This window comes from Papaver somniferum, chromosome 5, assembly GCF_003573695.1.
Source record: "Papaver somniferum cultivar HN1 chromosome 5, ASM357369v1, whole genome shotgun sequence".
NCBI lineage: Eukaryota > Viridiplantae > Streptophyta > Magnoliopsida > Ranunculales > Papaveraceae > Papaver > Papaver somniferum.
The window spans coordinates 177076615-177148703 of NC_039362.1; the positions used below are offsets into that span (position 1 = coordinate 177076615).

The 72089-nt window shown below is 37.8% G+C and overlaps 2 protein-coding genes across 4 annotated transcripts; both read right to left on the minus strand.

Moving 5' to 3' along the window:
* Window positions 1-26460: 26460 nt before the first annotated feature.
* On the minus strand, window positions 26461-27144 carry LOC113280155. The gene has a single exon (XM_026528813.1). The coding sequence runs from the start codon at window positions 27142-27144 to the stop codon at window positions 26461-26463; it is 684 nt and encodes a 227-aa protein (XP_026384598.1).
* Window positions 27145-41955: 14811 nt separating this feature from the next.
* On the minus strand, window positions 41956-45317 carry LOC113278215 (multiple organellar RNA editing factor 8, chloroplastic/mitochondrial-like). Of its 3 annotated transcripts, none has more exons than XM_026527114.1 (5): window positions 44899-45317; window positions 43219-43313; window positions 43027-43086; window positions 42847-42906; window positions 41956-42443 (listed from the first exon to the last, which is right to left on the minus strand). In XM_026527114.1, exons 1-5 carry the CDS (start codon window positions 45276-45278, stop codon window positions 42331-42333), a joined length of 708 nt encoding a protein of 235 aa, XP_026382899.1. In that variant the 5' UTR covers window positions 45279-45317; the 3' UTR covers window positions 41956-42330. The 3 variants fall into 3 exon arrangements, with proteins under 3 accessions (XP_026382899.1, XP_026382898.1, XP_026382896.1); XM_026527113.1 differs by having other exon boundaries at window positions 41956-42446; XM_026527111.1 differs by having other exon boundaries at window positions 41956-42446; window positions 42829-42906.
* Between the last annotated feature and the right edge of the window lie 26772 nt (window positions 45318-72089).

Consider the following 72089-nt stretch of genomic DNA (forward strand, 5'->3'; position numbering starts at 1 on the left):
CATAAATAAATCAATGATGAACAGTTAATGAAAAACCCCATACCTGTATAGAAGAGGACGACAAGCACCAACCACAGTCGAAGAAAGGAGGATCGGAGATATCAAAATAATTGAATGTTGTTATCTTCAAAATCGAATGCTAGAGAAAAAGAAATAATACCCCTTTCAAATGATAATAAATTGAATGCTGTTATCTTCCTCACAAGAATGATGATAATAAATGACTAAAGAACAATAATAGAAAACAAGAAGAGAATGAACACTGACAAGAAGAGGATAAAAGTTTTTTTTCACATTCTCTTTCCTATTTATGAAGCTAGAGAAGACAATAACTGCTCCTCGTACCAAGGAGAAGTTAAGGGGAAAGTTAATTCAAAGTGGGAAACGTGTAGGACTACCTTTCTTCTTCAAAAATTGCAAAAGACGCCCAAGTTAGAAGAAGAGGGGAAAATTGTATGTACACCTTTCATCATCCACCACGTGTACAGAAAGAGACACGTGGAAGGCATGCAAAACAAGATATCAAAACATGATAGCAAGCATCTCATCAAAAGATGCCACTAGTCAGCAGATCCGACGGTCAGGGACAGAGGATCACAGAGGTATGATGGCTCAGAGGAGCACCACATAATACCCCTTGGGTGTTATCACACCCAATCCCGAGGAAGATCCCAGATCAACGGCCGAGAGGAAGTTTGGCTGACACAGATGTGACCAGACAAAGAGACACTTGTCTGACACGAGCAGACATCCATCTACCCGCACTAAATACCAAAGAGATATACACGTGTCAATCAGCGCGTGAAAGAGGCGAGGATAATCCTTCGTATTCAAGCTCAGGCCGCGGCATATGCCGAAGACCTCTGCGTAATGGGCACAAAGCACAAGAAGATAAGATTACAACGGCACCTCAGAAATGGGACCCACGCTCCAACCCTATAAATACCCCTCTCCACTAAGAGAGAAGGGGTCGATCAAGTGAGAGCAATTATAGGAGAATATAGAGAGGGAAATAGGAAGAGTAAGTAATACCCCTACTTCCGCAGACCTATGTATACTCTAAAGTTATTCGACTATCTTTGTAACCATTCAATACATAGTGAAATACCAACCCCCTGGATGTAGGCCTTAGTGCCGAACCACGTAAATCTGTCTTATTTACATTTCAGCAACTTACATTCAGCGTTAAACTTCATATGCTTTACATTTATACTTGATTCTTGGTTTATTCCTTTATATACGAACATTATTTATGATAAAATTCGACTAGACAATGACAAGCCCGAGGGCTTCGAGTCGATGAATCGATATAATCATCCCCGTTACGCATACGACGTACAATTCTAGAATTAGGATGTGTGCGAATATTGTTTGTGAACACGTGGATGGCTTCGTGATTTATGTGTTCACACTAATAATTAGACTTTGTATGATTAAGTAACTATACTTAATTCTAATTGTCGGGATATATTATACGAAATTGCCTTCATTATGTGAACAACCGTACTCCATGTGAATATACATACAACTTGTAATACTTTACTCTGTTTCTTACCTATATATACACCTAGTGATTTTCTGATATATTCTATATTTTTCCGGGAGTAACTATGTCCTGGGATACAGATCCGCAGTTATTTCTGTATCAGTATGGTTACGTATATAGAATTACCAAAGAATTTGGTACCAATATTGTGGCAATTGATCTTTTAGAGGGAGAAGAGTTAAGTTTCTCAAAACATCTGTCTTTGGTGAATAATAAAGAAAACGATTACTACGCCTTCAAAGCTTCCTTTCCTGAATATGGGATTGCTAAGCTTATAAACTCTCAAGGTTTGGTGATCACCTGGGATCATAACAATTTCACAGGTACCTGGTCACGTGAGGAACTAAATTCCCCTTTCTGGAGTCTGCCTGGTATTAAAACTCCTGAAATAGTTCATGCTCAGAAAGAAAATTCAGAGTTGGAAGCAAAAATTTCAAAACTTGAAGGAGAAAACAAAGCCATTAAGAAAGAAAAAGAAGAGGCTGATGGAAATCCTACTTATATGTAGCTTGCGCTCTTGTTTTAGTTCGCAAGTAACAATGGTAGTTTAGTTTTTAAGGGTTATCAAAAAGCCTTCGTTGCTTTTTGTTTAATTGTGTTTATTTGTGGAAGAGGTTGATGAATATCTCTTCTTTTTGGTGTATTCCCTCGCGCATAACTTGTGTGCTTTTTAATACAATTCCTTTTGATCGATCAGAAAAAAAAGAAAAAGAAGCTCTTGAGGGAAAAGTTGCCGACTTGGAAGCCAAAAATTCCTCTCTTGAAGAAGAAAGCAAAAGGATCAAGAACGAGAAAGAAGTTATAGAAGCAGAAAAGGCAATCCTTAAAGATCAATTCAATAGAGAGAGGGACGAGAAAAGTACTCTTATCAATGCTTTTAAAAGGGAAGACATACTTGCCCGTTTAGAAGCTCTTGAAAAACATGTTTCAGCTTCAACATCCAAACTTGTTCAAGGTTAATTATGCAGCTGGTAAGCCATTTGTTTTATATAATGTCTTCGGATACACACAAGACACAAGCTAATATGTCTCCTGATAAGAAACCGAATATATCATTTTAGGGAATGTACTGGTTCATTTAAAGGCCATTTCCATTCGTCTTCTATTGATCTTTGTATGTTGTTGTTTATGTTTTCAAGTGGGTGAAATGGAGGTTGTAAGTTCTATTCGGACTTGTATATATCATATCCCTTTGATTTCATTTTATCTTTTGTGTCGTAGTGTGAATACAAGAATATACGTGGATCCTCCCTCTAAAAATAGATAACAAAATACCTGAGAAGCACCAGAGGATGCATAAAGAAACTTGGCTAAACTTTCTGAAGGTCACACCAAGAGAGAGTCAGACGGTCCTAGCTTGGTACGTGGAACACCTAAAGTAACTAAGCTTAACCCCTCCGTGCATAAACAGCCTAAATAACTGAAAAGAGAAGTTTGAATTATCAATAAACAACTAGTCGGTGGATGCGATGTCATCATCATTTGTCTAAAATTACGTCGTTATGTAACATTTTGTATAAACTATTATAGTTGACTTTTTATGTATACTTATTAATTCTAATTGTTGAGCTGTATACGATGAACTTGCTGATGATGGGGGCAACACTCCCATGTGAATATACTTACAAATTGTATTACTTTACTTTGTTTCTCATCTATATATTCACCTAAAATTTTTGCTGATCATACTTTTTTATCTTAAATAGGAGATAAGAAAATTATTATATCCTCACTCATTTTTTTTCACAACCCAGCTAGGTTCTTCCCTTTTAGTTAGGATCACTTTCTCTTATTATCAGTAGCTTCCGATCCGATTTAATGGACAAATATGAGTCGTGTTGGATCGTGTGACTCGGTTGTGGATCGTAACGACATCACTTTGAATGGACCAATGATAACGATCCAAAGCTGACATGATGAGACTCCTTCAAACAACTGTGAATGGCTACCAAATGCTGTGCAAACTTCTTCGATACAGACTGATTAAGTAGAATGCGAATCTATAAATAGTGGGGTGATTCAAGTGATGCAGAGAAACACTAGTATAGACGTAGGGAAGAAAGAATCCGTCGAGGCAGGACGTACAAATTTATGGTTTTTATCTTTTAAGTAGAAAGGGTAAAATCTTATTGATAAAAAGAAAAAAGAACAGATTTGAGGAGCGCCTAGGCGATACACAGGAGGCAAACCTTCAACGACAAAAGAAAAACAACAAGTCTCATCCACATGTCTGGAAATCCAACAACTAAAACAAAACAGGAATAAGAATTCCTACAAAGCCTAGGAATATTACTTTTTCTTTTAGACATGGGATCTACAACCTCTACCTAGGTTTTCATTGGCATCGGAAGAACTGGGATTACCATCCCACTGTAACTTATGAAGTTCCCTATCTTTCTATCTTGATTTTTCTTCTTCACCACCATTTTCACCTTCCTATTCTTCCAATCGGAATCGATTTTTCGAAGTAGAAATGTCTCCAGCCACCTCTTTTCTTCTATATACCAGAAATCTACTTTCCGATTTATAAAGGAAAATGATAGATACCACGCTATTTTTGTTAAAGGAAAATGTCTCCATCCACGCTATTCTGGTTTTTATCTTTTGGTAAAGGAAAATGATAGATACCACGCTATTTTTGTTCTTCTTTTTCCTAGAAATCGTAAATGTTTACATTAACATTGTAGGAGTTAAATATCGCACACGATAATAATTACGCGAAGTGAAGAATACAACCTCAGCGAAGAGCATCGCACATGGCAAAGTTGAGATGATACACCAGATGATGTCAGCAAAGTCACGAGTAAAGTGTGAAGAATTATGCGAAGAAGTATGTTATGCGAAGATGAGCGATTGTATATGAGTGAATATGTCGCATAGTGATCCCGAAAATAATGGGATTCTTAGCTGTCATCCACTATGTAAAGTCCTATATAAAGGAGAGAAAGTCATTGTTTCCGGGAGGACTCTAAGGTAAGTCTTGCTTTAGAAATAGGGAGAGAGAGAAAGTGGATTTAGGTTTACAAGTAGAATTGTTGTAATACTTGTATCCATCTTGTAAGTCGACTTAAGTCTTGATAATCAATAAAGAATTCAGTATGATTACTTAGTATTGATTATAGTTATAGTGGGATGTGGTTGTAGGAAAACCTGTAACTACATTTTTGGCGCTAGAAATCAGTTCTCGATGCTAATTCCTGATAATATATCATAGATTTTAAGGAAAAAAGTGTGATCTAAAAATTTAGAAATGGTAAGGATCGAGTCTGTTGTTGAACAAGGAATGGCAACTAGAAGAAGTCACAGACTTGCTGAACGAAGACGAATTACAAATCTTGAGCAACAAGAAGAAATAATAGAAGAAAATCAAAGAACAGAAATTCCAATTGGATCTCAGCGAGAACAAGGGTAGAATAACGAGATAGATTATGATAGAGTGAGTGTCCATACTGCGAAGACGAATTCTATAGACGAAGGACAGGGAATTGGGAACGAAGAACCAATTACATCGAGTGAAGGAAATATGACAATTGCGGAGCTTAGGCAAAAATTAATAATTGAAAGAAAGAGAGAAGAAGAGGACCGTGCGAATTTAATCCGTCAAAATGATGATTTACGAGAAGAGAATCTCAGATTACAAGAACAGAGGTCAAGAAGTGCTACACGCTCAAGGTCAAGATCCAGTAGGAGTTCTTCCCGACAGAGCCAATCTAATCGAAGAAATGATAGGCGAAGGCAACATATGGAATTCGTTGAAGAAAACTCGCAAGAAGATGAAAATTTGGAAGATCAAGGGGAAAGGAGACGTGTAATTGAATTAGCAACTAATCAATATGAACACCCACACGAACTTCTTCGTCGTGCAAATACTAATTTTGAAAGGGAAGAAGAGGATCCAAAGCAAGGACAAATGCTATTACATGGTAGAGAAATGTTGAGAGACGAATATGAGCGCGAACGAGATATTGAACGTGCGAGAGGTAGACAGAGAAGAATGGAAGAATTAGAAGAAAGAGAATTACAAAGCGGATTGCGTCATATTGATAATCGAGTAAGGGGACGCGAGCGTCATCGCATAGATGATATAGATCAAGGTCGAGTTACACCACAAAAAAGAGAAATATTAAGACATCGATATGATCACACATTCAATGAAGAAAGACATGATAGAGTACAAATTTAAGCCAATACTGAAAGGCGTAGGCGAAGAAGAGAGGAAACTGAACAACATGAGATACAAGAGGCAATACACAATCACGAGAATAGATTGAGACAATCAAGATTAAAATGACCCATGCAACAGAATTTGGATCAATCATTCAGCAAGGAAATTCTCAAGGAGATGGCAGAATTAAGAGAAATGATGACTGCAAAAAGAAATGATGGAAGAAGACAACTTGAGGAAGCAGTGGAGGAAGCTGGAAAAACTCCATTTACAAAAGAAATTCAAAGAGCACCGATACCATCTAAGTGCAGTTTACCAACATTTACAAGTATATTTGATGGAAGTGCATGTGCGATCCAACATGTGAAGGCTTATTCTAGATGTTTATTACAGTGGGAAAATTATGATGCAGTAATGTGCAAATATTTTGCTGCAAGTTTAGAAGGTGAAGCTTTGAAGTGGTTTGAAGGATTACCTGTAGAATCCATTGGTTCGTTTCATCATTTACAAAATTTCTTTTTGGGGCAATACATAAGTAATAATCTATCAAAACTAGGGATTGAGACTGCATTCGGACTTCGCAGAAGAACAAATGAAAGTTTGCGTCATCTAACGACTCGTTGGAGAATAATGTGTAGTGAAATGGGAAGACGGTTGGATGAGAGACATCTTATTCTTGCGTTCATCAATTCTCTCTTTGCAACAGACCTATTATATACCCAAATTTTCAAAGTCAAGGATACAATCACAATGTCGTAGCTACGCGAATTTCAAGAAGAATATATATCCCTAGAAGAAAAGCAAAGAGACATGGAATCTTACCCAGTTGTGATATCTGATTCGAAAGGTGGAAATACAAGTTTACTTCCGAGGCTCACAAATGCTGTTGCGAGTACATCGCAGGGTAATCAAGGAAGGAGTAATGCGGAAATGGAACAAAAGTTAGTGGCTATGGGCAGTGCAGATCAAGCAGAATTGATAAAGAGTACAGAGACAAGCAACTTCAAAAATGTGGAGGTGCTGATGCTAATCAACCAGGAAGCTCTGCAGGACAGCAAACACATTATAACAAGAAAGCTGGAAGAATAGTGTGGGAACAAGTAAATTTGCCAAAGCTGAATACTACAGTGGATAAAGTATGGGAAGATGCTTTCCTCATGGATGATATTCCAGAGCCACGAAATGCAGACGAAGAACCACCACCAGGGAGGAGGAGTAAAGAATTTTGTGTCTATCATAGATTTCACGGTCACACAACAAGTAATTGCAGAAATATGAGGAAGATTATATTGCGAATGATCGAGCAAGGGAAGTTGGACCATTTCTTATTGAATCAACCAAGAAATATACCACCACCACCACCTCAAGGAAATAAATATATAAAGGAGTACAGGAGTACATTTGTTATTGAAGTGGGAGCAAAGGCGAAGAATCTATATTGTAACTCGATCATACATTCGTTCAAAAACATAGAATATTTTTATGATAATGTCTTAAGTCGAGTATATGCAAGAGATGTTGAAGGAAGGGAAATTTTCAACCTGGCAAAAATACCATCTTTGAAGAATTGGCAAAGGCAAAAAATTTCGTTCAGCACAGATGAAATACCAGAAGGAAAAACATCACATGAGTGCCCATTGGTGGTGAGATTGGGAATTAATCCAAAACCGTTAGAAGAAGATGAGGAAGAAAATGAGAAAAACACCTGGGGGGTAAATAGAATTCTTATAGACACTGGTAGTTCTGTGGATATTCTATTTTATCACACGTATAAAACAACGGGTGGAAGAGATGATGAGTTGATCCCTTCAACGTACAAAATCTATGGTTTTTAATGGCTCTGCGAACAAACCAAAAGGGGAGGTGACTATGCGAATTCTTCTACAAAGCTTACCAACAGATATCACATTCTGTGTAGTGGATGTTGAATCTCCATACAATGATCTCATTGGAAGGCCATGGCTGCATAGTATACTAGTTGTGCATCAACATTTCATCAGTGCATCAAGTTTCCTTTACCTCAGGGTGTTGGAATTATAAGAGGGGACACAGTTGAAAGTAAAAATTGTCAAGAAATTGATATTCATAGATGCGAAGCAAGATAATCCAAGCGAAGAAATTGGCAAAATAATGCAGCAGATAGCAAAAGAGCAGAGAGATTAATGGTTGATGTTTGATGTGGTGTATAAATTTGAGTACGTGAAGTGCTGAAGTTTATTAAATGAATCATAAGGAGGAAAGGAAACAAAATTTGATGGAAAGTTCATAGTGGGAGAAAATTAGTGGAGATGAAGATGAAAATGAATAAAAGATAAAGAAGAAATCAATACCGGCAACAACAAAAATGGACAATAAAAGATGAAGATGAATAGCGACAAGAGCAAGAAAATAAGTGGATACAAAATATTAAAGGGAAGAAAACACAAGGATTTTCGCACAATGCCAACTAAATTATTATAAACATATGCGAGTTTACGAAAAATCAAAAGTGAAGAAAACAAATGCGTAGATAGAATGCCTGATTTTCTTTGAGCAAGATGATTCAATAAAAACACTCATGCACTAGAGTTGAAAATCTGGGTTTATCGCAGAGGAAGCTTCGCGAAGAGATCGATCCCCCAAGTCAGGAACAATACAGATCTTTGAGACCATCTTGAAGGCACGTTCCGTTTCTTCATCTTCGAGAGTAGCAAAAGCATCCCCAGAAAAAAGATCAGACAACTTCTTACGGTACGAATCAATCAATACCTCTTCTTCATAAGCCAAAGTATTTCCTTCCGAAGATTCTGAGCCTGAAGAGGTATCATATCTCGCACGCTTCCTAGAGACATCATCTTTTGATGAGGATTTCTTGGATAAAGTTTTTGACGCGAGCTTTTTAGGAGGTCTCTTGGTTTTGCCTAAAAAGTTTGTCCTTCAAAGGATTCACCTACGCGAATAATCAAGATAAGAAACAGAGGCAACAATATTGTTAAAATAGAAGGTGTGTTTCTTACTTCTTTATTCTGCGAAGATGATACCTTGAGTGAGGTACTGACCTTTTCGGCAACCTGCGGAAGAGAAGAAATCAGATATAAGAAGGTTACAAAAAATTTACAAATTGGATTAAAAGGATCACATACCACTACTTTCTTTTTCTCATTTTCGAGTAATTTGAATTCCCAAGGTTGGTAGAGAGGGAAATCTTCGGGTAGAGGATTATCAGAACCATCTGCATCTCTACCAGATACAAAGGACCCTTCTAAGATGACAGGACAATTAAGCCAACTAGAATCATCGGATCTGTGAGAAGCACGATTAGAGTTTGAATTCCAATCAACATCTCGCATAATTTTTTCATCTTCAGCGATGCCATCTACTCTCCTTATGCGAAAAACCCATTTAGTCACGTTACTTTTCATGATAGCGATGTAATAATTCCTAAAGAAATTATCAAGAGTATATTCAGCATGATCAATAATTTTGTCACGATTCCTCTTTTCGCACTTCATCAGGATAAAAATTTCCAAGACCAGCTGCGCGACGAGCATACTCTAAGGGAATCCTGGTAGCATCACCACTCAGCTGAAATATTCCTCGTGCGAATACCTCATCAACAAGAATTCTATAGAAAAGAGGAATCTCAGGGTTATATAAAGGAATTGGCAGAAATTGAAGTTGACCTAACGAAACGATGATCTTTCGGCTATTCCACTGCTCAGGATTGATGATACCAAGATTAAGTTTGGATGCGAAATTACATGAAGTAGGAAGGGAGAGTTCATAACCCCTCTGATTGAAGTCAGTTTTCATTCTGTTAAATTCGATCTCCATCTTTTCACCAGCAGGAGCCATTAAAGAATGGGAATGAAGAGTATAAATTTGCAGAGATGAAAAATGATAAAAGGAATAAAAGGAATAAGGTAGAAGAGAATATATAGGAAAGAGCGACCCGATTTTCGAGATTCATTCTCATTAATGCGAAGAAAGGAACGGATAAAAACATACGGTTAAAAAGGACGTGTCGAAAGATGAGTGGTTAAAAGAACACGCATACATAAGGATAGATTGAAATCCGGATAATTGTCAACAAAATAAAATGGAAAAAGATAGGCATGTGTGATTTGTAAATGGAGAATTTCTCATATCGCTCACTCTGAAGAATAAGCAATATGAGAAAAGGCAAATGTAGGAGTTAAATATCGCACACGTTAATAACTACGCGAAGTGAGGAATATAACCTACGTGAGGAGCATTGGACACAAAAAATTGAGATGACATGTCACACGATGTCAGCAAAGTCACGAGTAATGTGTGAAGAATTATGCGAAGATGAGCGATTGTATATGAGCAAATATGTCACATAGTGATCCCGAAAATAATGGGATTCTTAGCTGTCATCCACTATGTAAAGTCATATATAAAGGAGAGAGAGTCATTGTTTCCGGGAGGATTCTAAGGTAAGTCTTGGTTAAGAAATAGGGAGAGGGAGAAAGTGAATTTAGTTTTATAAGTAGAATTGTTGTAATACTTGTATCCATCTTGTAAGTCGACTTAAGTCTTGATAATCAATAAAGAATTCAGTATAATTACTTAGTATTGATTATAGTTATAGTGGGATGTGGTTGTAGGAAAATCTGTAACTACAAACATAGAGTACTTTGTTATGTTTGCTCAATAATTGTATGGATATTACGTTAAAGTTTCAAATCAAAGTGGTCTATTAGAAGGATCCGAGTCATCCGAGCTTTGTAATTACTAATCACCGTGTGATTACTGGAAATCCAGCAACACGCCCAAATGGAAAGTAAGCAAGATCTAAGACATGATAAACACAAGAAATTAAGTTTATTTATTAATTTCAAGAGAAATACAAGTTACACTCTTGAGTTACCAGGAAACCCTAATCCCTTCTCTAAGCCTATGAATTACAAGGAAACCTTAATTCTCTATCTCCTATTATAAATCTCTCCCTCTCCAAAAGATCTCCCTCTTTACATTGCCCCTAGGTCTCTATTTATATCCCCCAACAACCCTAATGGTATACAACCCACATTATCTCGCCGAGATTACTTTATACTTCGCCTGGAGCATATTCCATAAAGTTTTCCCCCACCTTTCGCTGATTTCACGTGGTTTTGTCGGCACACCTGTCTTATTTCTTGATGGATAATTTATCTACTTCGCGTCTTGCCTTCTTCGCCAAGTAAACTCTTCGTGGCTCTGCCTTAATACCCTGATGGTCCTCCTACTTTAGTTCGGGGCGGGGAGCTTTCTCGCGCTTGGAATTGTACTTCGCCTTCTGATACTGACTGATTTGACAGGTCACTGACGAGGATCTTTGACTAAGATTCCCTAACTCTTCTTGGTGTGACACGTGGCGATCCTATTTCGTGTACCTACATTTTTCCTTTTCTTATTCGCTAACGAGTTCAAAGTCCGTTCTCGTGATGGTATCTCGTAAGTTCCTTCTTCGGCGGACGAATTTAACTCCCTGGATTTCAACATAGACTCTTTCATGGAAAACTATTCAGCTGTGTTTACAAGCACCAGGGAGCATCAGGAGTGGGGTCTCGAGCTCGTCAGGAAAGTGGTCTCTCCCCCCGTTGAGGAGCTTCTACTGGATGTGGATTCCCAACTTCGTCTCTCCGTTGATGACTGTTGAGGTTTCCTTTAGTAGTCGGCGGTCCTTTCGTCTGGGGTTACGACGAAAATGGCCTTCCTCGCAATGGTCCCCTTCCCAGACATTGTTACCTCGCGGGATGTGATCCTTGGAGACTTCGCTGGAATGCTCCTAGCGAGGTATGATTTTTCCTACTGCGATCTGTATCATTTGGAACTATCAATTGTACTTATGCTTCTCAATTTGTTTTAGTATGTGATGCCCGCTGCTGGACTATCAATTGTACTTATGCTTCTCAAGGAGCGACAGGAGAAGAAAGTGGTTGCTAAGAAGACTCCCTCTGAACAGGTATCATTTTCTTCTATTGCTAGCGACATTGTGATAATTGTCTATCCTGACGTCATGCCTCTTTGCGGGATGAACTACCCACTTCTGGGTACCCAAGGGGCACAATAAACTTTCTCACCCTACTCCTCCTCCTTCTTCTCAGGTACCATCATTATCGCCTTTTATTTGTAAATTTTAGCCTTTTCGTTTTTAACTCTTGACTTCGCAAACGGGTGTTCCTCCGTATGGTGCGCCTAAGAGTCCGCGAAAGACCCTGGATGTGGATGACTTAACTGCAATACAGCCTGCCGCTCTCCTTGGTCGTCCCGTTTTCACTAAGCAACAGTCTCCTTCATTTCGTGCTCCTGCTCCTCCTAAAGAAGCTGATTCAGTTACCCGTTCCAAGGCTGCTGATTCCCCTGTTCAGCCAAGAGTTGAACGTCCTAAGAGTTTTCCGGAGGTACCTCCCTCTGGAGAGAAGGGAAAGCAACCCGTCCAGTTTGCAATGTCAAATCTTTTCTTCGACTCTGACATGCAATTCCTTCAAGGTATTTACCACAAGTCCCAAGAATATCCGACTATGAGATCTCGCGCTTTGGAGTCTTTGTCCATCTTTTTTTCTGATGACTTCCTCTCCCAAGACTCGTCTGTGCTTTTGAGTGCTTCAATGAATCTATCTCTCCAGCAGCACTCCGCCTTGATGAACCAGGTGATTTCTTTGTTACTTCTGCTATTTTTCCTTTTCGGCTCCGAGATCTATCTTCTGAGTTTAAGTTTCTCTTCGCAGGAAGCATACCGTCACATGGCCACCCTCGTGGAAATTCGGCTTGTTCGCGAGATGGCTAGGAAGGATGAGGCTAAAATCAAAGATTTATCGGAGGACCTTCAGAAAGAAAGAGATCATTCCCTCAAAACAAAGACAAAATATAGAAAAGCTTCTGAGTAAGTTCTTTTTTCTTGGATATACCTTTATTGTTCTTGCTTTTGCTTCCATTATTTTCTTATTTTATGCTTCGTCAAGCTCGATGCATGCAACGTCAAATGAGCGCCAACGAAGCTTTCTCCTCGCTGGAAGATATTTGCGCTGAGATGGTGAACCTTACAACTCAAAATGATATTTATGTTTCTGAGAACTTCATCCTTAATGAAAAGGCTGAGACTCTTTGTTTGCAAGTGGACCGTCTGTCAGTTGAATGCTCCCGTAACGAGGAACTGAACCTCCATCTCCACAATGACAACTGTAGTTGCAGGAAATCCTACAATACACCCCTCGTATGATTTTATCATTGATCAGCCTATTTTTAGGTTTACACTCTTAATTTTATTGATTAATTTTTGAATATTCTTACAAGGAAAATAAAGAAATCAAGAATGATCTCTACTCTCAGCTTTCTCTCTCATATTTACTTATCTCTCATTCAAAAAAGATCTCTCTCTCCTTTACAACTCGAATGACTATTTATAAGGAAATACATAGTGGATGATAGCTAATCTGTCCTTTATTTTCGGATATGGTTCGCGATATTCTCGCAACCTTATAAATGTTAACTTTGCAAGCTCTCTAATTTTCGCAAGACTATCACATCTTTCCCATGATATTTGCTGACGTTGTTTTCTGAAACTGTTCTGCGACGCTATTGTGCAATTTCATTGATAATTTCTCTGAGACACAATTGTTGCGAGAATCTGATCCTACATCTTGCCTCTTCTCAAATCTTCTCTGCAAAGTAGAGAATGATTTGAGAAATATCGCAACTCCTTATCTTTTCATATTCCACATTTATCACACGTACTCTCTCTCTTCCACTTATTTCTTGACACGTCTTTTGTAACCGCTACTTTTCAACCGCTCACGTCTCTTCGTCTTAATGATGTTTATTTCTTTGAGAAGTAAATTTTCTTTATATACTCTTCTCCCTCCCTCTTTCCACTTTTCTTTTTACTTTCTCTTCTATTTTTATTCTCTCATCTCTGCAACTCTGTCATTCTTCTGCAAATTCTGCTGCTGTAATTTTTTCTTCCTTCAATTCTTTTACTTTCCATACATTCCCATACCCTTTATTCAATCATGGCTCCAAGTGGTCATACATATGAGAAGAATCTTCAAGATGTCCAAAAAGATCTTGCTAATAAAGGTCTTACACTCTCCCCCATTCCTGATGTGAATGCCAAATCAATTATTTCTGTCAAGCTTTTCTCCAATTTTGATGATCATTTAATCATAATTTCGCTAGGTCATATTCTCGCAGGTCTCCCTCTTCCTCTTTATAACCCAGACATTCCTTTATTTTATGAAATTCTCGCTCATCTGGGATTTTCGGGAGCCATTTTCCCACTAAGTGGGGATTGCATCCGTCTAATGCTAGAGTTCGTTAATCGTTGTGCTGGTAGAGGATCTCTTTACTCCAGTGAACTTAGGGATCCAAAATTCGCAGACCTAGAAATAGTTGCTGAGAAGTATACTGTGGCGAATTTCTTTGAAAATTACGAACTTATCTCCATGAAGAAAGAGAATACTCGCTGGGGTATTCGATTAAGAAGAAAAGATAACATTGATGAATCCAAAATTATTATGCAAGATATTGACTGGAATTCAGGTAAAAACACAACTCCTCGCCAATCCAAAGATAACAAATGGTGCGTGTTTCCTTTAATGCTAAAGGGTCCTTACATTGCTGGATCAAACGTTCTTCCCACGATTCTCGCAGCATATCAACCTTGGGTTTTCTCCTGGCCCGAAAAGGAGAAGGAGGTATACTTCTCCCCTTTAACTCATTTTATACTTCTTTATTTATTTTTACTATCATGTTCGCTAACTCTTGCGATATTCCGCAGATCCAAAAACTAAAAGATAGTTATAACAGGACTGGGAAATCTAGTACTCTGTTAGCTCTTCGCTCATATACAGATGAGGTAAGAAATTTTCTCTTATGACTTTAAATAGTACTGTTACTTCCATGCTTCCATTTCTTATTCTATCTGTGTGTGAAGATTATTGCTGAAGTAGAAGAATCTGTGATGCTGCGAAGATTGGTGATAAAGGTAAAGGTGCTCTTCGCAGGAAAAATCAACTGGTCCTCCTCCAAAGAAAAGAAAAGTTCGTTCTTCTTCTCCTTCAAATGTTCTTCCTAACGAAATTCTGAAAGTGACAAGGATGATGAGGATAACTGATCTTGCTGCAACTGAAGATTCTCCACCTGAATCTTCTATGGCTAAGCTTTCTGGCCTCTTTTCTGATTCTCTACAAGGAATGGGAGATAGCCAATTCGCAAATACCTGCAAAGCTCTCGCTACCCTTTGTGATGTCCCTTTACTAGATGGTGATAGCTCTCTTCGCGGAGTTTCTAGATCAGTGACTCCCGACTTCTTGCATTCTCTCAATAGTTGGTATACTTTTATCTTTTTACTTTTCATTGTTATAACTCAAAATCTCTTTCTATATTAATATTTTTTATTTCTTTTCGCAGGCTGGAAAAGCTTCTTTTGCTGTTGCCTCAGATCTAGAGAGAACGCGAAAATCTTGAAAAGAAGAATCTTCAATTTCGCAAAAGAATGAAGAATTGGAAGTGAAGTTAAAGGTCTTCGCGAGAAAATAGACAATTAGAAATTGATTCTTCCTCTATAAGAACAAAATTTCTAGTCTTCAACAAGCTAATAATCAGCTTTACGGTATGTTACTTTTCTCTTTTCTCTTTATTCATTCATCTGTTGTTTTATCTTATTTAAATGATCCTTTTTGCAGACATTTATGGTCTTTCTGATGAAGCTACCCTTCTTCGTTCATTTCCTAATGCCTTGGATAATGATACCCTTCTTGAACGTCTTAACAATTCCTTAAATAGCTTTCAATGATAGAATTTCATCTCTTTCTCTAAATGAACTTAGATCAAATTTCGCCTCTTAGAAATTGATCATAGATCCAGTTTAGGCTTAGCAACAGATTTAAGCGTCTCCTTATTGATTCCAAAGAGAAAACCAATGAGTTGAGAACCAAAATTAGCGGTCTCATAGATGATAAGATCGTATCTCTGATCAAGGTGCCAAGGCTTGAAATTCCAAGAGGCTCTCCTTGAAGTTCAACTTGAGCGAGATGAAGCTAACCGCAAGAATATTGAACTCTGCGAAAGGGAAAATCAAATTCGTTCTCGTCTTCTCATAAGTAGTGAGGATGAATTTGTCTGGGCTGCGAAAATTTTAGATGATGCTAGAAAATTTTAGTGAACATACAGCCTTGATTAGAGACATGATTTCTGACAGAGAAGGTTGCTAATTGCTCTTCTTTACTAATCTTTTGCTTCTTATAGATTTTCATCAAGTTAATAATTGGTTGTCTTTTGTTCGCAGATTCTGAAAATAATATCGTGAAAAGATTGAAGAACTTGAAGCTGAAAAGGAGGAACTCGCAAAGAATCTTTCTTCTCGCAACGACAAGTATTCTAGATTGAAGAATCAAATCAAATCACCTTGAATTTTAAGAATGATGCTATGCATTTTCGCAATCAAACCATCCAGATGGTTTGTGATGATCATAATATCCCACATTCTGATTATCCTTGTCTTTTAGAAGAAATCCCACAGAATACTCCCAGTTTGATTATCTCTGATAGTGAAGCTGACGATGAAGAATCTGATAGTGATGGAAGTTCTGATGGTGATGAGATTCTGACGCAGATGAAGAAGGAAAAGTCTGATGAAGATAATGAAGGATTAACCAAGAAATAGTCTTTATTCTTCTTTGATTCTTTGTACTTGTACATTTATTTTTCTTTCTGTATATTTGTGTTTCTTTCATTTTGACCTGCGTAAATTAAAACAATTCTTCTTTGCAATACAGTTAATCAATATAATCATTAATTCTTGAATTTTTGAGTAAATCTCTCATATGGAGACAAATAACATTTTCTAATTTCATACATTCCCATACTTGCCTCTGTTATTTGAATCCAAATGAGAGATTTCATAAACTTTTTCTTATTGTATAATTTCGCAACCTTGCGAAGTGAATTTTGTTTCTTTTCAAAATCTCATTCCTGTGTGGTCTTATTTTGCCTTCCTAATTAAAGGTCTTATTATGCCACCTCTTGTCATTGCGACAAAATCGCAGGACGTCCTTGCACTTTCATGCAAAACCCATTGATCTTGCCTTAACTTTTTCTTGTATTATGGCCTCTTCAGGAATTGCGACAATATGACAGGCCTAAATATTCTTGCGAAAATAAACCCCATGACATTGCCGTCTTGCGACGAAATCGCAGGACGTCTTCGCACTTTCATGCGAAAACCCATTGATCTCGTCTTATCTTTTTTTTGTATTATTGCCTCTTCAGGATTTGCACAAATATGACAAGCCTTAATATCCTTGCGAATAAAAAGCCTCATGACATTTGCGTCTTAAGACACTTATCAGCTCCCTAATGGAGGGTGCCGCCCTTATCTCCCCCTGGTTGCCCCTTCAAGGAGGCGTACTTCTACCATACAAGGTTAGCTCCTCCCATCCAGTCTTAACAACAACCAGTTGTTTTCGCAGCCTCTTATCCCTTTTACCTATAGGGCTTATGGTTACGAGACTGCACCCTAAGTGGGGTTTTCTTCGGCCGAGTGCAGTATAAGCCAAGACTTGTCAAGAATGGCAAGGACGCTTCAAACGCCCTCGGCACTCTTGACTCAACCGTGTACCTCGGCGCCTTGATCAGATCTGCACTCCTTGGGAGAGTCCTTATTACCTTAGTCGCCCAACCTAAGTCATATGCTTAAGTTGAGAATCCAAGGTGCCTCTCCCGGATGGGCTTTATTGACCCCAAATCTCCATGACTCAGGTTCCGGTGGCGGTGTAGCCTTTCCCTGAGTCATGTAACAGGTACCCCCTAATATGACGTACTTTAGGTCTTACATTTGCCTCTTGCGAAATTTATTCGCGAACTAGGGTGTACGCCATAAAGGTTCGCCTCTTTCTCTTTTGTCATTCTTTCTGATTATTTTCTGTAAAATTCATTATCTCTGCGAGAGTCTCGCAATTCATAATATTGTATCTGAATTTCGCAATCTCAATTTTGTTGTTCAATCAAATGTATTTTTGAGAATTTTACTTATTGCGAGATTATCGCAACAACTTAATCATTCATACATTTCTTGTTTTATTACTTTTGCCCTCCTCTGCTTCTTTATGATTTTCTGCTACTGCTTCCTTGGTAATGGTATGTTCATCCTTTTTATCTGAGCTAGCATTATTTTGTAACATCTCTTCTCCTTTCTTTTCGATTGTATCCACCATCAACTTCTCACTTCTTTGTACATCCTTGATTTTGTCGCCAGTTTTCCTTCTTGTTTGCTCTTCCTTCGCAAGATTCTATCTCAGTTTCGTAACATTTCTTTCCTTCAACCCAATCTCCCTTTATGATTCCTACACCATTGGGGTGAGGGAATTTGATGCATTGATGGAAAGTTGAAGCTACACCTAGAATCCCATGTAGCCAAGGTCGACCAATTAATGCATTGTAGGGTGATTCTACATCAACACACAGAATGAGATTTCTGAAGATATTCCCTTCAATGGAATTTGCATAGTAACCTCCCCTTTAGGCTTGTTAGCAGTACCATTAAAACCATATATCTTATATGTTGATGGTATAAGATCATCATCTCTTCCACCCATGGTTTTATAAGTATGATAAAATAAGATGTTCACAGAGCTTCCAGTATCGACTAGATTCTATTGATTGCCCATGAATCTTCAGCTTCATCATCCTCATCTTCTTTTGGTTTTGGATTAATTTCTAATTTTATTACCAATGGATTGTCATGCACCTCTTCTCCTTCGGGAATTCTTCTGCGGTAAAGAAATGATTGTTTCTGCCATTCCTCTAGTTGCGAAATTTTCGCAATATTCATAATTTCTTTCCATTATTATCTCTTGCGAACACTCTACTTAAAACATTATCATGAAAATCTTCAATTGTCTTATATGAATGTACGATAGAGTGACAAATAGATTTTTTGCTTTTGCACCAACTTCTATGAAGAATGTTTCTTTCTTTTTCATCGTATTCACTTTGTGATGTTCTGGTGGTGGTGGTAATGGTTGAGATTGTGGATGCCCTACCAGAAAGTCGTTTAGTTTCCTTGATCTATCATTCTCAAAATAATCTCTTTATATTTCTGCAATCGTTTGTGGTATGTCCATGAAAATGATGATAAGAACAAAATTCATGACTTCTGTGATTTGGAGGTGGTTCCGTTCCCATGTTCCATGGTGTTGGTATATTTCCATCAAGATTATAGCTTCCCATATCTTCTCCACACTTGCATTTAGAGGTGGCATCTTGATTTCTTCCCATACTACCTTGTGACCTCCTTGTCCTCTATTAAAGTTTGGTCTTTGACCTCCATAAGTTTCTTGCGGTTGATCGAGTCTTTGAATCTTGTTATTTCCTCCACGACTGTAGAAATTTCTTTCTCTTTCATACTCTTCTTGATCTCGACTCCCATAGCTACCAACTTCTGCTGATTGTTACTGTCACCTTTTCTTGTTGTACTTGCGAAGTATTCGCCACTGTATTTATTAGCTTGGGTAATAAGCTTGCATTCGCTGTTTGTGAGCTGTTTCGCAACTGGATATGATTCCATTTCATTTTGTCTTTCCTCTAAAGCAATGTATTCTTCTTGAAGTTCTCGCAATTCAGTCATTGTAATCGTATTCTTGACTCTGAAAATTTGGACATACAACAGGTTTGTTGCAAACATAGCATTGATAAATGATAATATGAGATATCTCTCATCTACACGGCCAGCCATTTCGCTACACATAGTTTCCATCTTTTAGTCAAGTGTTTCAAACTTTCACCAATCCTTTGTTTTAATCCAAACACATCTTCTATACCAGGTCGTGAGGAATTATTACTTATATATGCTCCCAAGAATGTGGTCTGCAAATGATTGAAGGAGGTTATTGTGTTCTTTGGTAAACCTTCAAACCATTTTAACGCCTCCTGTTAAGCTGGATGCGAAATATTTGCACAATACCGCATCATGATTTTCCCATTGTAACATGCACCTCACATAAGCTTTAATGTGTTGAATTGCACAAGTTGTTCCATCAAAAATGCTGGTTAATGCGGGCAAATTGCATTTCGGTGGTATTCCTCCTAATTGTACTTCCCTTGTAAATGGAGTTTTCGCAGCTTCTTCTATTGCTTCATCCAATTGTCTTCTACCTACTTCTCCTCTGTTATTTAGCATTCCTCTCATTTCTTCTAATTCTTTCAAGATTTGTTTATTTACCCTGAATCTTGACCCATTGGTCTCTTTAATTTTGCTTCTCTTCTTCTGCGTTCACGTCTATCTTCTCTTGCGAAATTTTGTATCTCTTCTTCATTATCCTCATCTCGTCTTCTTCTGCGATTCTCTTCCTCATCCCTATCTTGAATTCGCAAGTGATGATGTCGTTCATTTTCCACTCCATAATTTTGTTCATTTCTTATCAACTCAATTCGCTGTCTTTCAGCCATTCTCTTCACTCTATCATACTCCTCATTGAGATTATCATTATTCCAGTTTTGTATACGCCTTCTTTCTCGGTTGTCATGATTGTTCTGGCGAATTGTCTCCTGAAGCTCTTGCTCTTCCATTTCCGCTCTCAACTTTTCACGTTTGCAGAATAAACGTGCTTGTTCAGCATTATGTATTTCAATTTGTTCTTCAATTGTCTGTTGATTTCTTGGATTTTCTCTCACATGTAAAATTCTTCTTCCCTCCTCTTGATTTCCTTCGCCATCTTGGTTACTTTGTCTCTGAATTTTCCCGTTCTCTTGATTTCCTCTAATTTGCCTATCATCAAAAGTTTCATTTTGTAGAATGTAACGATCATCAATTCTTTCTCTATTTTCGCGATATACTTCATTAGGATTTGACATTTCTTCCTGAATATTGTTCCCAACATTGATTGTAGGTGAATTTTGCCTCATTTCTCTTCTAGTTGATCTGGAATATGATTTTGTAATACTTCTCGATCTTCTATTCTGCAATCTGATATTCTCCATCCTTAATTCATGATTTTGTCTTGTTAAATTTGCACGCTCTTCCGCCTCAGCTCTTCTTTCCTCATGTATTCTTCGTCTCCATGTTTCTAACGCTCCAATTTCTTCATCTCCATGAATTATTCCTTCATCTGCTTCTTGATTTCTCTCTTCTTGTCTGTAATTTCTATTTTGTTGTTCTTCTTCTATTTCTTCTGTTGAATTTGATCGCCAAGTGTGTACGCTCACTCTGTCATAATTTGTATTCCTCTCTTGAACTAGTGTTTGTTGAATTGGTGATTGAATTATATTTTCTCTATTATTTCTCCTTCTAGTAGATTATCCCATTTCACTTATTTCTCTTCCAGCAATTCTTTTGCTTCTTCTAATAATAGTTGGTTTTTCAGATGTATTTCTTCTTCTAGCCATTTCTTCAATGCTAACAGTGTTTCAAGAAATTATTAAAAATTATTAATCAACTACTTTAAATTTTCACAAATCTCAATGTTAATCTTCGATTTTTTCTAGAATAGTCTTTAATCTTCAATCGTCCCTGTTTCTAGCGCCATTATGTAGTTGCAGGAAATCGTACAATACACCCCTCGTATGATTTTATCATTGATCAGCCTATTTTTAGGTTTACACTCTTAATTTTATTGATTAATTTCTGAATATTCTTACAAGGAAAATAAAGAAATCAAGAATGATCTCTGCTCTCAACTTTCTCTCGCCTATTTACTTATCTCTCATTCAAAAAAGATCTCTCTCTCCTTTACAACTCGAATGACTATTTATAAGGAAAATCATAGTGGATGACAGCTAATCTGTCCTTTATTTTCGGATATTATTAGCGATATTCTCGCAACCTTATAAATGTTAACTTCGCAAGATCTCTAATTTTCGCAAGACTATCACATCTTTCCCATGATATTTGCTGACGTTGTTTTCTGAAACTGTTCTGCGACGCTATTGTTCAATTCCATTGATAATTTCGCTGAGACACAATTGTTGCGAGAATCTGATCCTACAACAACCTGCGCCTTAGGTCAGAGCTTCAACGGGTCTCTAATTCCCTTACTACTTCGCGGAACCTCCATTCTTCGTCGATATCCAACTATGAGAAACTAGAAGAAGATTATGATCGAGTGATCAAAAGCAAAACCGAGCTCGCAGCTATTCTTTGTAAGTCTCGGAGCACTGTGGACGGTCTAAACGAGAAGATTGATTTTTTGAAGAAAAAGGTGGAACTCTTGCAAGATAAGTTAGCCACTTCTTCTCGTCCAAAGCCTGCGAAATCCTCTCATCCAATCAAGCCTGCAAGTCTTCGCAGAAAAGGCGCTCTTTCCATTCAGTCTGACAAGAGCACTTTGAAATCCCCTCATGGTGAAGGTTGGGATAGAATGTATCATGAGTTATGCGTTCAACTTGAAGAGTCCAACTTCGAAGTCGCCAAGCTCGATCATCTATACTTTGATGTTCAGAGTACTTTAAATACTATTATCCTTCAGGCGGAAGGTAGTTTTTAGGTGTATTATTATCTTGTTTGACCCGGCTTACTTCCTTGTTTCTAATGTAGTTTCTCTTGTCTTCGCAGAATCGGATGAGCGTTATAAGAGTCAGGTCCTTCGTATCACCAGGGAGAGAGATGAAGCTCGTGGTGACGTTTCTCGTCTTAATGAGGAGGTTGAGAACTTAAATAATAATATGGACGAGATCATCGATTCTTCCAAGAAGGTATCCAATACGACCCGCAAGAACACGCAGAGCTATGTGGTTTCACTCTTTAATGAATACTGCGTTGAACATGGCATTCCTCCTCCTTCTTTCCCTTTGAAGGTTTTTTCTGATGATGAGAAGCCTCAATATGAAGTTGTTGATCCTACCAACAAGGAAGCGTCTCTTTATGACGACGAGGAACCAAAGGATGGTACCGCGAAGGACAACGACGAGTCCAAGGGAGCTTCTACTAGTCTCACCGGGGCAGGCGGCGAGATTCTTGAGACAACCACCATTGATAGTGCCATTCCTCAGTAGCAGCTTTAGTTTTGTCTTCTCTCGTCTCAGATTAGTGTTTTATAACTAGTTCTTTTATGGGCGCTCCCAAGCTTGGGGGGCAAACACTTTATTTTGGGAATCATCACATTTTATGATATTATGATTTTGTTTTATCAAGCGTATGTTTATTTGATTTCCACCATTTGTCTCAAGTATATACTGACCATGGAAACTCTCAAAAGAATAGTGAAGCCTTTAAGTATATATTTGCCTTTTATTCTTGTGCGAGTTTTCATCTTCGTTTTTTCCTTCACCTTTCAAATCACCCTCAGTTCCGGCTTTCTTTCTTCACTCATTCATGTTGCCTTTTGCTTTTCGGCGAGAGTAAGAATGCTAATTTAAAAGAGTGATGAGAATCGGTTGCTAAAGTATGCGCCTGATCTTAGTTTTTTACCTCAGGTTCCTTCTTGACATGTATGTAGCGTTAGATTGTATCTTAAGCGCTTTGTAATTTGGTGCGGATAATGCCAAAAAAACAAAAAATATAAAAGTATATACTTGCCTCTTGTTCTTGTTGGGATTATCCGATCAAGACGAGATGGTTCTCAGAATGCTCTTTATAACTTTGTTGTTTTAGTAGCTGTGTCTATTTCTTGCTTATCTCCTTGGTTTCCTTTTTTATGAGGTCTTAATGCGCCTCCTAATTAAGGTCTTATTGCGCATCACCCTGTTTTTAAGGGTATTAATTCAGCGAAGTTTTAGGCGCTTGTTATTTTTGAGAATAGCAATCCATCAACCTCGCCTTAACATCTTTGTTAAGTTTTCTTTTCGCGGCAATATGACAGTCCTATCTATTCCCATGAATAGCAGACCCATGAGATTGCCGTCTTTTTTGGTCACACAGCTCCCTAATCTGGAGGGTTCCATCCCTTTATATTCCCCCTGAGTTCCCCTTCAAGGAGGTTAACCCTAACATGCATGTTGGTCTCCTCCCATCCGGTTATTACGACATTCAGTTGCTTTCGTGACTTCTTATCTTGTTCGCCGATAAGGCTCATAGTTACGAAGTCACACCCTAAGTGGGGTTTCTTTGGGATCGAGTGCATCGTAGCCAAGACTTTGCAGATGGACATGGCCGGTAACGCTCCAGACGTCCCATGCACCCGCATCTCAACCGAATACGTCGGCGCCTTGGTCATATTTATGCACCCCTTACCGAAGGCCATCATAAAAGGGACCCTCAGCAGATATGTCTTATCATTTCCCCTAGATTTTTGCCTAGGAATTGTCCACGACATGCGTTAGGTCTTTGACTCTTGCATTTTCATGCGAACTAGGGTGCATGTCGTGGGTTCCCATCCTTCCTAGAAGAAGGTTTTAAGTTTCCCTAGAAACTGTTTATTTCATATTCGTTATTTGCCTCCTAATCTTGAGGTCTTACTGTCTTTGGTTACTCGGAGAATATTTGATTCATCAAAATTTCATCAAATTTATATTGCTATGCTTTTGAAAATTGAGTACATCGATCATAACATCTTCATCTTCAAAATAAAGTGAATACATTTATCTTATCTCGCTGCACCTTTCCTTCATTCGTACTTCATTTCTTATCTTGAATAGTGCGGAGAATAACGACTGTCCAGTTGATAAAGCATAGATGAATGATCGCACCAACTCCTTTTATAAGATCATTCCCTTTAATTCTTTGCATACTGCTTCCCATCTCGCGGCGAGACTTCGCAAGCTCTAATTCTCTTTTTTCCTTAATGAGAATAGCGCTGCTATCTCTGGCTTGCACGGTTCATTCCTTGAGCATTTGTTTACCATTTTCCAACCACTTTCTCTCCTTTCCTTGGGGATATTTTTTTTTCCTTGAGTAACTGCTATCGATTGTTGCATTCGATATTCCTTTCTCTGAATTCTCTTCTGCTGCTTGCTATGGCCTTCTTCAAATATTCTCGCTCCTTTTGCTCACCTCGCCCCACGCCTTCTCGTTTTTGCACATAATGTCTTTCTTTAGTTCATGCTTCTCTCACAACATATATCTCCCCCTGCATACTACTCTAAGCTTGCTTCCTTTTCAAATGATTATTTATGATAATCAGCTTTTCGTTTTTCCTTTCTAACCTTATTCATTCCCTGACCAGATCCTTTTTCCTTCGCCTCTCCTGGTAAAGTTCCTCCTTTAATCGGGCCATCTCCTCCTCTTCGCGACTTTCTTTCAATTTACTCTGTGAATTTTGCATTTCAACGCTTTCCTCTGCCTCTTGTCCCTGTGCCTTTTTGCTTCTTGACCGGTTCACCTTCCCTCCTTATCGTGGAGTTTGTTTCTCCTTTGTCGTGGGAGTTTACTTTTTATTCCTTGTCATCTCGTTTCCTTCAGCCACCTTCCCCTTCTCGGCCTTTCCACCTTGTTTTAGATTGACCTGGCCTCCTTCAACTGGAGTTGCGTCATTATCTTCCTCGATATGAGTTTTTGCTTCATTGGTTTCCTCCTCATCCTCCTGCGTTCCATTCAGTTCTTTGCTAGATTCTATCGTAAATACCATCAATTGTTCGGCTCTTCTTTCTTCGCTGGATTTCTTCCTTTTTGTTCCATCTTCTTTCTTAACTTCTCCTCGTAGTTATGCATGTCTTTTGTTATACAGTCTTTTGCATCTCTCAGATCTCCTCTTATCTCGCCGATTCCACTTGGCATTGGGAACCGTATCGCCAGGTGATATGTTGACGTGACTCCTTTTATTCCGTGTATCCAAGGCCGCCCTATGAGAGCATTGTAGGGAGAATCAACATCTACGACACATACTGTGACCTTCGTCTCTAGTTCTCCATCGAAAATCTTCACGGTCAGTTCCCCTTTCGGCTTGGACGCTACCCCATTGAACCCATATATGTTATATGTAGAAGGTATAAGATCCTAGTCCTTGTATCCCATGGTCCTGAAGGTATGGTAAAAGAGGATATCGACTGAACTCCCAGTATCAACTAAGATTCTGTCTATTGCCCAAATTTTCCTTTTCTCAGCTTGCTCTTCTTCCTATCTGGAATATTTTCCCCATCAGGTGCATCCTTCGCCGAGAAGGTTATCTCCCTCTTTTGCCATTCCTCTAATGGCTCTTTCGTCATGACGCTGAATATTTCATTTCCCTCGAAATCCCTTTTGTGAACCCTTTTAAGCACATTGTCATGAAAGTCTTGGAGACTTTTTGCCGCATGAATTATCAAATTACAGTTTAATTGTTATTTTCCTCGGTCTATCTCGATCCGGTATATTGGTTGATTCTCACGAGGTGGCGGTGGCGGCACATAGCTCTCTAGGAAGCGATGATACTTACAGAACGTTCCTGCAATCACCTGTTTGGTGCCCATGGAAGCGATGATACTTACAGAATTCATGACTTAGAAATCCTGGTGGAGGCTCTCTTCCGAAATTTGGTGGGGGCGGGATTTCCTCCGTTAGCACTATTGCCTCCCACACTTTTTCCACAGTTGTGTTAAATCGTGGGAGTTTCACATCTTCGAAGATTGGTCAATTGGGCCTCCTTTCCCCGTATCTGGATCCATGATTATTCCTAGGTTGGTATCCCATATTGTAGCTTCGTGGCTCATGAATTCTTTGTTTTGATTGCTCATACCTTTGTTGATCAATCCACCGCTGATCTCCACTCGATACGGCTACAAGCTTTGCTGGGACTGGAACTGTTGGCTTTCCCTTTCCTCGTCTGGGTTCATCCTCTACTGCGTGCACCGTCCTTGGTAATAGCATAAAATTCCCTTCTTTCGCTGGGGCCAATGTCATTTCGCTGACTTGCCTCTACTTTTCCTCCAATGCTATGTATTCCTCCTGGCACTCCCTCAGCTCATTCATCGTTATCGAGTTTCGAATAATGAATATTTGTGTGTACAGCAGGTCCGTTGGGATCAAAGCATTCACGAAGGATAAGATGAAGTTTCGTTCATCAACTCTCCCTGCTAACTCGCTACACAATGTTCTCCATCTCGTGACCAACCCTTGCAAGCTTTTCGTTGGCCTTCTCCTCAGGTTGAACATAGTCTCTATCCCTGGCTTGAACAAGTTGTTGCTTATATACGTCGTCAAGAATATCTTCTGCAAATATTTGAATGATGATATTGACTTTTCCGGAAGTCCATCAAACCAGGCTAATGCCTCCCCTGCTAAGGTCGCAGGGAAATATCGACAAAGTACTGCGTCGTTTCGTCCCCATTGCATCAGCGAAAGGGTATATTGCTTCAAGTGTTGCACTGAACTTTCCGATCCACTGAATATGCTTGCAAGTGTTGGTAACACGCATTTCTCCGGGATGTCCGCATGCATGATCTCATAGGTGAATGGCGACTTATCTGCTTCCTCTATCGCTTTTGCTAACTGCACTCTTCCACCTCTTCGTGAGTTATTTATTAAATCCCTCATGTCTCTCAGCTCGTTTAGAACTTCTTGGAAGTTTCCTCCATACTCCTCATGGTGACGGCCTCTCATCACGCTAAGCCTCCCTTCGCCTGGTTGTCGTCTTTGCTCCTCATCTCGGATAAGGTTCGCCTGCCATTGCAGTTCGTCCTCCTGCCTCTGTTCCTCCTCATGTCTCCGCCTCTGATCTTCCTATTGTGATATCTCTAGTGCTCTTCTCAAGTCTCTTTCTTCGTCGGCATCCATTCGTCGTCTTCTTCTTCGTCCTCCTCCATCTTCCTCGTGGTCATATCTATTTCGCCCTAGTTCATCTTCCTCCGAAGATACAGTGTTTCCTTCCGAATATATGGCATTCATCTCCACGTTTTCGTTAAGTTGTCGGTTTTGTTGCCTCAACCTAGCATTATTCCTTACCAACTGCAGCTTCTGTTTCGCCAAGTCCCGGTCTCGTTCTCGTTCACGGTGAAGCGTCTCCCTTAAATGGTCCAACGTCATGTTTTCTTCTCCGATATTCTCTTCCATCTCCTCGCGAGTCATCTCCTCCTCGAAAACGGTGTTTGTATCGGATGTGTGCACCGAACCTTCCCTGAGGCCATCTTCTTCCGTCTGCCGCTGGTTCTCTTCTCGTCTGTCTCCCACAGCTGATGTTCCGACCCGTTCCATCCTTCCCCTCTTATCTGCCAATCATTTGATTTTCCTTATTGCTATCACATGCGCTGCTCGACCTGATGTTCTAGCCATCAACCTATCCTTATTTCAATATCAACTGAACTTTTTCCAACCCTAATTATTTATATCTCCCATTTTCACAACCTCGACTTTCTTCTAACTCTTAGATGAGGATTGACCCCCAATCTAAGATCCCTGTTTCTGGACGCCAAAATGTGATTGTTGGAAATCCAGCAACATACCCAAATGGAAAGTAAGGAAGATCTAAGACAAGATAAACACAAGACCTTAAGTTTCTTTATTAATCTCAAGCGAAATACAAGTTACACTCGTGAGTTACCAGGAAACCCTAATCCCTTCTCTAAGCCTATGAATTACAAGGAAACCCGAATTCTCTATCTCCTATTCTAGACCTCTCCCTCTCCAAGATCTCCCTCTTTAGATTGCCCCTATGTCTCTATTTATATCCCCCAACAACCCTAATTGTATACAACCCACATTATCTCACCGAGGTTACTTTATACTTCGTCTGGTGCATATTCCATAAAGTTTTGCCCCACCTTTCGTTGATTTCACGTGGTCTTGTCGGGACACCTGTCCTATTTCTTGCTGGATAATTTATCTACTTCGCGTCTTGCCTTCTTCGCCAAGTAAACTCTTCGTGGCTCTGCCTTAATACCCTGATGGTCCTCCTACTTTAGTTCGGGGCGGGGAGATTTCTCGCGCTTGGAATTGTACTTCTCCTTCTGATACTGACTGATTTGACAGGTCACTGACGAGGATCTTTGACTAAGATTCCCTAACTCTTCTTGGTGTGACACGTGGCGATCCTGTTTCGTGTACCTACACACCGAGCACAAGCGTACAAAAGTTGATTAACTACTGGAGCATTGAATGGTATGAAAGATTTTTGTGTAACTCATGAGGGGAGAGAGCATGGATGCACGATCATATTATCATCATTGTTCATTAGATATATTACAAATTAAGATAAGCAAGTAGGCTCAAATTTGCAGTTATTATAACATACAGTTGTTAGTTTAGAATTATACAAGGCTTGGTAAGTTGCAGACTTAACCTACCGAGCTTAAGCAGTTTGTGAATAAACAGCCTAAACATTACTGAAGAGACAAGTTTGAATTATCACCAAACAATTAATTAGCCGGTGGATGAGATGCCATCATCAAAGGCTAAGTAATCCATGATGTAATACTGACTTTGTATAAACTATGATAGTTGAATTTGTATAAGCAGTATACTTAATTCTAATTGCTCAGCTGCATATATGAACTTCCTCTAATAATGTGAACGACACTCCATGTGAATATACATACAAATCTTAGGATATGCTCTAATACTTTACTCTGTTCTGACCTATCTATATGCACCTAGTGGTTGCTGATACATATCACATCATAGTGAGTTTGATCTCAGTTAGGAGATAACAAAACTTTCATATCCTCACTCACTCATTTTCTTTCACAACCTAGATTGCTAGGTTCGTCCCTTTTTAAGACTTCCTCTCGTTATCACCCTCACTTTCCGTTAAGAAACCGACTTAATATGTCATGGTACAGAGATCCTCAGTTGTTTATATTCGGCCGTAGTAGCGGATCTACGTTTTCAGTGTATAGGATTACAAAAGAGTTCAGTAGCAGCCCTATTCTGTCAGGGGATTTTAACGGGCATGAAAATTTAAGTTTCTCGGAACATTTGTGTTTGGGTAAGAATAAAGAGAGCGATTTCGACGCTTTCAAGGTTACCTTGGAGCCTAAATCTAATAATATGTATAAGTGCATAAATTCTCAAGGTTTGGTGATCAACTGGGATAGCCCCAACAGTAAAGGTACCTGGTCACGCGAGGAATTAAGTTCGCCTTTCTGGTGTCTACCCGGTATTACTAAACAAGAATCAGTTACCGAAAAACTCTTGGCCTACAAACAAGCTCTTGCGGAAGAAAATTCTGCGTTAATAGCAAAAATTTCTTCTCTTCAAGATGAAGTCAACAACATCAAGGCCGAGAGAGAAGCTATTATAGATAAGAGAGTTTTGGATTTGGAAGCAGAAAACGCCGTCCTCAAAGCAGAAATCAATAGAGAGAGGGATGAGAAAAGTGCTCTTATCAACGCTCTTAAAAGGGAAGAAATACTTACTAGTCTAGAATTTCTAGAGAAACAAGTTTCAAAACTTGTCCAGTGTTGTGGTGCTGCTGGAGGTGCATCGGCCATCGAAGAACCATGGACTACTGGCCGAACAATTCCTAGCAACTGGGTCCCTTTCGAAGATCTCGATGCTCATGAGTTTTCAAACAATATTCCTTTGGCAATCAGCAAAGCCACAGGTGGTCTGAAATTCACAGACGATAATACGACCAACATTCAAGCTAACCGATTCTATCAAGGAAGATATCCCATAGTTGTTGTCAACATTGCAGAATTGACTCCAAACCGACGAGAGGCGAGATTCGATCCCGAAGTTTGGAGTTTGTATACTAACGCTGGAATTAGTTATGCAGCCCGTAAGCCATTTCCCTCGGAAATGTCAGTCGATGCAAAGATGACATGTTGATATGTTTCCAAATCAATAGTGTTTGTTGATTTTCATATTTGTGTTTGTTAATTTTCGTTTATGTTTGCAATTGGTAAGGTTCGAGCTTGTAAAGTCTATTGGGACTCGTATTATCCCTTTGGTTCATTTGAATTTGTTGGAAATATGGGCACCCATTGTGTATGTGCATGCCCAAAGTCCATCTTGGGTGGATGAGTAACGTCATATGCTTGACTTTATCAAAGGGAAAATCTTTCTCCAACTAACCAAGCCATGGTGAAACATGTGTCTTGTTTTTTTGCCACCATGTATTTGCATGAAGCTAACAAATGTTTGATCACTTACTCCATGCTAAAAGAGTGTTAGAACTTGCTCCAAGTGTTTGGTTCTTCCTTGACACTTGCCAAGAGAAGATACTTGAAGTTTGAGTATAAATAGGCTTCTAGTTTCATTTGTTGAAATAAGAATAAGAAGTAGAAAAATACTACAACTCAATATTAGTGAGTTTAGATAGAGATAAACCAAGTATGGAGATTAAGTTAGAGAGTTCTATGTGAGCACTCAAGTTAGTGAGCAAGTATTCTAGTATTCAAACATTAGTTGTGAAGAACACCCAAATCCCTTAGTGTCTTTTAGAGAGAAAATTGAAGTTCTATACGGTATTTAGTTTGTAGAAATATAGTTTGTGCTCAATTTTGTGGCACCTACTCACCGCCGAGTTTGGAGGTTCAAGAACGTGAAACGCAAGTGATCCGTTGGTTCGACATCATCCTCATTTGGAGCGATTACAAGGTACGAACTAATAACCCGCTTCCGCATTTGATTTGTTCAATTTACATATATATTCGTTATATATGACCAACATTGGCATCAGAGGCTTTTATGCATTTTCGTTATTTTTTGAACCATGGACTAAACGGCCATTCCCTGAAAGGACTATGACCTAAAATTAATTATATGGAGCCATCACCTTTGTGGTTCAATGTGTTCCAATTTCTGGCCTCACACCAACCATCCAATGGATCATGGACTAAACGGCCTCTGCCCGAAAGGACTACGACCTTAAATTAATTATGTGGAATCATCACCTTTGTGGTTGATTTAATTAGTTTCATATAAATACAACATGCATGATATTAATTTTTTTTAAATATGATTAATTTGTTGAATCATGTTGTTTAATTTAATATCATTAGTGTCTTGCTCAACAAAAATACTTAGTGTATGTGTTTGCGAAAATGTATATTACTCTGTGTATTTTCAGAATTTTAGAAAAATCTAAAAGTGGATTTTTTTTTAACTTATGAAACGGGGCATATTTTTATTTTATTTTTCATTAGTTGGAAAATAATTTACTTAGATTTATTTTCATTAGTTGAAAATAATTTCAATAATATATGTTTCCGAAACAGTGCATATTTTTGCTTTATTTTTGTTACTTGAAAATAATTCGTGAGCGAGATATTTTGAAAATTAGTAGCAAGAAACTCCTGATTTCGTGTCCGTTTTCCACATGATGTACTTTGTTTATATGTAGCTTATTTATCTCTGTTGATAAATAACTAATCATCATATGTTGGTTGATTTTAAGTGGTTTTATTGGCTTAAGTTATGTGCTTTACCAATATTTATTAGTCCAAATTAATTGATAGAGGTTATATTAAAATGCATATTTGGGTGATGATTATGAGCCTAGCGAAATTTTCGATCTCGAATTTGTGTGTAGATATGATTTTATCAATTAGATTTTGAGACAATATAGTGAGTGTACACATAATAATAATGTCCAACTTTGTGCAACAAACATGTAGAAATGACTAGCAACAATGTGATTGATGATCTCAATAAGGGTGACAACTTGATGGGAAGAACTATGATGTGTGGCATAGAAAAATATGATACTTGTTTGATGAAGGAGGCAAAATGGAACTCCTAACAAATGAAATGGTCCGACCCGCAGAGGGTCATACTGCCCAACACCGTCGTGATCTTGAAGCCTACGAAACTTGGGTTAAGAAAGATCGTAGTGCACGCCACACTATGTTGAGTAGCATGCACAATGATCTTATTGAAGAATATGAGGATTTTCCTACTTCCAAGCAAATGTGGGACCAGCTAAAATTTGACTTTGATGGTACGTCCACCACTAGACTTCGCAGCTTAGTGCTGAAATTTGAGGTCTACCGAAAGGATCCCAAGCATTCAATAACAGAACATCTAAGAAGGATGTCGTCAATGATTCGTGAGTTGAAATCTGCTGGGAATGTTCTAAGTGATGAACAACAAGTTTTAGCTGTGATAAGGTCATTGTCTGATTCTTGGGTGCATATGAAGCAAATTCTGACTCATAATGAAAGCATCAAGAATTTCTCTGACATCTCTCGATATGTTGAGCTTGAAGCTGAGCGCCAAGAGGCGACACGTGTGGCTACCTTGTATGCTCAAGGTGAGCGCAAACTACAATGGAAGCGCAAGAAAAATAGCCAAAGGGATGCTGAAAACACAGAAAAACTAGCTAAGCGCCGTCGTGGAAAACGTGTTGGAAAAAGAGACAAATCTAAGATGAAATGCTATAACTGTGGAAACAAAGGAGACTTTGGTCGTGAGTGCACTGAGCCGAAAAAGGTACTTTGTTCATTTAACTCTGTTTACACATCCGTGTGTTCACATGTAATGGTTGCTCACTCTCTCCTGAATGGATTGTAGATACGGGAGCAACAAAACATGTAGCTCGAGATCGAGCGGGGTTCGTAGATTATCGACGTATTTCACGTGGTACATATAGAGTTTATATGGGCAATGGCACATGTGAGGATGCTATGGGAATTGGCACATATCAGCTCTCTATGCGCTCTGGAAGCATTTTAACACTTCACGATGTGTTATACGTACCAGGAATCCATTATAATCTACTTTCAGTTATTTCTCTTCTTAGTTTAGGGTACTCTTTTAAAATAGAAGACGGTAGGTTGGACATCTTCTTTTATGGTACTTTGTTTGGACATGGTTATTTATGTAATAATTTCTTTAAATTAGACTTGTTTAATTTTATTTCTTCTGAGACTTTAGTGTCTGATGCTAGTAGTAGTAGTGTTATTGACTGTGTGACTTGGCATGCTAGACTAGGACATATCGGGCAAGATATGATGACTCGGTTAGCTCGAGAAGTCCATCTTGGCTCACTAGCTAAAGTTTCCTTACTCGTATGTGAACCTTGTCTAGAAGGAAAAGCTTGTAGAAAACCTTTTGGTAAGGCCAAACGCACTGCTCAACCTTTTGAGCTGGTACATTCTGATATTTGTGGACCTATGAATGTTAAATCTAGACATAGTTATTCTTATTTTCTCACATTTATTGATGATTATACGCGATTTGGTTATGTATATTTGATTGCTCACCGCTACGAAGCCTTGGATTGTTTCAAGCGCTTTGTTGCAGAAGTTGAGAATCAAACTGGGAAGAGTTTGAAGACTCTCCGTACTGACCATGGACGCGAATATTTATCCGATATGTTCAGGGAATTTTGTGAGACTAAGGGAATAACTAGACAGCTTACTATTCCAAATACTCCTCAACAAAATGGTGTTGCAGAGAGAAGGAATATGACATTATTAGATATGGTTAAATCAATGATGGCGCAAGCCAACCTCCCAATATCTTTTTGGGGGGATGCTATTATGACTGTGGCCTACATTTGAACCGTGTCCCAACTCAATCGGTTTCTTCTACGCAATATGAACTTTGGAAAGGCGAAAAAACTAATTTAGGTAATTTGCGCCCATGGGGTTCAGCTGGTTATGTTCACAACGCTTCTCATGTGTATGGAAAGCTAGGTCCTAGAGCAAGAAAGCTTGTCTTTATAAGATATTCTGATTGCTCAAAAGGATATGTGATGTATGGTGAACATCCAAGTGGAGGGATGACTGAGATGGAGTCCAGAGATATTGTTTTCATTGAAAATGATTTTCCTCGAATCAGTGACATTAACAAAAACTTGGAACTCTTTGAAATAGAAGAGAGTGAAGATATCTTACCATCTTCGAGCGAAGGTAGAGAATTAGTTTCTCAACATATAATCGCTGAAGATAGTAGGAGTGGTTTACATCCTAGTGGGAGTGAACCGCTAGAGACACGAGTTTTTGAACCACGCAGAAGTGAGCGTGGAAAAGTACCCCATCGTCACTTTGAGATTGAAGGGGGAATATTAATGTATGCTGTAAGTATTGAAGATGAGCCTACTTCTTTTAGAGAAGCCATCTCTTCAGTTGATTGCAATAAATGGATTTTTGCAATGCAAGAGGAAATTAAATCAATGGATAAGAATGACGTTTTGGAGTTGGTTGATCTCCCACCTGGGCGAAAGGCCATTGGAAACAAATGGTTTTTTAAAATTAAACGCAAGGCGGATGGTTCAATCGAAAAATACAAAGCTCATCTAGTGGCAAAAGGATATACTCAGCAAGAGGGTATTGACTATGAGGAAACCTTCTCTCTTGTGGTAAGGTTTGCCTCAATTCGCCTCGTCCTTGCTATTGTTGCATATTTGGATTTAGAATTGTTCCAGATGGATGTTAAAACTGCATTCCTTAACGGGGAACTAGACGAAGGGATTTACATGTCTCAACCAACGGGTTTTGAGGTCAAAGGACAAGAGCGCAAAGTTTGACGTCTCAAACGTTCCATTTATGGCCTTAAACAATCGTCTAGACAATGGTATATGCGTTTTCATCAATCTATCACCTCTCACTAGTAAAAAAATGGCCTTAGGCAATAGTTAAAAACTGTCACCAAAATAATTATATGACAGTTTTCAAAAAAAATTGGATTGTCACCAAAGCCTCTGTTACGAAAGGTCTAATAAGAAGTTGTTGTTAAATGATGGTTGTAAGGTAACAGTTGCTTCCCATAACTATCATTGTTAACAACTTACGGTATCACTTTTTTAAGAAAACTATCATGAAAATGTCTGTTTTTGTACTAAAGGTAACGTTTGCTTCTCAAAACTGTCGTCGTTGGCAAGTTACCATTATTTTTTTTTGAATAAAACTATCATCGAAATTGTAGTAAGTTAACATTTTCTTCATGAACCTGTCATGGTAGGTGAAATTTCTTAAATAAAACAGTCGCCGCGTATTATGAGTTCATTGGTTGTCGATAGGCCAAGTGAGATAACTAATATCAGAATAACAATAATTATAAAAAGATCTTTTATTGTTTAAATTGATTCAATTAAGATTACAGAATTATAAAATATGAATCAAATAAGTTCAATATAAGTTAATTGGAAACAATTTCCATATATACTTAGAAAAGCTTATTAACATCTACTTCGTTCATGTTCCATTTTCCAAATCTGGACGAACGCACGTATAATGTTATGTCACCAACACTTGAACGTCATTTTCCATTTTGTGGTTTATCCATTCTCTTTATACTTCCAGGGCCTCTTCTTCGTAGTACTTAAACTTCCTCCGCAAAAGGAATACAAAATAGTTACCATTACGTACTGTAAAGCAACAACACGAGAAAAAAGAACACAAATTTTGTGGGGAAAAAGTAGCCTAAGATCAGTAGAAGAACAGTTTGACCAGAACCACCAAGCAGAAATGCAAAATAATAAATATAATCAACAAGTACTAGCAAGAAAAATTAGCAGTGAACTATAAAACTAAAAAACTTAAAATTATTAATACACAATAAAACTTGTATGTGCTTTCGAAGTGTCCCAGAACATAAGCAAAACCAGTATTTTCTTTACAATATTACAATTACAGAGACACACATATTCTCGGTGGAACTGATAGTAGTTAGCTCATAGTTCGAAACTTTAAACACCCAAGTTATGATTCCAATATTGTAGTTAAAGGTTTTCATATTGACCATGCATGTTTCAGTTTTGTAGTTTTTCGATTTGCATGACTCGGTTTTCCATGAACAAGGGAGTGCTCATTGAGTCAATAGTTACAATTGGCTTAGATGCATATTGTCAGATGATTTTCAGGTTGATAAAAAAGTAAAATAATATAATAACAGAAACCGAAAATATCACAAGCCTCGAGTGAATTTTTCACTTACCTAATCTCATTCATACACCGATTGAACTATTAGATCTCTTTTGTCAGTAAGCTAATATTCCGGCCACCTAAATTTGGGTTCGTACCAACAAACTACCAAGCCAAGTAACAAATGAATCCCAACACATTTATGAGGCATAAAGAATGAACAACACTCAAACCACGTAATCAACAATTTAAAAGCAATTGAGACCAGACCATTCCAAATACTCTTCTATGATTAAATATACAAGATATGGAAATCATACCGACATAGAAATGAGGTACTCATTGATTCGCATCCCATCCATCCAAATCCTGAAAAGTTCCTTCTTGTACCCATTTTTAAATCCGTTTTTGTAAAGTTAAAAATGTTAGAATAATATTGTACAGAAATACTAAATGGACTCAGGAATGCATTCCTCAGAAAATCAAGCTTTATTTTACAAACCCAAAAATTACAAGTAAACGAAACATGAGTGAAGATCACTTGTACCTAAGTCGCATCTTAGAATCAATACCCAAAAAACGAGAATGATAAGATATAGTCACTCCCCATCTGCAGACTTCTTGTACATTACCTCTGCCAATAAGATTAATTGAGATTTTGGATTACAAACAAAATAATATATGTTCTTCAGAAGATCCACATGGCACTAAGAAAAATAACTGCGTCTAAATCTAAATCCGATGAAAAAAATGAGAATAAAAATCATTCAAACAAAATATAAAACCACCTTCACATGTATATAACCATAGCTACATATAAAATTCACATAACCAGAGGAAGATTAGAAATTAACTCACCAGCTATAACTAAACCTAGTACAGAAGCATAAAAACCACTATTTTTTTAACAACACACATTCTATTTACCAATTTCACTTATCACTAACCAAACCATATCAATACTCTAAAAGTGTGAAGTTTGAACCAACCAATTTTTTTTATGCGAAACTCCCTCGAGGCATCAAATACAAAGATCCTACAACCGATGAATGATGAATGACAAGCTTGAAATCCTACCATATTAAACAAATTAACTTGCTGTGACAAAAAAAATATTCACCACCTTTCCCATTACAGATACTAACAAATTCCCATTACAGAAACTAACAAAAAACCCATGATTCTGCCGGTCACTGCTTCAAAATTTCGATTCAAGCTTATTCTTCGTTTTCTAATTCCCGAAGCCTAATTTGTGATTCTTATTACTGTGAGAGAAGAAGAACTATGTTTCATAAAAGTACTTTCTTCTTCTTCTGAATATATTCAGCACCTTTCCCGTCACAGATACTCAATAAACCCATGATTTTGTCAATAGCTGCTTCAAAATTTGGATTCAAGCTTCTTATTGGTTTTCTAAATCTCAAAGCCTAATTTCTGATTCTTATTACTGTGAGATAATAAGAACTCTGTTTCATATAGGTACTTTTTTCTTCTTCTTAATCTTCTCATACTAATTTCTGAGTTTTCAAATTGGAGCTTGGAAATTGTCAATTAGGGATCAAATTTTGTTATTATTGTGTGGGGTTTGATAAATTTCTATGTATAATCTACTGATTATGGATAAAACTTGAATCTTCCATTGGAAAATCCATTCTATGGATTAAGAATCTTAAATTAAATTCATAGGTTTGCTTACTTTGATGTTATTCCTAGCATTTCAATTAAACAAAAAGACTCAACATATCATAAACTAGAGATTTCACACAAAAAGAATTTGAAAACCTATACCTTGTATCGCTGACTACCATCAAGAACCCAATCTTCGCGATCGCTGACCATAATTTCTCCTGAGAGAAGGAATCGAGAGATTCTTCTGGTTTTCTATTGGAGATAAAGAGAGTAAGAGATTTAAAATTCGAATTCTTGTATACATAAAGAAAATGGAATAAATTTCAGAGCAAGCGAGATAGTGATTGAGAGATAAGGATTGAAGCAAGAGATGAAACCCTAGATTGAAGTAATAAATGAGAACCCAAATTTTTCTAACAAAAGAAAACCATGAGAAGATAGGAATAAGATCTGCTTGATTAAGCATAAGAATTCTATGGGAAGACAAAGAGACGGTTGATGGTTTTGAGAAATTGAGTTGAACCTTTTCTTCTGGAGCTTACAGCAAAAGGAGAAGAGGTCGAGAGAGACCCACTAACAAAAACAGAAACCACTAGATAATAACGAGCTCAAACTGACACGATCGTGCGCTTGTGAATGCTATAGGGAGATTATAAGAATAGTCTCAGTTTGGAATCAAAACTGTTGCCTAAAAGATTACACTTCGATGACAGGTTTTATATAGAACAGTTACGATAGCTTGAGAATTGTCACAGTTTATAAACTGTTAATATACATCAAAATACGTTAACGTTTTTTTACAAAAACTGTCGTTGTATATATGTTCAGTAACACTTTGAAAACTGTCACGATTTTTCCCCATTATTGGTGTGAGTTCTAATAAAAAACTGTTACAAATATCTGATAGCCTATTCTTAGGTTCTGAACTGTCATTGTTTTAGATTCTGAACTGTCACCAAAGCCCATATTTGTACTAGTGTATGCTGGTTATGAAATGATTGAGGAAGACCATTGTGTGTACATAAAACGATCTCAGGAAAGCATTCTTATCCGAGCCTTATATGTCTATGACATTCTATTAGCGGGTAATGATCTAGAAGGAATTGTCGCCACTAAGAAGCGGCTGTCCTCTAATTTTGAAATGACAGACATGGGTGAAGCTAATTATGTATTAGGTGTTAAGATCACGCGAGACCGCTCAAGAAAGACTCTTAGTTTGTCTCAAGAGACTTACATAAAAAAGATACTGGAGGGCTTTCGAATGAATGATTGCAAACCCATTGGAACTTTTATGGACAAAGCATGTGTCCTAAGTAACGACCAATGCCCTGAGAATGAAGAAGAAAAGAAATACATGTCCAATGTACCATATGCATCTGCGGTTGGGAGTCTTATGTACGATATGTTGTGTACTAGACCCGACATCAGTTTTGCAGTAGGGATGGTAAGTCGTTACCAAAGTAACCCTAGACCAGATCATTGGAAAGCAGTTAAAAGGATATTTCGTTATCTTAAAGGGACTGCTAATCTCCATATTTGTTACCATGGTGAAAATATTAGACTCAGAGGATTTAGCTATGCCGATTGGAGCAACGATAGAGATGAGTTTAAATCCACTTCAGGATACGTTTTTAAATTTGGAGGTGGTGCAATCACTTGGTGTAGTCAGAAACAAAAGTGTATTGGTCTATCTACAATGGAAGCAGAGTATGTTGCACTTGCGGCAGCCGTCCAAGAAGTTGTCTGGTTGAGGAGATTTCTTAAGAGACTCGGTGTCTCGGAACACGCAAAAAAAGCAGTGTTGCTTCACAGTGATAGCACATCAGCTCTAGCATATGTGAAAGATCCTAAATACCATGGAAAAACCAAACACATTGGTAGGAGATTCCACTTTATACGCAATATGGTTTCACGAAGAAAGGTTGTTCTTAGACATATCTCCACAAATAGAATGTTGGCTGACCCTTTGACTAAGCCCATTCCGAAATTTCTTTTCAATCTCACGTAGAGAACATGGGATTAAACAGGATTTGATATGTAGAACATGTGATAATGACATTATTATTATAAGTATTAATGCTTTCTTAAATGAATATGTTTTTATAGAAATCATATACTTTTGATGTGTACACGGATATTAAAGTTGTCAGCAGGCAAGAATCGTCCTACTCACACAGGTGATTCGCCTTGGTTCTTAGAATAGCGAGCAAGATGAGACAAAGAAGAGACGTTTTTCGGAATATATGTTTTTCGGAAAACAACGTCCTTTTAATGGCAAACTTTTCTATACAACTAGAAGTCGCCTTAATATGTTTAAGATGAGATATTACAAAGAGATCGATCATTAAATGTAACCACCATTTAATGAAGCATGTTATACAGCCAAATGTGATTTTCTGAACAGTTACTATGTGAATGACTGTTGAAACATAAAGTCAAGTTAGGCGCTTAAATGGCGACTAGACTAAGATCTGTATGGCGTATGCTTTTTATGCTGGACATGCCTATTTGAGTGGGAGAAACGCCATAGCATACACTTTGTGATGTATGTGCTAAGTCGACCGATTGTGAGAGCGATGAATGATTCCCTGCTTCATTGCTGTGTGAGCCACTGGATTAATATCCAATTCATTTACCCTTTTGACTTGAGTTTATGTCATGAAAAGGATACTTAATGATGCTACTTTAGCATGTTTTCTAATACGATGCAACTTCCCGTATGATGATACATGTCTAGGAAAACTGTTAAGTTGAATTGGAACGATATGAATTTCTTGGAAGAAAATTTGATGATACACCATGAATTGTGACTCATAGCTGGCCAGCGTTTTTCGTCTGTCGAAAATCATGAGTACAATTGATAAAATGTACATGGGTGCAATACTGCTTGCTAGAGGGATTAAGAGTATTGTGTCAGGTGCAGTCAAATTATCTGAGGTAATGAGATACGAACATTCTTTGTGAAGAGTTGATGCCTCCATGCTGACTCGTAATGAGGTTCTCGTATGGAGCTCCCAAAATGAAGGTATCTCGGCGGTCGCACAAGCTATTTACTAATATGAACATTTTTCTCTTAGGACTTTGATTGGGAAGCATGCTGGCGTTACACGCAGTATGTGTGAGTGGGAGATGTTGGAAATATGGGCACCCATTGTGTATGTGCATGCCCAAAGTCCATCTTGGGTGGATGAGTAAAGTCATATGCTTGACTTTATCAAAGGGAAAATCTTTCTCCAACTAACCAAGCCATGGTGAAACATGTGTCTTGTTTTTTTGCCACCATGTATTTGCATGAAGCTAACAAGTGTTTGATCACTTACTCCATGCTAAAAGAGTGTTGGAACTTGCTCCAAGTGTTTGGTTCTTCCTTGACACTTGCCAAGAGAGGATACTTGAAGTTTGAGTATAAATAGGCTTCTAGTTTCATTTGTTGAAATAAGAATAAGAAGTAGAAAAATACTACAACTCAATATTAGTGAGTTTAGCTAGAGATAAACCAAGTATGGAGATTAAGTTAGAGAGTTCTATGTGAGCACTCAAGTTAGTGAGCAAGTCTTCTAGTATTCAAACATTAGTTGTGAAGAACACCCAAATCCCTTAGTGTCTTTTAGAGAGAAAATTGAAGTTCTATACGGTATTTAGTTTGTGGAAATATAGTTTATGCTCAATTTTGTGGCACCTACTCACCGCCGAGTTTGGAGATTCAAGAACGTGAAACGCAAATGATCCGTTGGTTCGACGTCATCCTCATTTAGAACGATTACAAGATACGAACTAATAACCCGCTTCCGCATTTGATTTGTTCAATTTACATATATATTCATTATATATGACCAAACAGAATTTATGTTAGTCTGCTTGGAACTTATGATTAAGTTTTCCTTTGAGTTCACTATCAAAAAAATAAAATAATCGGATGGCTTCCAAGCCAATTCATCGCTTTGGATTGTCTGACTCAGTTGAACTTTGTATTTATTTTTTTATTTTACCACCACTAGCTAGATAGACGTCCCAGAAAGTAAACATAGAACTGTTAAATATGGGCAGAAACTTAATCATATTCAATTACAACTGCAACCCTTCTAGAATTTCTATCGAAGATGTTTCGTGTTTGATGGATTTTTGAGATTCATCAAACATCCATATTAACCTTAAATCTACTTACTTGACCTGCGTCAGTGTTACCCTAATTCATACAGCTTTTCCTATAACAAAACATAGCGAAAGAAGAAATGAAAAGAAAAGATGGGAAAAAAATCTATAACCCAAAACCTTCCGTTATACAACTTACTACTTCCTTTTGTCAAATTTCTACAGTTACGGCACCCTCCACTTGTTAGTTCCAATTGTTGTTTACATCTACAGGTTGCCCACCTTGATAGGACACACCTCCACTTCCTGGCAGAGCAATTCATTCTCTACTCTGCATGTCTCTCTCCCTTTGCATATCCTTTTTTAATTCATTACGCATCCATTCCTCACAGGAACCGGGTTGAACAGCTTTTCTATTGATGGAAGGCCTCCCTGCTGAATAAAGCCAATAGTAGAAAAGCATAGAACAATAAGTCATAACGGACTAAAATTTGATGTTTGTTGCAAAATATACTCAAACACTGACAGACATAGTGCTCTCCAGACAGTCTATACAAAACATAAAGCATATAGGACTCCACACTGCTACATTATCAAGATATCTCAGGATTACCATAGTAAAATAAACTAATCAAGACTGTGCAGCCTGTGCTTAAGAAGTCCGTTCAAAATACAAACTGGATATGCATGCACACATGTGAGAATTGATGTTTGTTTGATACTGCAGATTCATATAATAGAGATGTGCAATTGTGAAAACCTTGCTCAAAAAGAATTTGAAAAACAACCAACAAAAGGAAGCAGAGTAAACATATACATATGAAGAAACATGCACCTTCATTTGCATCGTCATCCATGTAAGAAGCTTGTTTGATCGAGCGCGCTTCAGCAAGTTCTGCATAGGTTGTCAACAGAAAATGAAATTGATTGTATACAAAAGGTTGTATAAAAAGAATTTGAAAAACAACCAACGAAATGAAGCGGAGAAAACATATACAGATGAAGAAACATGCACCTCCATTTTTAATATCATCAAAGTAAGAAGCAGGTTCAACCCAGCGCACTCCAGGCAGTTCTGCACATGTTGTCAACAGAAAATGAAACTGACTGTATACAAAAGATAAGATTCGGAACGGATTTAAATAGACATACAAATGGTTACCAACTTTGAAACAAAGAAAAGAACAAACACCGGCGGTGACAATACCTTCAATCTTGTTTGCCAGTTCTTCTGAAAAGGCTCCAAAACCAAAGTAGTATCCATCATAGCACGAGTATATTTTAATCCTTGATTCCTCCTCACTATACATAGCCATCAAACAAACACTTAAACACCTATTACAACACTTGAATAATGAGCTTTCATATCCAGATAATGATCTCTTTGTTGAATATCAAGACTCAAGCATAATCTGAGCACCCATTTAAGGATATCAAATGTCAAATGTAAGCACGTATAATAATATGAAATAGTCTATTTCACGAAAATTAAACTTGGAGAAATGTTCTAGCAATCATTCCCAAACACCCATAGATAGAATTCCTGGCTTCACTGATTGCTAAGATACTACTTTTCTTTGCCTTGTTAATGTTCATCAACTTCATCTTCTATTTTAAGACAAGGATCGGGCAGTAGGCCTACAATATTACAGTTGGAGAAAGTAAATTGCTACCATCCTTCTGCCAAAGTATTGTACTTCGTCGAGTTTGTAGTCGCAATACTGGTACTCATTATTATTGTGCGTAAGAATTAAATTAAAAGTTAGTGAATAACATAAAAAACCTGAGTACCCCTCTTAGAAGACTTCCCAAGCAGAGACCCCATATAATCTCTTCTCAGGTTTAGAAACTCAAGCTAAACACTTAGAATTAACACTGACTAAAAAACATACTGTTACTTAGGCCAAGAGAAATGCACTAATTCGTATTAATAGCGTGTTTAAGAGATGAAACCCCAAACACTTGAATATATATGGCGAATATTAGAGTTATCTCTTGCCGTACATATCCACATGTTTAAATCACATCGCACAAATACATATTAATAAAGTACAAATACTTCGGTAAACAGATACTACAATTGAATCATATCATCAATAGTAGTATTGATGCACCTCCTTAGACAACATCATGTGCAATCTCAGTTGAACCAATATATCATCAAAGATGCCTCTTCAACATATTTGGTCCTCCTTACGACAATTATCTTATAGTTAAAATCTCAGTATCCAAAAAGTACTCTTGAGAGACACTTAGAATCCAGGTATTTGAGAGTCAAAAGTGAGAGAAAAACTACAAATGTGAATATGCATACAACAAACCAATATTTACCTCTTTTACATGGAGATATCTGATCTCATCTCATACATAAATGATCAAATTATGCCAAGAAAAAAATGAACGTATCTTTAACAGTAATGCGTTTAAGTGATAAAATCCTAAAAGCGCAAGTGTATATGCCCAATTAGCCAAACAACTAAAGCGCCTATCTCAACAATTCAATACACAAACAAAGCAATATATCTGTACCAAAATCATGTAGGTGCTTAACATCACATCCAGGTGCTTAGCATCACATGCCATCAATACAAATCAACAACATATCTAAATTCTTGGAGCAATTTGCACACAAACAAAACCAAACTGTATCAAATCCCGTAAACACACGTCCTATTTGCTAAGTATTAGAATTATGTCGTTTTGAAAATCACATCTTATATACTACCTCCGTTTGGAGAAAAGTGATGCTTTCACTTTTCAATTTTTACATAAAACCAGGCCAAATTGAAAGAAGTGAAAGTATCACTTTTCCTGAAACATATACTAAAATTATAATGCAACTTGAAATACAAAACCATAGAAAACAAAATCAGTGAAATATGTATACCTTTTCATGATATCCGTTAATGTATTAAAAAATCCAACAATAATTTTAGGATCTCCTTCAGGTAATCTTATAAGCATAATCCAACAATCAAAATCAAAATCTTCCGGTACTGTATTCTCTTTAGGTGGATGATTATTGTTTGGTTTTGGATCACTCACTGATGATGTTGTTGTTGTAGTGAACATACTTTTCAAAGTAGCGGCAGCAGGAAGAATTGTTTTTGTTGATGGAAATCGATTTGTGAACTCAGTTAGGGCAATAACAGGACGAAGACCACGAGATAGATTAGAAGAACAGGAAGAAAATGATCGACAAACAGAAGCAGAAGATGGGATTGATTTGATCAGAGCTCCTCCTCTTCTACAGAGAGTCATCGCCATTGTTTTGGAACCGTGGAGGAATTTAGAGAAATGATTTCGATTTCTACTACTGAGCAGAGCAAACTGTTAGGGTACCGACCTTAAATTATAAACTACCCAATTAAGCCCCATCTACGGATGTGGGACTAAGGTCTCAACATCCCACCACGCTTCTAGACCCAACGTCCTCGTTGGCCCACTCTATCGACACTGACCCGACGGTAGCCCTTTCCTTTATAGCGGCTCCACTCGACTACCAGTATTCGGTGCGGTGACAACTACGCCCATACATAGGTGTCCCTACACTTTAATCCAGTCTATAGGTCACCCCTTCCGTGGAGCGGGCATGGGTCGTGGTGGTTGGCTCTATACCAAATGTTAGAGTACCGACCCTAAACTCGTCATAAGCCCATGGGTAGAACTCAACTCGAAAACCGGTTGACTAGATGAGGGATCCCATTGACTTATAAACTACCCAATTAAGCCCCATCTACCAATGTGGGACTAAGGTCCCAACAAAAACAAGGGTTTAAGAAAGAAATTGGGAAAGGTTATACTCAATTTACAATATTGTCCCCAGTGAATCAGATTAAGATCGGCAGTTCTTAACCGTATTACTCCCTCCATTCCACTTTAGATGATGTTTTTGGGTTTTCACGCAGATTAAGAAAGGGAGAGAGATATGAAGATTTTACATCTATACCCTTAAGAAAAGTCTTCAAATATTAATTACTATTAGTGCATAAAAAAAATAAACTTATAGGTCCAAGACAAAATATTAGGGTGTTATTGGTAGTTTTATAGAAAAATATAAAAACCTTCAAGTATTGTGGAACAAGATAATAACCCTAAAACATCATCTAAAATGGAACAGAGGGAGTATCAATTTTGGATGGGCTGACTCAGTCTTGGATCACTTTGGATCGGACCAATCGTAACGATCTTAAGCTAAGTCTTATGGAAAGTTTCTCAAAGGGACTTCAACGGTCGTGCCCACGGATACGTAAGTTAAACGGCAAAGACATTGGCGCTTATTTGACCATTGCCACCACATAATGGGACTACCAGACCAAGAAAATGGATGGGAAAACACTTAACTGAACTTGGGAGTTTGCCCATCCCGTCTCAAATTGAACTCCTTAACAAGAGACCAGCGGTTCAAATTGGGACGGTCTTGATAACCTAGGCCGAGCCTCGAATCATGTTGAGACTCGTCTCTATACAAGGTGGTCGGTCTTGTTTCAGCCGATAACGATTATGCTCATCCAACGGTTATAATCTCATTCGATCGCACTTTGTACAGATTTAACACCCATAGTTTTCGACGATTGGCTCAGCCATAAATTAATCATACAGAGTTTACTGTAGGTGAAGATTTACTTTTATGCAGTAATTTTGTAGTATGTTATCCGGTTAGAGGTTCGGAACGATGAAAAAAATGGTTTAGTGAGAATGAGTTATTGGAGAAGAATTTATGAGAACATCTGTACTGGCACCGGTTATCTAAATAACCATACTGCAGCTGGGTTATTTTGTCGATATCGCACTATAAAAAACCAAGTGGCAGACTTCATAGGTATAGTTCGGTTTTTGAGGCGATATCGACTTAAAGGTGAAATTAATCCTGGAGTTGTATTGCAAGCTCAAAACGAATGGGAAAAATGGAAGAAAACGATTTTGTTTACGAAGCTCATTATATAATTCTTAAGGAATTGTGATAACCTGAATAGGATATTGAAAATAAATAATTCTTAAGAAATTTTGATAACGCATATAGGATATTTAAAATACATAATTCTTAAGGAATTTTGATAACCCGTATAGGATATTGAAAAGTACATATACTACTCGAAAAAGATCTTGATAGAGTTGTTTTAGATTTTAATTAAATGTAATTTAGTTTTATTTTACATCCTAAATAGATTAGCACTAACGAAATGTCACGGTTTACATAAATATTTTAATTTTAATTTTAATTAAACATTTTACATAAGCATAACTAGTCACTCTCATCCCAGCTCCTGTCATACGTGCCCTCTACATCATATTCCCATATTTTTCATATGATCATACACCTTGAGATCCCGGACCTCGAGACCCTGCACCTTGAGGTCCAGAAAATCATGGACTTATTCCTTGAGTTGGAGAGCCTTTGAAGTTTAATGATATTCTAAAATCTTGACAAACCTTTGAATATTGTTGTGGGGTTTGACGATATGGAGATGGTAGCACTCGATGTTAGCCTTTTCTCTGCATAATATTGACTTGTGAATCTTCCACACTTTCCTGGAAAGCTGGAGTTCCATCATTAAAATTAGGACTGAAGCTCATGCTCTCTACCATTCTACGTAACTCTCGTACTACATCCGTTTAGATTGGAAGTATACGACGTTCTCCACCCAGAGTAAGAGACTCTAGCTCCCACCTCAATTCTCGAAAAAAAAACCAACTGATGAAGCAGTGCCGTTGTCATTTATAAACAGTCACGACCAAGTTCATGTGGATTTTATTAACTCAACATGAGCTACAAAAAGTATTACAATTTGTATGTATGTTCACATGGAGTGTTGTTCAAACTTCACATCATGAGAGCAACTTCACAATATATACAGCTCAACAATTAAAATTTAGTATACAGGTACATAACTTATACTTATACTTTCTAAGTATTATAGTTTATACAGAGCGTTGTTACATCATGACTCGTTATTTTGTGATAAGTCAAACTTATAATTAGTTAAATAGTTTTATTTCGGACCTCAATGAACTGGCCGGCCGGTGGATGAGATGTCATCATCAAAGGCTAGGTAATGCATGATGCAACACTTTATAAACTACTCCCTCCGTTCCTAATTAATAGTCCGGTTTTGTTTTTAGAGAAAATTAAGGAAATTAAGAAAACTAATCATCATTGAAAGTGGTCCTCATGACACTTATCAATAAAATAAGTAAAGTAAAATGGTCCACATGATACTTGTCATCAAAAAGAAGTTAAGAGAAAAGTGGTCCCAAAAAACTAATGTAACATTTGACTTTCCCAATTAGAAAACTGTCTATTTTTTTGAAACATCTATTTATAGAAACTAGCCTATTATTTAGGAACGGAGGGGTATAATAATTGACTTTGTATAATTGTACACCTAATTCTTATTGTTGATGTGAATGCACGTACAAACTGTAGTACCGTACTCTGATTCTCAGCTATATATATTCCAAGAGTCCAATATCAGGAGATAAGAAAATTTTCACATCGTTCCTCATTTCATTCACAAGCACCTTGGTTCCTACTTTTTAAAGAGAAAAAAATAATAAAGCGCATAGACAAATTCAGTGGAGAGTAGGTGTGAGGGCTCTTTAACTCTTCTAACAAGATAAGCAAACGGCACCATTGGCATGCACCACCTCCATGAATATTCTTAGTTGTTATCCCTCTTTTGAGCTGGTTTATGCTAATTAATTAATTATCCATTCCACATGAAAAATAATTCCAAAATGAACTTATCATGGAACATTTAAAAGCATGTTCCTAGACATTAGCGTACCACTAAAATGACATCATCAGAGGTTAACTATTTTATTTTATTTTAAACCTCAAAGGTTAACTAATCCATGATGCAAGACTGTATAAACTATAATATAAAGTTGCTTGACTACTGTCCAAATAAACCTAATTCTGATTGATAAGCTGTATATGAAGTTGCTCATTATGTGAAGTGTGAACAAAAACTCCATGTGAACATACGTACAAATTGTAATACTTTACTTAGTCTTTCACCTATATATAGACCTATTGATTTGCTCATAGTGTTCGATCTTAATTGGGAGATAAGAAAACTTTCACATCCTTGCTAGGTTCTTCCCGTTCTAAGATCTTGTTTTATTAGCACTCTCAGTTTTCAGTTAACAGAGCGAGTAGTGTTAACACAACGTGACTCCTTGTTATACACGACAATCCTGTATATTTGAAAATCCCTGTATATTAGGAAATTGTGTTTATTTAGGAAAGATAGTATCTTAACTCCCAAGTTAGTTATGCATATATATATGCATTGAGTCTCTATATATTGTACAAGTTGAAATAATATTAAGAAACGTTTTCTATTCAAGTCTATTATCTTCTCAACCGTGTTCTCTTCCAACCAACCTAAATAAACATAGTTCAAGCTTGGTATCAGTAGGTTAGCCGATCATATTCAGTTATGACAAAATCATCAACCATCTCATCTACAACCTCTTCTACAGTCTCTGCTATAATTAACTCTACCATGTCTTCAATGCAATCTTCTATGTCTTCTCTTCAGTTCTCTCAACCACATCACATGCTCACTGTGAAGCTAGATGACACCAATTACTCCTTATGGCGTGCTCAATTTCTTCCTTTTCTTCAGGGACATGACTTGGATGGTTATGTCACAGGTACAACTCCATGCCCTCCAACAACTCTTGCTGATGATCTCCCAAACCCTGCCTATCTTTCCTGGAGAAAACAGGATAAACTCTTAGTTAGTTGGCTGTTTTCTTCTCTTACCTCGGCTGCTTTTCGTCATGTACATCGATTAACAACGTCTAAAGAAATCTGGTTGTCTCTTGAATCTCTTTATGGCTCTAAATCTGATGCTCAAGTTCATCATCTTCAATGTGAACTACGAGCATTACGGAAAGGTTCCCAAACTATGCGTCAGTACATAGATCGTGCCCGTGATCTTGTGGACAGCTTAGCAGCAGCAGATACCATTGTCACAGACAAAGAGTTTCGTCACTGTCTCTTAGCTGGCTTGGACAGTACCTATGATGCTATTGTCACATCATTAACCACCACTATGAGTTCGCTGTCTGTTGAAGATTTTATCACTTTTCTCCTGACGTTTGAACTACGTATTGATCAACAGACAAAGCTTTCCAACTCTCAACTAGTTGCTAATCTCGCTGCCCAGAATCGACAGTCCTCGTTTACTTCTTTTTCATCATCTGGATCATCTTCAGCACCCAACTCTCAGTTATCTTCTTTTCGTCCTACTGGTAACAACAGAAATCAGAATCAACATGGGCCTGTTTCATCTCAGCCTGTTCGTTTTCAGAATCAACGTGGGCCTGCTTCACCTGACAATCACCGTGGGCCTGTGAACTCTGATTCTTCTTCTACTCGCTGTCAACTTTGTGGGCGTAAAAATCATGAGGCCCAAGACTGCTGGAACCGATATGACAAGAGTTTTCGACCACCTAGGCGTCAACCACCATCCTCTGCACCTCGGGATTATGCTGCTTATGGACCTGGGCTCTCATCATCACCTTCTTGGACGCCTGACAGTGGTGCAACAGATCACATTACCAATGATTTCTCTCGTCTTCAATTTCCTACTGAGTATACTGGTCCTGATCAAATTCATATGGGTAATGGTTCTTCTATACCAATTTCTAATGTTGGTTCCTCTATTTTAGGGACTCCCAACCGTAAGTTGCAGCTTCGTAATGTCCTCTTTGCACCCAAAATCTCTGATAATATCTTATCTGTTTCTCGTTTCACTACTGATAACAATGTCTTATTTGAATTTCATCCAAATTTTTGTCTTTTGAAGGATCGATGTACCGGGAAGGTTCTTCTTCGCGGCATTAGGAAGGGTGGTCTCTATCAACTTGATGTTTCATCTCCAATTCCTTAGGCTTACATAGGAGAACGTGCTAGTTTACAAGCCTGGCATGCTAGAATGGGTCATCCAATGATGCGCACAGTTCGCAAAGTTATTTCTCAGTTTTCTCTTCTGGTTTCAAATCAAACTATCAGTTTTTGTTCTTTTTGTCATGAGCATAGAAGTCATAAATTACCCTTTCAATCTAGTACAAAAGTTTATTTGAATACATTAGATTTAATTCTCTCCGATGTGTGGGGACCTTCTCATATTTTATCTCATGAAGGATATAAATATTATGTTATATTCATTGATGCGTATAGTTGTTTTACTTGGATGTTTCCTATGTCTCAAAAATCTGATGTTTTCTCTATATTTTTCTTATTTCAAAAGCATGTTGAAAATCTTTTTAGTCGAAAGATAAAAATATTTCAATCTGATAATGCTGCTGAATATCACAAACTCACTCCACGTCTCCAAGAACTTGGAATTTTTCATCGTTTTTCATGTCCAAACACTTCTGAACAAAATGGTTTGGTTGAACGTCGTCATCGTCATATTCGTGAAACTGGTCTTACTATTCTTAACATGGCCTCTGTGCCGTCTTCATATTGGTATGACTCCTTTTACACTGCCTGTTATTTGATGAATCGTGTCCCTTCGACTTCTGTTAATAATTCTTCTCCATATGAAGCTCTTTTTGGTATTCCGCCTGATTACACTTCTCTTCGTGTTTTTGGATGTTTATGTTATCCTCACTTGCGTCCGTATCGGTCTCATAAGATGGATGCTTTATCTTCTCCCTGTGTTTTTATTGGCCCTCTCATAAGGGTTATAAGTGTCTTCATATTCCTACGGGTCGAATATACACCAGTCGACATGTTGTTTTTGATGAGACTACCTTTCCCTTTGCATCCACGTTATCACCTTTGCCGTCGTCGACTCCTTCACAGGTAACTCTTCCCTTGTCTGTTATTCACAATATTCCAACGTCATCAGTATCTGTCAATCATGAAACGTCTCCAGCTAATCATGAGCCGCCAGCAACCTTTTCTCGTCAACCACCTGTTGTTTCTTCACAACCAACAACATCCTTCTCTAATCATCAGCCGTCACCCGCTGTCTCTCATCATCAGCCGACAACTGCTGTCTCTAATCATCAGTCGTCACCTGCTGTTACCTCTCAGCCGACAACATCTGTCTCTCATCATCAGCCGCCAGTCTCTGTCTCTAATCATCAGCCGTCATCTGCCGCTATTCTTCCGCCGCTGCCATCACTCTCTGGCGTTTGTCAGAGACAGTTACCGACAACAACTGATGCTGTAGATTCAGTGTCTCCTGTTCCTGATTCGTCTGAATCTCAGTTGTTGTTGCCGACTTCTTCTGCTGCACTAAACTTCGTTCTGACGTCTACTACTGCTGTTACGTCTGTACCTTCAACAGATTCTTCTCTTGTCACACACCCGATGACTACAAGAGCTAGAGATGGTATTTTCAAACCAAATTCACGCTATGATCTCATCTGTGATTCAATTCTTGAACCGTCTTGTATTTCTCAAGCTCATAAGGACCCTGAATGGCGTACATCATCCGACGACGAGGTCAATGCATTACTCCGAAATGGTACTTGGTCCTTAGTCCCATATCGTCCTTCTATGAATGTTATTGGTTGTAAGTGGGTCTTTCGAATCAAGCGTAATCCAGATGGTACCATTGCACGTCGTAAGTCTCGTCTAGTTGCCAAAGGATACAATCAACAAGAAGGAATTGATTACTCTGAAACGTTTAGTCCGGTTGTTAAACCATGCACTATACGCATTATTCTTACATTATCTTTGTCCTCCAATTGGCCTATTCATCAACTTGATGTGCATAATGCTTTTCTTCATGGAGAACTTCAAGAAGAAGTCTACATGAAACAACCTCCAGGTTATGTTGATTCTCGTTTTCCTACACATGTTTGCAAATTACATCGTTCTCTTTATGGACTTAAACAGGATCCTCGTGCGAGGTATCACAGACTTAGCAATTTTTTGTTGCAAATCGGTTTTGTTACTTCCAAGTGTGATTCATACTTGTTTATTTATACTGGGACTCATGGTGTGATCTATTTGTTGGTGTATGTGGATGATATCATTGTCACTGGATCTAGTACTACAGGTATTACCTCTTTTCTCACTCGCTTGCAGCAAGAATTTGCAATTAAAGATCCTGGTCAATTATCCTATTTTCTTGGGATTGAGGCACTTCGTACTTCTTCGGGGCTTTTTCTCTCGCAACAACGTTATGCTCAAGATCTTCTTATTCGAGTCAAAATGGATGGCGTCAAACCTATTACTACTCCTCTGAGCACTTCTGGTGATGTTTCTTCTGATCGTAGTACTTTATTAACGGATGCTACTGAATATCGTAGCATTGTTGGAGCTTTGCAATATTTAACTTTTACTCGTCCGGATCTTCCGTTTGCTGTCAATAAGGTTTGTCAATTTATGCATGCTCCTACAGAATTTCACTGGGGATTAGTCAAACGTATTCTTCGTTACCTCAAGCACACAAGTACGTTTGGTATACTCCTTAAGCCATCTCCTTCTCTACAACTATCTTTCAGTGCATATACTGATTCTGATTGGGCTGGTTCTCTTGATGATCGTCGTTCTACAAGTGGATATTGTGTTTACTTGGGTGGTAACATTATTTCTTGGAGTGCTCGTAAACAAAAGACTGTTTCTCGTTCTAGTACTGAAGCTGAATATCGAGGACTTGCTATTGCTACTGCCAAAATTATGTGGATTCAGTCACTTATTTCTGAGCTTCGTATATCCACACGCTCTCCTCCCATATTATGGTGTGACAATCTTGGTGCAACTTATCTCACATTTAATCCTATATTTCATGCTCGGACGAAACATATAAAATTGATTATCACTTTGTTCGTGATCAAGTAGCTTCCAAACTTCTTGATGTCCGTTTTATATCCTCTAAGGATCAAATTGCGGACATATTTACAAAACCACTTTCTAATGATCGGTTTTCTCTTTTACGGTACAAGCTTACGGTTCAAGATAACCCGTTACGCTTGCGGAAGGGTGTTAACATAACGTGACTCCTTGTTATACACGGCAGTCCTGTATATTTGGAAATCCCTGTATATTAGGAAATTGTGTTTATTTAGGAAAGATAGTATCTTAACTCCCAAGTTAGTTATGCATATATATATGCATTGAGTCTCTGTATATTGTACAAGTTGAAATAATATTAAGAAACGTTTTTTATTCAAGTCTATTATCTTCTCAACCGTGTTCTCTTCCAACCAACCTAAATAATACATAGTTCTAGCTAGTAGTTATGTCGTGGTATACAGATCCTCAATTGTTTATATATGGTCAGTATGGAGAAACTTCTGTGTATGTAGAGTTGAGAAAGAATTTGGTATCACCATTCTTCCAGATGATTTTACTGAGGAAGAATCTTTCAATTTCACTAAACATCTCAAGGTTTCATAGAAAATTAAAGAGAGCGATTTCGAAAATTTCAGACATACCGTGGCTCCGATGATAGCTGGAGATTTTAAGTTTAAAAACTCTCAAGGTTTGGTGATCAACTGGGATTACGTCAATAGGACAGGTACATGGTCGCTTGAGGTACCAAGAACGCCATTTTATTACCTACCCGGTCTAAATCTTGAAGAGGTGAAGACTGCTCAGCATAAAGCTGTTGAGAGAGAACAGCTTTGTTCGCGAGAAAATATTTCGAAACTTGAAGAAAACCTAAAGCTCAAGAAAGAAAACGAAGCTCTTGATGAAACAGTTGCTGTCCTTGAAGATGACAAAAAGAAGTTGAACAAGGAACTCGATAAGTATCGTGTAACCGTAGCAGAACTCGAGAAAGAAATAAAATATCTCAAGGAATAGAAATCAACTAAACCCTGAACACAAAGAAAGATTTTTCCTGCTTACTCTTGTGTTTCCTTTTGTATGTGTTTGCATTTGGTATGGTCAGATTTTGTATAAGTCTATTTGGAGTAGTTGTGTGTCATCATTTGATTTTAATTCATCGATTCATGCTGATTTTATGCGTATCAGTGTATTGCTCAAATTTACTTAAGATTTATTCTTCTTTTTAGTCAATTTTCTTCTCTTGAAACTGGCCCTGTACAAATCTTACCGTTCGAATTTTGGTATGTGAATGTTTTATAACTTTTATTATGAGACCAAGACTCATCTTCCAGCTAGGCATGCATATTCAGCTTGAATTAAAGACTCTTCTTCTCGCCTCACGGCCTGTAAATGAAGAATAAGTTCAGATGCAATAGGTGATGAACATACATAGTTGGCCCAGAGTATATATTTTTAACCATGCAGAAGTCTGGTAAAGTGCACAAAGGAAATGATAAAGCACAGAGACATTTGAATCAGTTTACAGTAGCTTGGTAACAGATAACCTCCAAACACATGGACCCTAATTAGCACGAACTACATATAAAAAGTGCACAAAGTAAGTGATGAAGTTGGCATGATATTGGGAGACATAAGTTAGGGGAGAGTAGGTGGCAGAGCTCTGAACTCTTCTAAAAAGATAAGCAAATAACATCATTGGCATGCACCACCTCCATGAACATTGTTAGCTGTAAAGGATCGCCTTTTTAAGTTGCTTTATGCTAATTAATTTTTCCATATCAAAATTATTAGTACCCATATTTGATTTATTGTTTTCTAGGACATTTTTTTTTTGTAATCAAACTCCAATGCAGACAAATATTATAACTTATTTCGGGGCATTTAGAAGCATATTCCAACTCATTGGCGTACATGAAAATGATATATCAAATATGTAGTGGAACTTTATCTATTCATATGAAAGAGTATTGTAGTTCAACGTTTTAAGTTTGGCATCCATGAGAAGAAATTGGGTGGATGGTGCATATAAATTTAAAGTATGCGTAGGTGAAGGTAGGTGATGTGATGGACTGTGACTTTGGGGGAGAAACAGCGAGGAATTGACACTTTGGTGATGTGCTTTAATATTCATCAAACTGACAGTTGGCTTAAGACCTTAATTAAGTTGGATCCCGCGTTATTGCAGATTATTAAGGTAATGGATGAGATGTCATCATCTAAGGCTAAGTAATCCACAGAACTTTTATGACTTTAGATATGTGAAGTTGATCATAAATTTCATGATGTGAACAACACTCAATTATGTGAATATTAATTCATTACTTTTTGCTTCTCACCTATGCTACATATACTCCTAGTGTTTTGCTGATATATATGTGTTTGATCTTAATTAGAAGATAACAAATTTTCACTCATTTCTTTCGCAACCTTGATAGGTTCTTCTAATCTTCGAACTTTCTCTCATCATCTCTCATTTTTTCGCAAGCAACTATGTCGTGGTATACAAATCCTCAGTTGTTTATATACTCGTCCACTTACGTATATAAAGTTACGAAAAAATTTGGTATCAACCCTATTTCCAAAAGTGATCTTGAAGATATAAAAGTACTTTCCTTCTCGGAACATCTGTCTATGGACAATAATAAAGAGAGCGATTTCAAAGATTTTAAAGCTTCCTTCCCTAAATCTGGGATGTTTAAGGCTATAAACTGTGAAGGTTTGGTGATCAACTGGGATAAAACCAAAAAGACAGGTGCCTGGTCCCGTGAGGAACAAGATTCGCCTTTCTGGAGTCTGCCTGGTATTACTAAACCGAAATCAGAAACAGAACAAGCTCTTGCGGGAAAGGTTTCCGACTTGGAGGCAAAACTTTCCTCTATTCAAAGTGAATTCAACAACAACAAGGTCGAGAAAGAAGTTATAGTAGCAGAAAACTCGGTCCTTAAGGACGAGAAAGAAGCTATAATAACAGAAAACTTGATCCTTAAGGTCGAGAAAGAAGCTACAGATAAAAGAGTTCGGGATTTGGTAGCAGAAAACGCCACCCTTAAGGCTCAGGTGAAAAGAGAGAGGGATGAGAAAAATACTCTTATCAAAAGTTTGAAAAGAGATGAAAAACTTGTCGACTTACTCGAGAAACAAGTTTCAGATTTAAAATTGGAACTTGTTCAATGTTGTGGTGCTGCTAGAGTTGGATCCTTGATTGAGGAACCATGGATCACTGGCCAAACGGTTCTTAGCAACTGGGTCCCTATCGGGGAACTCGATGTTCTAGCGGTGTTGAAAAATACTACTTTGCCAATCACCAAGGTCACGGGTGGTTCGAAATCCGGAGCCGATAATACGACCAACGTTAAAGCTAGCTGTTTTTCCCGAAGATTAATTCCCATAGTGGTTGTGGACGTTGCTAATTTGTCTCCGAACAAAGAAAAGGCGAGATTCGATCCCTGCGTTTGGGGTTCGTATGAGGATGCAGGAATCATGTATGCAGCCCGCAAGCCATTTGCCCCAGAGACGTCGGTTAATGCAGACAAGACACGTTAATATGTACTAAAATTAGCGGGTTCAAGCTACTGTAAATTTAAGGGAATTTACAGGTTTATTTAAGGCCTTTTCCTTGCTTGATTATGTTAATTTCCTTTCTTTTCTTTTTTTTTTGCTTTAGTTTGTTTATGTTTTGCAAGTGAGGTTAGGTCCAAGGCTGTAAAGTCTACTCTATCTGACTTGTATCATCATATCCCCTTCTCTTTTTGTCCCAAATATGAAGACTCAGGTCATTTTATGGTGTTAGTTATTAAAGACTAATTAATTATTTCTTAAATTTTTCCGTGGTTATTTAGGGAAGGGGTCTCCTAAACCGATTAGAATTCTTGGTGGCCAAGTTTGTAACCTATATAAATAGGTAGTTAGGCCTTGTAGAATGTGTACATTGTGTAGAAAACGATTAAGAGATCGGTGACAGATTTCTTGTATAACTTTTAGGTCTAAAGTTAGGGTTTCGTTGTGAGAGCATATTGGTGAGAACAAGAGACAAGGTTATCGTCTCGGGTAATTGTTGCGGTGTAACCAAAGGTTTGTTGGGATTCACACGACGTTGTAATCGTTTTTCTTCATAGTGGATTTGAGTTGGTGCGACTCAAAGTGGACGTAGACAATATATACAAGTTGTATGTATTGGTCGAACCACTATAAATCTTGTGTCTTGTGAGTTGATTTATCTTTCTCGTATTATTATGGTTGCTTGTGCTTGGTTTACTTATTATTCATCATAATATCTCAAGATCCGTTATTCCGCGGTTGTCAGTGATTATTCCCTAAGAAAATCCTGACAACTGGTATCAGAGCTCGGGTTAGAGATTTAGGGTTTATCATAGTACGATTGAAGTGGGAGTTACGGGTGATAATAACGAAAGTACGGTAGCTAGTGTTAAAGTTTTTAATGGGAAGAACTTTGCGTTTTGGAAGTCTCAGATGGAAGACTACCTATATGAGAAAGACCTTGCTGATCCTTTGGGTGGAGTTGCAAAAAAGGGAGCACGCAAAGACGATGAATGGACAACTCTTGATCGCAAGTGTGTAGCCGTGATCCGTAGATGTCTAACGGAGGAAGTCTACAATAACGCACAAGAGGAAACTAGTACGAAGGATCTTATGGATAAACTTGAAAATTTGTATCAAAAGTCATCAGCCTCGGGGAAGATTATGTTGTATGAAAAATTATTTAATCTGAAGATGCAAGAAGACGAAGCGATTTCAGCACATCTTGGGAAGTTTAAATCAATTATTTCTCAGCTTTCAAAAGTTAGTATTACTTTTGATGATGAAGTTCAAGCTTTACGGTTGTTGTCGTCATTACCAAAGAGTTGGGAGACTGCAAGGACAACCATAAGCAATTCTGAAGGGAGTGAGAAGTTGAAGCTTGATGATGTGCAGCAAAGGTTAATTGTTGAAGATGAGAGAAGAATAGAACAAGGTTATGTTTCTAGTTCTTCAAGCTCGGCTTTAAGTATGCATGAAGAAGATAGAGGCAGAAGTTCAAATAGGAACAACAACCAGACTAGATGGAGGTCTAGAGGAAAGTCTAGGGGGAGATCTCAATCCCGTCCTAGAGGTGTTGTTGAGTGTTGGGCGTGTAAGAAAATAGGACACTACAAGCGCGATTGTCCGGAAAACAAAGGTGCTAATAATGGTGGAAACAAAGGTAATCAAGAAGAGGTCAACGTAGTTGCAGCTGCGGAACCGGTGAAGGTCCTTGTTGATAACAAGAAGATGATTACGGAAGGTCTTCTACTATTCTCTGAGGACAAGCAAGATGAATCTTGGACTATAGATTCGGGAGCTTCTTTCCATGCAACGGGTGATAAGAGTATTATGATCTCTTATAAAGAAGGATTTATGGACAAGTATTCATGGGTGACGGTGAAGCATGCGACATCATCGGTTTGGGTGATGTGATCTTGAAATTCAACGGTTCGACATGGAAATTGAAGGATGTACGACACGTTCCAAATTTGAAGAAAAACTTGGTGTCTGTGGGCCAAGTTTGTGATGATGACTGTGAAGTTGTGTTAACGAAACACAATTGGAAAGTAAAGAAAGGGGTTATGGTGTTAGCTCGAGGAGTTAGAGTCAATACTCTATACCGGACTTCAGATGGAACTAATTTAGCAGTGGCTAGTAGTGGTGAAGACACTAACTTATGGCATAGAAGATTACGGCACATGAGTGATAAGAACATTAAGATTCTATGTTCGGGAGGATATCTACCTAAGATGAAGTCTGTTGATATGAGTTTTTGTGAAGATTGTTTTCTTGGAAAACAAAAACGGGTTAGTTTCAGCAGAGGAGGAAGAGACTTGAGAAGTGCAAAACTTGATTTGGTTCACACGGATGTATGGGGACCAATTGATGTTGCATCTCACAGTGGGTTCCAGTATTATGTCACCTTTATTGATGATCACTCAAGGAAGGTGTGGCTTTACTTCATGAGGAATAATTTCGAGGTGTATGAAGTGTTTAAGAAGTGGAAAGCTTTGGTTGAGCAGAAACTGGTCTGAAGTTGAAGTGTCTAAGGTCAGACAACGGTGGTGAGTATGACAAAACAGAATTCTTACAGTTATGTGCTACTAATGGAATTCGTTTGAAGAGGACAGTTTCAAGGACGCTACAAGAGAATGGACTAGCAGGAACGTATAAATTGGACGTTGAATGCACGTGCAAGGTACATGAGGTTGCAGTCTGGTTTGCCCGAGACCTTCTGGGCACATGCAACAGAGACGGATGCTTATCTAATTAACAAGACACCTAGTAGTCCATTAGATATGAAGATACCATAGGAGGTTTGGACTGGCAAAAAGGTTAATCTTTCCTATTTGAAAGTTTTTGGTTGTGTTGGTTATGTTCATCTTAGTACCGGTGAGAGGTATAAGATAGGTGCTCAAGCAAAGAAGTGTATATTCCTTGGTTATGGAATTGACGCTTTTGGGTATAAACTTTGGGACTATGAGGGTCACAAAGTTATTATAAGTAGAGACGTCACTTTTAATGATAATGAGTTGTACAAGGACAGGAATACAGCACAAGTTGAAGATATCAGGTCAAGAAACGTCGATAAGGAGTTGTATATCGATAATGATGATGTTTCTGGAAGAAGTGTGGAACAAGAAGAGCATGATGTGGCTGATGGCAGATAAGTACCAGTTGAAGAGACTTCTACTGCAGTGGGAGTTATTCCTACAGTTTCACAAGAAGTACGATGATCGTCAAGAACTTCTAAACCAAACCCAAGGTATGCTTTGAATTATCTATTATTTACAAATGGAGGCGAACCTGAAGATATTAAGGAAGCACTAGCGGCTGATGATTCAGGCAGTGGAAACTTTCTATGGAGGATGAGATAAATTCAGTTGATGAGAGTGGCACTTGGGTGTTAGTAAAATTACCAAGTGGTAAGAAGGTGTTGCATAACAAGTGGGTTTATCAGATGAATTCTGAAGCAAATGGAGATATTCGCTACAAGGCGAGGTTGGTTGTGAAAGGTTTCCAGCAAAAACCTGGTGTTGATTACAACGAGATATTTTCTCCAGTTGTGAAGATGACTACTATTCGAGTAGTGTTAAGTATAGTGGCTTATGAAGATCTCTACCTTGAACAATTGGATGTAAAGACAGCTTTTCTTCATGGTGACCTAGATGAAGAAATTTACATGAAGCATCCAGAAGGATTCATAGTAAAAGGCAAGGAAGAGTTGGTGTGCAAGCTAAAAAAGAGTTTGTATGGTTTAAAACAATCCCCTAGACAGTGGTACAAGAAGTTTGATAACTTCGTGCATAGAAGTGGTTACTCACGGTGTAATGCAGATCATTGTTGTTACTTCAAAAGGAACAAAAATGATTTTGACTACATCATATTACTACTGTATGTGTATGATATGTTGTTTGCCGGAACATGTCTACAAAAAGTTGAGAATTTGAATAAACAATTAGCAAGTGATTTTGATATGAAAGATCTTGGTGAAGCAAAGCAGATTCTTGGTATGAGGATCATAAGAGACAGAACTAAGGGTGTACTTATGCTTAGTCGGGAGGAATATCTTGAACGAGTGTTGAAAAGGTTCAATATGGAGAATGCTAAACCAGTTAGTTCTCCACTTGGAAGTCAAATTCGTATTTCAAGTATGCAGTTTGTGAAGACAAATGAAGAAAATGAGTACATGTCTAACGTACCATATTCTTCGGCTATTGGGAGTTTAATGTATGCTATGGTGTGCACAAGACCGGATATTGCACATGCAGTGGGAGTAGTGAGTAGATATTCAAGCAACCCTGGAAAACAACATTGGGAAGTTGTGAAGTGGATTCTCAGGTATTTGAGAGGTAACAAAAACGTACCATTGTGCTATGGAAAATGTGGTTCTATTTTGAGGGGTTATGTGGATGGAGACTTCGCAGGTGATGTAGATAAAAGGCGAAGTACGACCGGTTATGTTTATACTATGGGGTCAGCTGCAGTGAGTTGGAACTCAAGGTTACAGAAGTTGGTGATATTGTCTACTACGGAAGCAGAGTATGTAGCGGTGACGGAAGCGAGAAAGGAGATGATTTGGTTACAAGGATTATTAGCTGAGTTGGGAAAGGAACAAGGAGATAATGTTCTGTTTAGCGACAGTCAAAGTGTTATACATTTAGCCAAGAACTCAGCCTATCATGCTAGGACGAAGCATATAGATATCCGTTATCATTTCATTCGGGATCTCTTAGAAGAAGGAGAGTTGAAGCTCGAGAAGATTCTTGGTTCGAAGAATCCGGCGGATAGGTTTACCAAGGGAGTTACATCAGACAGGCTAAAGCTCTGCAAGGCTTTAGTTGGTCTCTCAGAATGAGGATCTGGGAGGGGAGCCGCACTAACAAGGAAGATGTTTTAGCACCGTCAATCCAAAGTTGAAGAATGAAAGACAATCAACAAGTCTTCAAAGTGGGAGATTGTTAGTTATTGAAGACTAATTAATTATTTACTAAAGTTAGCCATGGTTATTTAGGGAAGAGGTTTCCTAAACCGGTTAGAATTCTTGGTGGCCAAGTTTGTAACCTAAATAAATAGGTAGTTAGGCCTTGTAGAATGTGTACATTGTGTAGAAAACGATTAAGAGAGTGGTGACAGATTTCTTGTATAGCTTTTAGCTCTAAAGCTAGGATTTCGTTATGAGAGCATATTGGTGAGGAACAAGAGACAAGGTTATCGTCTCGGGTAATTGTTGCGCTGTAACCAAGGTTTTGCTGGGATTCACACGAAGCTGTAATCGTTTTTCTTCATAGTGGATTTGAGTTGGTGCGGCTCAAAGTGGACGTAGACAATATATACAAGTTGTATGTATTGGTCGAACCACTATAAATCTTGTGTCTTGTGAGTTGATTTATCTTTCTCGTAATATTATGGTTGCTTGTGCTTGGTTTACTTATTATTCATCATAATATCTCAAGATCCGTTATTCCGCGGTTGTCAGTGATTATTCCCTAAGAAAATCCTGACAACTGGTATCAGAGATCGGGTTAGAGCTTTAGGGTTTATAATAGTACGATTGGAGTGGGAGTTACGGATGATAATAACGAAAGTACGGTAGCTAGGGTTAAATTTTTTTATGGGAAGAACTTTGCGTTTTGGAAGTCTCAGATGGAAGACTACCTATTATGAGAAAGACCTTGCTGATCCTTTGGGTGGAGTTGCGAAAAAGGGAGCACGCAAAGACGATGAATGGACAACTCTTGATCGCAAGTGTGTATCCGTGATTCGTAGATGTCTAACGGAGGAAGTCTACAATAACGTACAAGAGGAAACTAGTACTAAGGATCTTATGGATAAACTTGAAAAGTTGTATCAAAGGTCATCATCCTCGGGGAAGATTATGTTGTATGAACAATTATTTAATCTGAAGATGCAAGAATGCGAAGCGATTTCAGCACATCTTGGGAAGTTTAAATCAATTATTTCTCAGCATTCAAAAGTTAGTATTACTTTTGATGATGAATTTCAAGCTTTACGGTTGTTGTCGTCATTACCAAAGAGTTGGGAGACTGCAAGGACAACCATAAGCAATTCTGCAGGGAGTGAGAAGTTGAAGCTTGATGATGTGCAGCAAAGGTAAATTGCTGAAGAGGAGAGAAGAATAAAACAAGGTTATGTTTCTAGTTCTTCAAGCTCGGCTTTAAGTATGCATGAAGAAGATAGAGGAAGGAGTTCAAATAGAAACAACAACCAGACTAGATGGAAGTCTAGAGGAAAGTCTAGGGGGAGATCTCAATCCCGTCCTAGAGGTGTTGTTGAGTGTTGGGAGTGTAAGAAAGTAGGACACTACAAGCGCGATTGTCCAGAAAACAAAGGTGCTAATAATGGTGGAAACAAAGGTAATCAAGAAGAGGTCAAACGTAGTTGCATCCGCGGAACCGGTGAAGGTCCTTGTTGATAACAAGAAGATGATTAAAAAAGGTTTTTCACTACTCACTGAGGACAAGCAAGATGAGTCTTGGATTATAGATTCGGGAGCTTCTTTCCATGCAACGGGTGATAAGAGTATTATGATCTCTTATAAAGAAGGATACTATGTCCAAGTATTCTTGGGTGACGGTGAAGCATGCGACATCATCGGTTTGGGTGATGTGATCTTGAAACGGTTCGACATGGAAATTGAAGGATGTACGACACGTTCCAAATTTGAAGAAAAACTTGGTGTATGTGGGCCAAGTTTGTGATGATGATTGCGAAGTTGTGTTAACGAAACACAATTGGAAAGTAAAGAAAGGGGCTATGGTGTTAGCTCGAGGAGTTCGAATCAATACTCTATACCGGACTTCAGATGGAACTACTTTAGCAGTGGCTAGTAGTGGTAAAGACACTAACTTATGGCATAGAAGATTAGGGCACATGAGTGAGAAGAACATGAAGATTCTATGTTCGGGAGGATATCTATCACTACAAAAAAACCAACCAAAGGCTACTTGACCAATGGTAGTGGCCTATTCAAATCTTTAGTTGCCTAACAATTTATGCAATTAATGTTAGTTGCCCAGGCGTAGTGGCGTAAGAGCGCGTTGCTTTATGTTTAAAGCAACAAGTTCGCACTGGTTAGTTGGTCCCCATGTCTAAAGATACTAGTTTGGCTAGTTGGCCGACAGATGTCACCTAATAGGTAAAGTCACTAATTTGTGTAGTCGTCAGGTTATTAGCGAAAATATTAAGGCAACAACTATCTTTTAATTGTTAATAGATTTTGCATTTAGAGATTCATCTAGTGGCCAACAACATAAAACCACTGGCTTTTGTAGTGGTCGTTTCATATGCCTAATGGTTTAAGACACTAGTTCTTGTCTAGTTATTCAATAGGTCACGGATAAATTATTTCATGCAATTGCAAAAATATATATGCAACTAAGTTTTAGTAGCCAATCTTTTAGGATACAAGTATCTCTAATAGTCTCTAGTAGCCTAATGACTAAAAGCTGCTACCATCGCAGCAACAACAGTAGCCAACTCATACATGAAACCAACTTCGGAGTTCCTAAACTTAAAGAGCCACTAGTTCTCTAGATTTTAAATAGGTAATGCTACTAACATCTCAGATGGACCGGTGAGAGGGCTGATCTGGGCTTGACCGGTGCTACGGACCCAGGCCTGGAAAAAAAGTCCATCCGTAAATAACTTCCCAAATTTAATGCATTACCAAATATTAATAAATAAATATTAATTGAATTTCTATAATTAACACTAAATACTAAAAAAGAGAGATACCAAAAGTAAATTTTTATTTAATAGCATTCGTTAAAACAAAGAAGTTTCCAAACAAAAAAATCAAGAATATCGTAATCCCACCCGAGATATCAGGACCACAAGACCAAAAAAAAAAGAGAAAGTTCTTCTAAGAGCTAAGCTAGATCTTTCTAAAAAGAGACTCTAAATAACAGAAATAATAAATGCATCTAAACCTCAACATATTCTTCTTCATCATCCTCTTCGAGTTCCCTATCTGGATTCTCCTCGTCACCTTCTTCTTGACCATCTGCAAAGGCCTCTACATCCTCCTCTTCAGCTTCCATATCACTACCTTCAAAGGAATCTCGATGTTCATGAATTTGACTCCCGTGCACATCAGCATCTTCATCATCATCTTCCGCTTCATCTTCAGATGATAATTCCATAGCCGACATGCCATTTTTAACAAGATATTCATTAAAACACTTCTTTGTCGCGTTCAGACCTGTTTCTTTCTTAGGACTTCTGTTTTCCTGTTCCAAGGATGCCATTCTTACTTTCAATTCGGCAATATCTTCTTCTTTTTTCTGGTATAAACTGTAGTCAGTTGGATGAGCCTTGCGACGACGTTTACCCGAACATCCAGCATTACGAACTTTGTTAAATATCTCTTCTGGAGTGTCATTAGTTTCTCCCCGATCTGCGGCTTCCTTCATGGCCTTCATTTTTTCCTGCACATTAATTCAAAACACAAATTAATCACAAAGTAGGAAACCAGATTCAAATGAGTTTGGGCAAGCAATAGCAGGTTGAAGGAAAAAAAGAATACTGACTACAAAGTAGAATTCCAGAATAAAGAACCGTACTTAATATGGCCACTATTCACAAAAATTCCCATAATAAAGAACCATACTTATTCACAAAAATTCTACCAGGAGCAGTTTTCACTTAACCGATGATAAGAAACTCAAAACTATGATATAAAAATGTTGCATATTTTTCTTCACTTAATCTTTTGGCAGAATGAGCACAACAGTGCATAGCATAATTTTGCAATTCTATCTGTGCAAATCATGATTGTGTAAACAATAATCTATAAATAGATACATATCAAACATGTTTCATGAATGAAGGATTATTTTTTTGCATTTGGCGTGGATTTTCTTTTCAGGATCATGGGTTCGTCGGAAGAAAGTCACTGGATCACAAGGCTCTTCGGCTTGCAGCTTTGAAATGGAAAACATCATCATATAAAACAACATATCATGTAATAAACACATCTGACTCGTAAATAATATCATTAAATAAAACAATTGAAGCAGGCATAATATATACCAACTCGTATTCGATACTAGTGAAACTTTTGTTGCCATTACTGTGGTTAATACCGTTGAGTTGCTTCGCAGCCGCAGCAAGACGTCCTCTTTCATAATTTTTCTATCGCATGAGGTAAAATGTAAGTTAATATGAAGTTAAGTGTAAGAATGCAGACATATATAAGACAAAATGTTAATAAAAGATCACCCACCCCAACTCTTCAAGTTCAATCTATATATATAACCTTATGGAAAATCTTCCATAACCAAAACCAAACTCTTGTATATGATGTAAGCTACTTTACATCCACATATAATTTATATTCTAAACAAAAAATACAACAAGAAATGATAGCAAGGGTTTGCAAAAAATGAGTTCAGCTGTATAAGAGTGCCCTTGGCAGTGCATTCTTGTTTTCAAACCAATAATGAAGTGCAATTTTAAGACAAAAAAGAAAAGATAACTTGTGTAGTGTTTTCCAGTTCCACATATCATACCTAATTGTCCACTCCCATGACTTAAAAAAAACATCATATGTAAACAGTAAGCAAATAGATATACCTTGAACGCATCGGTGGTGAAGTGCTCACACATGTGAGCCCAATCACGTTTGTTGGGGCAATCTTCGGGAGGGTGTGCCAAAGCCTCCAGGTGGCCATCTGATCCAGCGAACCCATCACCCCCAGCTTTTTTGTATGCTAGACGAAGTTTGTGCCTGTATGCCTTATAGGCATTCCTCATCATGTCTTTGATCACTTTGACAGCCACTTCATCATCAGGAACGAGAATAAAGTGGTCCTATATGGCCGAAAACAACTTAATAGAGATAGCAACTAAAAAAAATCCAAACTAAGAATAAAATAAGTAACATTAAATTATTTATACCCGGACATTCTGGATCACTCGGGCAATCTTCTGCTCAGGCATATCATCAAATTTATCATATGTTAGTGGGCAATTGTCCCTTTGCCTTACCCACGACCCAATAGAGTTTATAAGCTCATGTCTATAGTATCCACAAAATTTTTCTTTAAAAACGTACACGCTTACTTTCTCCTTCCCCCTGTTGGAAACCGCAAGATTAGTCGTTTTCTTTCTTGTGGTACGTTGTGTTCGACCTATTTAAGAAACCAAAGATAGCATACAGGAAAATTATTAGCTAGTCAGAAAAAAACAACATTAAAAAACAAAATGCCTCTCACATAAATATACCATCTTGCAGTGAATTGCCAACTTCTTCATTATTTGATACAGGAGAATTAGACGTTGATCACGATCGGTTGGGTTGCGAAAAATTATGGTTTTCAGCTGGAGAATTGTTCCGCTGTTGTGATCGGCGAGATTGCTGCGAAGATGAACTTCGAAGAGAATTATGCTGTGATTGATGAGATGTTGAACTTTGAATAACTTTTTGTGTTGACCGATGAGATGGCTGAAGAGATGCTTGTGTTCGATTATTATGCAATTGATTTGAACGTTGTTGTATTTCATTCTCTGCGGGAGGTGGTACAGAACGACGACCTTGAGTTCTCATAGGGATATGTAGACCATTGTATTCCTTCTCCAGATTTCTGTGTACTCCTGTGCGGTGTCCTCTAGGGGATATCCTTGGAGTTAACAGAAAATCATTGTTCAGAGGTGATTCCATTGGATGCACCGCGCATGATATTCCACCAGCCCTACTTCTCTCATGCACAGGTGACTCAATTGGTGAACGACTTGGCAGCACAGGACGTGTTCTTCCACCTCCCCTTCCTCCATCCACTGGTGACTCGATTGGTGCATGGCTTGGCAGCACCCGACCTGTTCTTCCAACTCCACTTCCGTCGTGCACCATTGACTGAGCTGCTTGCAAGCGACTGCTAAAGTCATTCAATTGGTGTTCTTGTCCCTCCTTGTTTTTGTCTCCTGCAGTATAACATTTAAGTAAGGCATACATATTAATTGCTAAAATTGCCTGAAAATACACAGCATCGGTTATTGGTCCTATAAGGAAGAGTTCAAGAAACATTTTAAAAATTCCCAGCACTCTATTGGGCATCAATCAGCAAACAACTACACTGTGTACTATTACTTGTCATTGAAAATTTTGCAGAAAATGGCATGTAAAATTCTAACTCAGTTCAATACCAAAGCAACATATGTATGTTCAAAATTGAAAATGTTATTAAGAAAAGGAGATTTAGATACCAAAAAAAAAAGGTTATTGGTTACCAATAAATTGAGATTGCTTCACACTTTTCGGATTTCCTCCCTGTCGTGTGGATATGGGATTCACAAGTGCAGCTGAGGGCGCTTTAGCTCCTCCCTTCTGTACTTTTTGGTTTTTCGAAGTCCATTCTGGAAAACAACCATGCATGATAATCGACAAACGGCACAAATAGAAAGTTAATGCCTTCATTAAATCATAAAGTTTATTCTTAATTTACCGTATTTTCGACGTAAAGCTTCATCCCCGAAGAATAGGCAGGCTTCTCGAGCCATATCTGATGAAATCAAAACACCTAAGATTATTAAGTTCGATCTGAATTCTTCAGGAAATAAACATATAAACAACTCAATGCCTCCTGCAACCTAAACTTAATCTGTGAACACAACAAATCCACATATATATACATTTAACGAAAACTAAGCCTAAACTAAACATCAAGCACACGATTCAACAACCATTTGATTAGTAAGATAAAGCCTCAAAATGTTGACAAAATCAATTTAACCACCAAAAAAACATCAGATTGAAATCGATTATACCAGTTATGTTTTAATACCTACCCTTTCACAAAACTAAATTCATGAGAGGAACAAGTTACAACACTGAAGCGCAAAACCCAAAGTATCAAAACAAGACCTAGAACTATTAACCCAAAACATGAGGAAAAAAAACACCTATAATATATTCCTTCCCAGATTAATATTCAGAAGAAATATACCAGTAAGAACACAACAACCCAAATCAGATAAGTTCCCTGTCGAAAAAAAAAACAGAAAAAATCAATTAGGTTTTGATACAAAAAAATCAAGCATAGGGTTTGAAGAGAAAATTGAAAAGAAAATACACCTTCGTAAGATGAAGCTGAAATTGGATGGCACTCTTCATGATTTTATGTCTCTTTATATAGCCAACAGATTTACATCAAGCGGGAATAATCCCGCCTAAAAGATTTTCTATTTGAGTTTCATCGCGCTCAAAACACTTTAGGGTTAACTGAGAAAAAAATTGAATTTTGTTCTTCGATATCTTTTTTCCAAAAATCAAGAAACATAATTTCCCTATTTCTCTAACGAATTCTGGAAATTTTCCTAATTTCCAGCCAAAATATCCCACGAAATTTTATCCCTTCGTTATCTCCGTTTATCTCTGTTGCTCTGTAACTTTGTTTGCGGAGATGAACACGAAATTTTGTCACCTATATGACAGGCTAGGTGTAAACGAGGAACAAAAAAGTTTAACGTTTTTAATTTCATGAGATGGACAGGTCCAAATCTTTGTTAGCACGTGCCTTGTTTTTATTAGTCCGTTAGTCCACTTAGGATTTGCATGCTAATATTAAGAGAATTAGACAGATAAACAGTTCGGGGAGCTGCAAATTACGCTGTCACGTATTGCCCCTGGAAAATGGTATAATGAATTGTTTTATAAATAAAATTGAGGATATACATTAGTTTAATTAATTTAAATATCATAGACCCCAATCTCTTCCCTACCAGGCTGCCACTTATATATTCATGGATTTGTCTATATCGCAAACCACAGTGCCTGAAGCTTGAGTTTTCTACCCTCATTTAATTATATTTTTAGCAACTGTATAATGCACAAATATAAAGTAATGTTTGATACTCTTTCGTTTTAAAAAGATAATCTTGGTTCATGTGTAATTTATACGTGAAATCGGCATATTTTTTTAAAACAGAGGGAGTATATATGTTGAGTCATAAACACAATATATTTGAGGTTATCGATGATAATGGCATCGCGCATTCGCCAGGATCTAGTATATACAAAGAAAAATCTTTGTTATGTTTTAGGTTGGAGAGGCAAAATAAAGGAAAACATTATTACACTGTCAGAGAGAGTAAGATAAGAGGTTTTTGAATTTGCTTCTATTCGTCTAACCATTGGTGGGGTTCATGATATCTATCATCCGCCATTAACTTTGATAAGTACATCACTAGTACAAAAATGGCTTTTCATCACGGTAATTTACCGTGACCAGTTTTTCCATTTCTGAGAAACCGTGTCCAAAGGCTGCGAGGCGAAAAGTATGCCTTTTGGTCATGGTTGATTTCGTGACCATTAGATATGTTTCACCGTGACCATAATTTCTTTGGTCACGGGTCTTGTATTATACCGTGACAGGTTTGTGTTTTAGACACGGAATATTAAGATTCACCGTGTCCAAATTTGCTCATTGGTCCCAAACTACGTTTCACTCCGTGACCATTCTGTTAAGCATTCTTCATTTAGTGCACAGTTTTCTAAGACGTTGGGCACAGTTTTTTAAGATTAATATTGTGCATAAAAATTAACAATAGATTGAATTTTTATTAACAATAAATCAAACAATACATCCTCGACATGAAATTCCATAAACATATGTATAGCTTACTATTACTTAACAAAGACTGAACACAAAAGAAATGATGAACCCCAATTTACAATACCGATAGTACTTGTAGTGACTATTACCCAATTTCTAATCACCAAAGTGGTGATATCTGTGCACACAATTAACTTCCAACATAAAGCCTAGCACTTCACTGGATGATCACAGCTTCACGGGCAATGAGATCATAGGAATACCTTTCCATAAGTTCTGAATGTTGTAGTTCACGTTTTCAAACACAAAAGGTAAGTTTGTGGACGATATACCAACCATAAATGAAGGAAACATTTGTTGTGGTAAGTCTAGTTCATCTTATAAACTTAACGATCAGAATATAACCTGCGTCAGCATCTTTCCATTGCGGATAACGGTTCTAGGTCAAAATGAGATAGCCTTTCATAGTGTCGCCTCTCCAATCACCTGAAGAAGCACCAAAATTGTTCAGCACTAATTTTTTAAGTTCTCTCCAACATGCAATACTACCTAAGTACCCAAGAAGACTGTTTTAATCCTCTGTCACAGGTGGACGACTACAATCAACTCAACTAAGGAGAACTGCAGCCGTCAAGAGGAAGTTGGTCTACATAAACATCTTTGGAGAGTCTTTTGATGCACATTAAGCAAAGATGAAATACCTGGATTGAGTTAAAGGTTTCAAAAGGAATATTGTGTATGACAAGTTCCCATAGTATTACTCCAAAGTATAAGTATACGTATGCCCTAATAGTTTTTCTAATTTTCATGAGATTACATATTGTTTAAAGGATTTATCAAGCAAGTCCACAAATAAAATAATACTCGGAGGAGTAAATAAGAAAAACAAGTCCACAGTAAACTCGAAGGAGCATTTAACATATTTCTCATTTGAGGGGTCATTGCAAAGAATGATAAGTCATACCTTGTGAAATATTTTATGACGAGCTGACACACTGAAATCCCCAAGTTCCGCTATTCCTTCGCTATCAAGTGGAATTTTCCAGCCTGCAAAGATGCATTTCCTTACTTCATTTAATCCCTCCAAATAAATCCCCAACCTCAAGGGAACAGATATGTACCGATTTCATTTCTAGTAAAAAGATTATACTCGTGGTACTTAAATCCATATTAAGTCACCTGTAATCTAGTTTTAGTTGCGCAAAATACTAA

Excerpts from the sequence above, each read along its gene's own strand:
- LOC113280155 (XM_026528813.1), bottom strand. The coding sequence starts at position 27,144 with ATGAGAGGCCGTCACCATGAGGAGTATGGAGGAAACTTCCAAGAAGTT.
- LOC113278215 (XM_026527111.1), bottom strand. The coding sequence starts at position 45,278 with ATGGCGATGACTCTCTGTAGAAGAGGAGGAGCTCTGATCAAATCAATC. Across the intron at positions 43,087-43,218 it reads ACTGGCAAACAAGATTGAAG|AACTGCCTGGAGTGCGCTGG; the intron begins GTATTGTCACCG and ends CAACATGTGCAG. Across the intron at positions 42,907-43,026 it reads TGATGATATTAAAAATGGAG|AACTTGCTGAAGCGCGCTCG; the intron begins GTGCATGTTTCT and ends CAACCTATGCAG.